The sequence below is a fragment of the Lepus europaeus genome, chromosome 7, assembly GCF_033115175.1.
Source record: "Lepus europaeus isolate LE1 chromosome 7, mLepTim1.pri, whole genome shotgun sequence".
NCBI lineage: Eukaryota > Metazoa > Chordata > Mammalia > Lagomorpha > Leporidae > Lepus > Lepus europaeus.
The window spans coordinates 62790549-62851496 of record NC_084833.1 but is presented as its reverse complement, the minus strand read 5'-3'; the positions used below and the strand labels follow the sequence as shown (position 1 = coordinate 62851496).

Sequence of the window (60948 nt, the reverse complement as noted above, 5' to 3'; positions counted from 1 at the left end):
AGGAGGGCGCCTCCTTGTGAGCCTGCCTCCGCCCAACCTCATCTTGGCCTTGAGCCTGGACACCTGCCGGCTCACCTGCCTGCCTGTGGCTCCTGCACACACAGCCTGCTGCCTTGCCTCCCTGTCTTTTCCCAGCCTGTGTCCTGCACTTGGGTGTTCTCCTGTGAAATAACTGCCTTTCTCAGAAGCCACAACTCAGGAGTCACCCCACCTACTCCAGGAAATTTCCCCTGACCCTGGCCACGGCCCCAGCCACTCAGCTGATCCATGGTATACTGAAGCAGATCGTGCCTGCTTGCAAGGGCCAGCTGTTAAACACACAGGGATTTTGCAAAGGAGCTGACCTGGTGGTGGTGGTTTGAAACTGGGCCAGAGCGGAAGATCTGCACCATGGCCATGGCCAGTGCCACAGGTAAGGGGCTCCCTGCACCACCCCCCCAGTTAAATGGTTTAACGTTGCCAGCTCATGACTGGCTGCCACTTGAACCAGGAGCACAAGGATGGGACCCACGAGACTTCCCTGTGCCCAGCACAGCGCTGAGCACTGAGGCCAACTGGCTTTAAGGTGGGGGTGATCTGGGCTCTGGGAAGGGGACCCCTGAGTGAGACACCCCCTGAAGCAGCTGGGAGGAAGGCAGGTGGCAGAACAGAACAGGTCAGAAGGGCCCTCGTGTGGGCAATGAAGGCTTCCCAGGCCACACCCCCAACCCCCGACAGCAACAGGCCACGGCCCAGCAGGCAACATAACCTTTAGTAGAAGTCACAGCCTCGAAGTAGTTCCCAGCCCTGGGGAGTCCCCAGATGTCCATCCCTTGGGCTTGGGATGCCCCTCGGGGCTGAGCCCACCGTGGCACCCAGCCCTGCTCCACACCACAGTGGGCACTCAGTCCTGACCACTTACCCAGGGGAGCCCAGGCCCTGTGCCTGCTGCGTGACATTGGTAAACCACCTCCCTCTCTGGGCCTGATTCTGCATCCGACTTCATTAGGCTGGAGTAGTGTAGCAGGCGTGGCCAGCTGCTAGCCTGGAAGCCAGGTGGCCGTGGCCTTTCTCGAACACTTATTTGAGAATGTGCAAATGATGACTGGGGGCCACAGGGATGGGTGACTCTGCCAAGGGACAGACCACAGGGTCATCACCCCCAGGATGACCGGCCTGGGTTACAGATGGTGCATCTCCCACCTGAACAAGCCCTGGTCTCCCACGACTCCCGCCCTGGACAGGTGCACAGCCCGAGGGGCTCAGGGCCTACAGCCGGATGTCCTTAGTGTTCTCGCCACCGCCCGCAGCACACGCCGTCTGCCGTGTGGCCTCACTGCTGGCTGACACATCTGCTGTCCTCTTGGTATCTGTCCTGTCGGATCTGCGCAGGCCCAGCCTGCGGCGGGCCCGGGGCTCAGGGCTGGGGTCTGTGGGCGGCTTGGCATCGCGGGCAAAGCGCACGAGCCTCTGGCCAGCCAAGAAGTAGAGCACAGGGTCGAGGCAGCTGTTGGCACTGGCCAGCGGCCGGGTGACCTTGTAGGCCATGTTGATGGCGTTGAGCGTGTGGCAGCTGAGGTCCAGGGAGCGGAAGGAGTAGTAGAGGGTGCGGGTGACGTGGAAGGGCAGGAAGCAGATGGCGAAGACGGCCAGCACCACGGCGATGGTGCGCACCGACTTGCGCTTGGCCCGCGGCAGGCCCCCCGTGGTGCCGTAGGCCGGCCGGAGCAGCCGCCGAGCCATGAGCACGTAGCAGACCAGGATGACGGCGAAGGGCAGGGCGAAGAGCAGGCCCAGCATGACGGAGCTGTAGGCCATGAAGCGGCCGAACAGCTCAGGCGCCGAGGTGTCGTGGCAGGTGACGCGGCCCCCGCGAGCGCTGGTGGTGACGAAGTGCAGCACGGGGGCCTGGCAGGCCAGCACCAGCACCCACACGGCGGTGGCCACCCGGCGGGCGTAGCGCGCCCGGCCCCAGCGCAGGGAGAGCAGGGGCCGCAGCACGCCCAGGCAGCGGTGCACGCTGATGCACGTGAGGAAGAGGATGCTGCAGTACAGGTTGGTGTAGAAGAGGAAGCGCACCAGCTTGCAGAGCACCGCGCCGAAGGGCCAGTGGTCGCCGCGGGCGTAGTAGTAGACCAGCAGTGGCAGGGAGGCGGCGTAGAGCGCGTCGGACACGGCCAGGTGGAACATGTAGGTGGTGGAGGCGTTCCAGGTCTTGAGGCGGCACAGGAAGATGTAGAGCGCCACGACGTTCAGACACAGCCCCAGCACGCACACGGTGCCGTAGGACACGGGCAGCAGCACGTACTTGAAGTCTTCATTGAAGCGGCACTTGTAGCCCAGCTCATCCCCTTCCCACGTGCCGTTGGCAGTGCCATTCCAGGGGTCCGGGCCTGCTGCCATCGTCCTGCGGGGGAGGGAGGGGCGGTCAGGGCCAGGGCGGGGCTCGGTGGGCAGGCCTCCCGCACCCACCTGACCAGGATCTCTCCCTGGGCCCTGGGGCCTGGAGGATGCACGAGACCCGGGGGTGTGAGGATCATAGAATCCCAAGGCTTTAGCATGTTCAGTGGGCAAACGGCAGCCCCAAAGCCAGCTCCAGCTGTTCCTGTAAATAAAGCATTTGCTGAACACAACCGTGCCTCCCCGTTTACAAAGAGTGGTGTGGTTGTAAAAACAGACGGCAGAGCTTGAAAACTGGACAACACTGACCCCTTGACCTTTTGACACAGTGTGCTGACCCTGCCTCAGGATCGTGGCTCCACCCCCAGGACTGATTCTGAGCCCTAGAATCTGAGGATGTGGGGGTCCCCCAGGCTCCAATTTCAGGCTCACGGGAAGGCACCAAGGAGGCTCACTGAGCGGCAGCATTCCCAGTGCCCACTGCCACGCGTGTCCTCTGAGCAGCAGCACCAGGCTCTCACCTGTGTCGGGGGGGGGGGGGGGGTGACGGGAGGGGCTCTGGCTCTGGGCTTGGTGTTTGGGTGTTTGAGGACGTTTCCAAGGGGCTCCCTCTTCAGTGACTCACTCTCAGCAAACGTTCCCTGGGCACCCAAGCCCGCAGCCTTCCTGCCTCTGCACACGGCAGCCCTGCCCTGCACCTGTGAGGCTGTGGACGTGCGGGGAACTCCCTGAGGGTCAGGGAAGTCTTTGGTAGAGATGGGCACACGGCGGGGGCGCTTCTGTGGTGGGGCAAATCCGGCTTCTCCAGGGCCAGCGTCCCCATCTGCCCATGCTGCCCTGGTAAGCCAGCACTGCACCCTCTGGCTCCGACCCCCAGGCAGACCTGAGTGGTGGTCCACCTTCTTCCTTCTCTCTCCCCCGGCCAATGTCAGAGGCAGGGGACAGGCTTCCTGGTCTGCAGGGAAAAGAGGTGCCTAGAGGTGCTGGGGGCAGGGTGGGCAGTGTGCAGAATGTACAGGGCACCTGTCTGACGCTGTGAGGGGCCGATGTGCTGCAAACCCCACTCCTCCTGTGCCCTTACAAAAGCTACTGACATGGATCTTTACAACATGGCTGGGAGCCGGATGGTCACTCCCAGCTTTGCAACCAAGAAGCTAAGACACAGGTCATGTCAGTCATCTGGGTAAGGTCACAGGACCAGCACTGGGCTGCAGCTCCATCCTGCATGGGAGGGGCCGTGGGAGGTGGTGAGCACCCTGTAACAGCAGGTGCCCAGGTGTGGGACAGTGTGGGCAGACAGAGGGGCAAACGACGTGTGAGTCCTCTCACCCGAGACCCTGGGGCCCTCCACTCCCTTAGCCCTGGCTCTGGCCTCCCAGCAGCAGTTTGGGGTCTGTGAGGTTGGGATAGGCAGGCTGAGGGGCACATACACCCAGGAGGAAGGGAGCCTGTACTGTCGACCCCCATCATGAACACAGATGGCCCCCCAGGGGGCCAAGGCAGAACTTAGGAGGGGAGGCAGAGAGGGGCTCCCGCAGGGCCACGTCGGGAGGGGACAGAGGTGGGGGCTGTGGCGGGCTGAGACCTCCTGCCCAGGATGGGCCCAGCGGTGCAGCACTCCCCTCGGCCCAGCACTGGCCTTCGCCTCTTCTTGCTGGAATGACTGTATCAGCCTCACCCCCCGCACACCTCCAGAGGGGTCTCTGTACAAAGCTGATGTCTTTCCTCCGTGGCTCCCACCCACCAGCTCTCCGGAGATGCGAGGCCTCGGCCTGGTCTTGTGGTTTTCACAGCCGGCCTCTGCCAGCCTCACCAGCAACCCCCCGCCCCCATTCCCACCCCAGCCTCACTCATGCTGCTCCTGGGGACCCACTCACACCGCCACCTCCACCTGCTGAAGTGACAGCCTGCAGCCTCAGCACGCCACGCCCGGTGACCAAGCCCCTGGTCCCCGGTCCCCTCTGCACACACAGTCTCCTTCTGAGCACCGCTTACCGCTGTGCCCCGCACACGGTCAGTACGCTGGGGCGCCGTGAGCTTCCTGCCCTGGCTCCCAGCGGCCTTTCCCAGAAACCCTGAGGCAGCTGTCTCAGGCCTCCGGCCGCAGGAGCCAGAAGGGGCCAACCAGGGCTCCACGGTGGCGAGGGGAGCAGCCCTGGGGCCCGTGCTGAGGCCAGGTCTGGGCATCTTGTGAAGGGCAGACCTCAGGGTTGCCTGGGCCGAGCCTGGGGCACGGCTCCCTGAAGGAAGGGGTGGGGGGGGTGGGGAGTGGTGGGGAACGGTGGAGAGGATTCAGCATCAGACAGGGGAAGTGTGGGGACGGACTGAGGCTGGGACCATTGGCTGTGGGGCTCACAGAGCTGCAGGAGCAGCAGGGCCCAGCTGGGAGATGGAGGTGTTTGGGGTGGGGGGCGGGGGCTGTTCCATCATGGACGGAGCTCAGCCTGGGAGTCAGGGAGCCCCGGCCCTGGGTTTGAGTCCAGCTCTGCTGCAGAATCCAGGAGACTTCAGGCGTCCCCCCCCGACCCCATCCCAAGCCTCGGACCCCCCACGGGGCAGAGTCCCCAGCCTTGACAATGCAGCCCCAGACCCCCAGGCTCCTGGCACGGCTCCAGCTGTTGCTCTGTCCTCAGGATTGTGGTCAGTGCGACTTCCCTTTGCACTCGACATCTCCGCGCTCCCTGGCAGCTTCCTGCCCAATGCTGACGGAGGAATCTCTGACACGGGGAAGGGGGTGGGGACTTCCCCGTCTCCCCAGAACCCAGCGAGTGGCCTCTTCCAGGCCAGCTGGGGCCTCCATCACCATGGCCCAGGGCCAGCCTGTCCCTCAGCCATAAGCACAACTTCTTGAGCCCCGAGTCCCCCACGTTAGGGAGCCAGCCGTGCCCCTAGCCCTCCCCTTGGGGCCGCCCTTGCTGCCTCTCCTGACCCCACCCCCCACCGGCCTGGTCCCACACCCCTCTCCAGCTTTCACTCAGCATCCAGCACTGGTGGGCTCTGCCTTGAGGAGCTGCCAGTCTGGAGAGGATGCGTGAACCCTTGCAGGGTCCCCCGCCTTACCTCAGCTGCCCTTCCTGGAAAGCCCTCCCCCAACCCTGTACCCCCTTCCAGCCAACCCCCGGGGCCTGGCACCGACACTCCCCAGCCTCACACCTGCTCCTTGGAACCTTCCTCGGCCTCGCTACATTGTCCCCACTCCCCAGTGCATTCCAGGGGCTCCTTGAGGGTTGTCAGCCAGCAAGAGGCTGGAGCAAGGCGGCTGTTACAGAACAAGGGACATCAAGGATGAATGAGTGGAGCCAGCACCAGGGGCCGCGGGAGTGCCGAGGTGCCGGGCTTGGGGAAGCCACCTTCCTTTCCCTCACCCCTCTGAGGCCTCCCAGAGGACAAGGACCATGAAGGTTTCTCGGCAGCTGACCCTGGGTGGCCAGGAGACAGCTCAGGCCTTCTGGGGGCCCAGCCCACCTGGGTCTGTTCCTGCCCCAGACAGATCCATCTCTTGGAGCTGCAGGGACCCAGAGGACTCTGCCCCTGTCAGGACAGGCCGGGGAGGGGTTGGGGCAGAGCCTCGGCTCAGGCATCTGCAGACGGCTCAGGTGCCTAGGGCTGGCCGCATGCATCCATCTGGCCCATCTCAGGCTCGGGGCATGGGTCAGTTCCCTATCCTGGAGCCTGTCCACCACCCCTGCTCCGAGGAGGCCAGCCATGGGCCAAGCAGCTTCCACATGGCCTCTCCATTTGATCTCCTGCCCCACCTTGAAGGATCTACTGCTATTCAAGGTCACGCTGCCAGGAACGGGAAAACTTGACACCCAGTGCCGTTCTGCTCCAAAGCCTGGCTGCATCCCAACCTGGGATGCAGGACTGGACCAGCACCTGCCTTGGAGCCCCTCGATCTAAGTGCAGTTCTGTGCACGCACAGGCACAGCGTGCATGCACCCGCCCCAGGCTCCCCGCCCATGGGCCTGCCCTTGCACACCTGTACCTGACCGGCCCTTGTTCTCGCTGTCAGGATGCTTGGTGCCGGCTCAGGTTCCTCACTCATGAATGCACCCGCCTGGACCGGCTGCAGGGAACTCTGGAAAACAGGAAAAACAGGTCCCTCAGCCTCCTGCCACACCCAGCCTCCAGCACTTTCCAGGGCAGGCAGTGCCACTGCCACTGCCACAGGGGGCTCCCACAAATACAGGGAGTGGAGACAGCCAGGGGTCAGGACCACAGGGAGCCGGCCAGGCCCAGGCCTTCCAGGGCCTCCTCCTCTCTCCAGCCTCAGCCCTACAGAGGCAGAGATGTGACCTGGTGTCTTTGGTCCTGGTCGCAGCCCCCTCTGCCCACATACACACGCCCTCAGCCACCCACCCCCAGCTCACGTGCTCCCAGGCTGGGCTGTCCACAGGCTGTCTCCTGTTGCACAGCGGGTTGCCCTGGGGAGCTGAGCCAAGCTGCCCATGTCTGCTTCCTCAGTCCTGGTTCTGTGCTTCGTCTCTACAGCAGGGAACGGTCCATACCCTCCTTGCACTCCCAGCATGCATCTACAGGACTTCTGCCAACACGCTCAATTCCTCGGCCAAGCACCCCTCCACAGTGTTAGAAACACACAAGGCACAGATGCACAGGTCCACGGGGTGCACACAGTCCCACGCAGACCAACAGGCAGTGCGCGCACACGCAGTCCCGACCATCAGGCCTTGAGCAGCCTTCAGAAACCGCCCACACCAAACTCCCATCTGACAGAGGTGGAAACTGAGGCACGAGGCCTCACAGGAAGGCAGAGAAAGAGCCAGGATTAGAACCCAGGATGCCTGAATGCGGGCCCCGGTCCTTGCCTTGACTCACGTCAAGCAAAGGGCTTCAGGGATGGATGGGTGCCTAGTGGTGGCCCCCTCTGCATGGGCAGGTCCCAGCACCCACCAGGACCCCAGATGCATCATGGGAGGAAAAGAACACCTCCTTCTGAACTGGCTTTTTATGTCCGCTTCATTTCCTGAGAATGGGGAGTGGGATTCGGGACAGCTGAGGCCAAAGTGGGGTGCACAGGGAAAGCACTGGGGATGAGGATACAGGAGCTGGGGCCACCATCTGCTGAGTGCCCTGTGCCCAGTGGGCCCAGGTTGACCAGGACCAGCACATGGGTGTCCCTGCCAGGGTGCTCTGGAGTCCAGGGACAGGGTGGCAGAACCCCACTTTCCAGCCCCGGCTTCTCTCCCTCCAGCAGGAGAGCTCCCAAGCCCTTCTCCCTTTTCCAAGGGAGCCTGCGCCTCCTTCCAGCCCCAAGCCTCCCTTAGAGCCCTGACAACCTCCCCCTCTTTCAGAGCTGGCACCATCACTCACCGCTCAGCCCCGGGAGTTCTGGAGGCACCGCACGGCCACATCACGCAGCCTTAGGCCCGACCACCAGCCACTGCAGAGCCTCCTCCCTGGCCTCCTGGTCCCCGGATCTGCCTAGCCTTCCCGCCTTCACACTGCAGCCCAATGGTCATCCTAAAACACAAATCTGACAGCAGCTGCCGAGCTCTAAACCCTGCCACAGGGGGCTGGTGCTGTGGCGCAGTGGGTTAAGCTGCTGCCCACAATGCCAACATCCACATGAGCGCCAGTTCGAGTCCCAGCTGCTCCATTTCCATCCAGCTCTCTGCTAATGTGCCTGGGAAAACAGTGGAAAAGGCCCAAGTCCTTGGATCACTGCACCCACGTGGGAGACTCAGAAGAAGCTCTTGGCTCCTGGCTTCAGCCTGGCACAGTCCTAGCTGATGTGGCCATTAGGGAAGTGAACCAACAGATGAAAGATCTCTCTCTCTCTCTCTGCCTCTCTGTAACTCTGCCTTCAAATAAGTTAATTGATTAAAAAAAAAAAAAAGACTTCCACAGCTCTCTAGTGCTCCTAAGCTGATGTCCAAGCTCCTCATCCCAGGACTCCAGGACTCAAGGCGCTGGCTGGTGGGCCCCTGCCACCCTCCCAGGAAGCCCACCCTCCCCATCTCCCATCTCAGCACAGCAGAAGCAGTTCCCATGGCTGCATCTTTGTGCAGGGACGTGCTCCCTTGCCTTCCAACACAAGAGATGGGCTGTGCCACTTCTCACCTAACCCTGGGACTCAGCGAGCCCACGGCAGAGCAGCCTTGGTGTGTCTGACCTCAGAAGCTGTCCGGCAGGGCCCTGGCCTCCCCACGGCTCTCCCTGCCTGGTCAGTTCTCTAGAGAAGTGTGCGACTGGCCAAGCCTGCCACCCACTCTTCTTGGTGCTTTCCTGGTGCGAGGCATCCATGATGGCTATTGCACCTATTTTACAGCAGAAAAACTAAGGCCAGAAACTGTAGCTCCAGTCTTACCCAAAGTCACGGGCAGAGCTAACCCCAGCATGCGGAGTATCGACCTGTGACCTGGCTTTGCTCCTCCCCCATCTGTGGCCCTGGGCTAGTGAGCCCAAAACCAGGGCTGCAGATTTTCCAGGGTGGTTAGACAGCATTCCATCTCCTCTGCTAGCATGGTTCTGGAATGTGCCACCCACTAAGCTGGCAGACCCTGTCCTGCGTGGTAGTGCACAGGGTCCAGTATTGCTCTGGAGACCCCCTGCTGCCTGTCCCTGCCAGGGATGGTGTGCTCAGGGGAGATAGAGGGCCTGGGCCCAGAACCAGGGAGGGCACGGGGCAGGTGGGAAATCCCGGTTCTGCCACTGTCAGCCATGCAGTTCTGGACAAGGCTCGCCACTCCAGAACCCCAACCTCACCGTCCTCGCAGGCCCCGACAGCACCCGCCCCCGAGGGTTGCTGGGAGAGTTAAGTGAGAGGATTGTGACCTCTCTACAACTAATTAAGAGGGTGAGATGTTGACAGGTGGCAAAGCCAGGAGGACTGGGGCATCCTGGGAAGCCAAGGGGGGCAGGAAACAGCATGGGAATTATAGGCTGGGGCTGCAGGCAGCAACGCCATGGCCAGGCTGACCACGGAGCAGGTCCCCACCCTGAAGGCCATCCTCAGGGGACAGGCAGTCCCGGCCCCCTGCAGGTGCGGAAACCTATCTATGCCTGTCCCTGAACAGAGCACGTGGGCACTCTGAGGCAGGTCCGACCCTTCCCCGATCTCAATGAACTCATGGTCAAAGTGGGGAGAGGCACACCCAGAAACCGGCAATGACATCTCAGGATGATCCGGCCTAAAGGAAGCCAAGGAGGCCCCAAGGAGAAATGGAGAGGTGGTCAAGGAAGGCTTCCCGGAGGAGAGGACACCTGACACTTGCACTTTGGAAGATGAGTAGGAGTCGGGTGGGTGTGGAAAGAGGAGGAGCAGAGAGCACAAGCCAAGGTGAGAGGGGGTGGGTACATTTGGGGAATTTCTCAGCACCCCTGTGGCTTCAGGGGCATGGGGAGAGCAAGGCGGGGCTGCTCAGGCTCAGGAGCTCAGAAGCCACCCCCGGCCCCTCCCAAATGTCCTCCGGGGAGCTGACAGCTAGCGGGGCCCCTGCTTCTGCACCACGGGCCCAGGGCTGGGCCAGGGAACAGCGGACGGGCACCCTCTGAGGGTATGAGCTGCTGCCGTTCTAGGGTGAGGCTCTCCTTCTTGGGGGCTCCTTGGAATCCTGGGGGCTGCTTGCTCAGGCTGAGCTCAGAGCATCCGATCAGATGAGCCAGGCTTGCAGACCTGGGAACTTGCAGGGGCTCCTAAGGAGGAAGGGCCATTGTCGAGGTCTGGCGTGGGGATCATTTTCAGTGTGGGGTGGGGCACCCCATCCCCAACCCCCGTTCCCTCCGCCCCCCAATGCAATGCAGCCAGCTAGGAGAGGAGCTAGAGAAGTGAGTGGCTCCCAGCCTCAGTGCCCGGGGCTCCACCCCTCCCATCACACCCAGACTCAAGAGCCAAGAACCCTGGGTTCAGCCTCAAATCCGGAAGCACCTGCTCACTCCTGTTCGCGTCAGCCCCCTCCCTCTGAGCCGTGTTGCACAGAGCTGTTCACTAGGAGTGGGTGGGGGGACAAGAGGGCGGGCAGGTGCTCTGGGATCCCAGGAGAACAGCGGGAGGAGGTTCCTGGGGAGGAGTTGTGCTCAGGTCGCAGGAGGTGCAGGAAGGGACCTGTGTGGGAGAACAGAGGACACAAGCTGGGGAAAAGACACACACGGAAAGCAAGCAGGGTGCGGGCTCCCTCGGTGCTGTCCGGCCCCCCCACGCTGGTTCCCAGAGCCCACTTCCAGGAGTCTCTGGTTCTGGGGGTAAACGAAAAATGCTGCTTCAATTCAGTTACTCGCAGCTTCCGATTCTCAGAACCACGGAGAGTAAGGCTGCGAGCCACACGGTCCTAGCAAATGCTTGCCTGCGCCCACGAGTGCCTGGCTTGACACCCACGTGTGCTGCCAGCCCAGCAGGGCCCCAGCAATCCAGCTGAGGGGAGAGACACGGATACAGACACAGACACGGACCCAGCCCACGCGGTTGGTATGATCAAGGGAAGCTCAGGGGCCTTGGAGCTCAGGGCCACTCCTTTGCATCCTGGGAGGAGGTGGTCAGGGAGAGCTTCCCAGGGGAGGGGTCATCTGAGCGGGAACTTGAGAGGCCATCAGGAGTTTGTCAGGCGGACAAAGAGGCGGGAGGGCACTGAGGGCAGAAGGAGGCGTCACAGATGCGGTGGCGTGGCTCTGCGGCCCGCCAGGGAGAGGCCAGGGGTCACGTGCGGAGCGCTGGGTGGCATGGAACGCACAGGGGCCCGAGGAATTCACGTGGAAGGGCTCACATGCCAGGCTGTGGAGCTGGCCCCGTCTCTGACGACAATGGAGTGCTTCAGAGGAAGGTCACGGCCACAGTGACCTTTACAGCGATGGTGCCACCAGGGAGGCGTACGGAACTGGGCGGTCTGGAAGGGGAGAGACTAAACACACAGCGGTGCCATGCGAGGTGCGAGGAGCTGACCTGGGCCCTAAAGCAGCCTTGCCTGCCACAGCCCAGCCACGGCAAGGCGCCTCGTCCTGCAGGCTGGGGCTGGCGGAGTGAGCGCTCACCAGGAAGCCGCGTCAAGCCCAGGCAACCCCCTCATGGGGCGGAAGGGCACACAGCCTCACGGGCCCCAGGAGGCCGAAAGAGTCCCCGCCCCTGCCTCACGCCAGTGCCCGGCTGCTCCTCTGGGGAGCTGCAAACACAGGGCAGAAGGCCATGCAGCTGCCCAGCAGGGACTCCAGCTACTCATCCCGGACCGGGAGTGACTCAGGCCTAGGAGACGGGACAACAGGGCAGTGGAGGAACTCTGCCCAGGAACCCCCCGGGGCTCTCCGAGGAGCAAAGCCCTCCTCTCGCACAGCACGCCCACGCCCTCACTGGCACCTGCTCTGGGCCCAACCGGTGCCGGGTGATGGGGATGGCCTGGTCTAGTCCCGCAACTGCCCTTAGGAAAAGAGGTCCCCATAGCACCCACCCCCGCAGCATCGGGCAGCAGGAAGAGGCCAGGCTGAGGACCAGGAAGCCCAGATGGGCCAAAGATTGCGCCCAGCAAGGCAGTGCGAGGAGAGGAGAGGCTTCATCCGGGCGCCTTGTGCGACCTTGGGAGAGGCACTGTGCAAGCCTCCGTCTCCTCCCCTGCACAATGGAGATGACCATTCCTCACTCCTGGGCTGCTGGAGGATAAAAAGGAGGACTTTCAGAAACGCTGAGCAGGAAGCTGCCCCTGCAGAGCGGGCACGGGGGGGAGACGCTCAATCATTGGGGCAGGCACGGCGGTGCAGCGGGTGAAGCCGCCACTGGGGATGCCAGCATCCCATACTGCAGCACTGGTTTGAGTGCTGGCTAGTGAGTTTTCAATCCAGCTTCCTGCTAACATGCCTGGGAAGGCAGCAGAACATGGCCCAAGTGCTTGGACCCCTGCTACCTACACAGGAGACCTGGATGGAGTTCCAGGCTCCCGGCTTTGGCCTGGCCCAGCCCTGCCTTGCCTTTGTGGCCATTTGGGGAGTGAACCCATTGGTGCACTGGAAGATCCCTCTATTTCTGTTTTTTCCTCTCTCTATGTCACTTTGCCTTTCAAATAATTACATAACTCCAGCAAGGCGCTGTGGTGTAGTGGGTAGAGCCACTGCCTGGAGTGCTGGCATCCCATATGGGCGCTGATTCGAGTCCCAGCTGCTCCACTTCCAATCCAGCTCCCTGCTAATGGCCTGGGAAGGCAGTGGAAGATGGTCCAGGTGCTTGAGCTCCTGCTTCCCATATGGGAGACCCAGAAGAAGCTCCTGGCTCTTGGCTTTGGTCCGGCCCAGCCCTGGCTTTTGCAGCATTTGGAAATGAACCAGCAGATGGAAGATCTCTCTCTCTTTCTCTCTCTCTCTCTCTCTCTCTCTCTCTCTCTCTCTCTTCCTCCCTTCTTCCATCTCTCTCCCTCTGTATCTCTGTAACTCTGCCTTTCAAATAAATAAAAATCTTTAAATAAATGACTGTTTTTAAAAATCCCCGTCACTAGCACAATCTCTGCTATTGCTGCTGTGCCATGTTGTCTTCAGAACACGTTTCCGCCTCTGGGTGTCACACGCTCCCCCTGCGCATTGCTCTTTAAAGCTCTTCACAGCTTACAACGCCCTTTCCTGGCCACGGTCCTAAGAACCCTCGCAGCAGCTCTGTGTTCAAAGAGGCAGGATCATATTCCCAACGTACAGATGGCAAAGCTGATGTTACAGAGGCACAATGGCCACAGCCATGAAATCAAAGCTCTCATGAGGTCACTCTCTCTCAACCAGTCCTCGGGGGACCCAGGGACTAGCCTGGGAGCCTCGTGTGTCCAGCGCAGGAGGGCAATGGGGAAGGAGAGGCCACAGCTTCTCTCCGCAGCCCAGCTAGGCCGACCCTGTGAGCAGCGCCCGGGGCAGCTCAATGCAGGCCAGAGACAAGAGTGACAAGGGGTTGGCACTGCAGCACAGCAGATATAGCGGTGCCACGTGACCCTGGCAGCCCATTCGGAGGGCTGCTCTGCTTCTGATCCAGCTCCCTGCAAATGCGCGCCCGGGAAAGCAACAGAAAATGGTCCAAGCGCTCGGGCACCTGCCACCCACGCTGGAGATCCCATTTGGGGAGTAAACCAGCAAATGGAAGATCTCACGCTCTCTCTGTCACTCTGCGTTTCAAATAAAAACTTTTTAATTTAAAAATCTTTAAGATAAAGCAAGAGCGAGACAAGCCCTGCACGCCAGCCCCCTACCCCCACCTCAGGACCTCACTGGTGCTGACGTCCTTTCAGAGCTGGCAGGGCAGGGGCACCCAGCAAGTTGGGGGCAGAGCTAGAAGAGGATCCGTTGCAAGGTTGCTTGGCTCCCGTGGGGATGGGAGAGTCCTAAGGGTCCCCAGATTCCACAGAAGGAGCATCAGAGGCCTCAGGGGAGGGAGCCTGGGCCTGGGGGCCAGGGCCGGCGTGGCTGGGGTGGCCTGGCCCCACCTGCCGCAGCACTTCTCAGGTCCTTCTCCCTCTCCCCCTCCCCCGATGCACAGAGGCTTCTTGAAATGCTCTCTGACCACGATTCTCCCCTGCTCATCCGTCCACGGCTCCTGACTGCCTCCCGGAGAATCCAGGTTTTCAGCTTGCACCCCCACTCCAAGCGGCCCAGCCCACAGTGCTCCGGCAGCCTGTGCCGCCCAGCAGATAAGTTCGCTCCCGGTTCCCCGTCTTTGTAACGGCACGGAGCTCGGCTGCAGGCAGCTCTTCAGCCGTGGGAGGCAGGGTAGAGGGAGCGCCCCTGCTCTCTCAGCTCTGCGCAGCGTGCTGGCAACACAGAGGCGGGTGAGGGCCAGTCTCTGCCCTCCCGGAGGCCCTGTACCTGGCTCAAGGGACACAGATGATAGACATGGACTGTGACAGTCCTGGGTAGGAAGGACCAGAGCTCACAGCACCAGAAGAGGCTCCAACCTGATGGGGGTGATCAAGGAAGGCTTCCTGGAAGAGGGGGCATCTGAGCAGGAGGATGAGAGCTGGAGGGCCTATCAGGCAGTGGGCACAGAAGATAATGTCCCACGCCAGAGGCAGGTAACAGCCTCGTGTGCACCAGAGCAGAGGTCACCTGCTATTACTGCAGGGTGCAGAGTCGCCAGGTCATGGCCAGAAGGGTTGGCAGGCTGAGGGGTTCTTAGTGGTCATGGGGCGGGGGCACAGAGTGACGCCCGTTTCTGGAGGCTCCTTCCAGGGAGTGACACCTGTGTCCCCACCCCCAAGCTGCAGGCCGGCCCAGATGGGCACTGGGGCTGAACATGAGCCCTCAGCTTCTGTGTCATTATTAACATCCGTGTTATTATCATTCCCTCCTTATAGAGCAGAGTCCCATGGCGGGTACTCGAGGCTGGAACACAGGTCTCCAGGGCTCTGCGGTAGGCAGAACCTCCTTCCTCCTCCCCCTCCCCCAAAGCTAACTGGCACCTCCTCGGCCTCCCCCTACCCTCAAAAGCTCACCCTCATTCCACCTTGGGTCCCAGACCCTCCGGGCAGGGGCTCAGGGAAGCCAGGGGCCCTATGTTGAGAGAAACAACAGTCCTGGCCCCACAGGTCCCTCCCCAGCAGGGCCTGGCCCTTGGGAGCGCTCTTGGAGAGTCCCAGATCTGCCACTGGCAGCCCTAGTCCCGGCGCGGGCTTCTCTCCTAACTGACCCTTCCCACAGCACCTGCTGCGCCCCGCCCCTGCCCCCAGCCTTAGAGACGCCCAGGACGCGAAGGCCACCCAGAGTGGACCCCCCGCCCCGGGGGCGGACCAGCGCGCAGCGCGGCTCCCACAGCTCTGGCCCCACTCCACACCGGCGCCCAGCCGGAGTGCGCACACACACTCCAGTTCCACAAGTTCAGCGGCGGCCCCGGGGGCGCACGCACCCAGCGGCTCACATTCGCACGTGCCAGTGCGCGGGCCCGTGCTCTCGCTCCCGGGGTAGCTGTCCCCACTCACCGAGGTCGGCGCTCCCGGGGACACCAAGTTCGGCCGCCGTCCCACGGTGCGCTCACACCACCCGCGGCTCGGAACGGCGCCCCGGGGACCCGGCGCTCGCACGCGGCTTGCTCCCCCTCTGCGCGAGTCGGCACCCGAGCCGGGTTCACCGGCCGCGTCCCCAAGCTGCGCCAGCCAACCTCTCCCGGGGTCCCGGCCCCGGCGGGCCGCCCGGGGTGCGGTCGCCGCAGCTCGGAGTGGCTGGCACCCGCGTCCTGCCACCACCGCCGCGGGACCCAGGCGCCCGGGAGCCCCGCGGCCCCCCGACCCGCCTCGCTCCCCACCCGCGGCCCGGCCGGGCGGGGGACAGGGCGAACTCTGGACGGGCCCTGGCGCCGCCCCACAACCGCCCCGGCAGACACCGGGCCACCCGCCCCGGGACGCCGCCCAGCGCCACCGCCGCGGGGTCAGCGCGTCCGCAAGGGGCGCTGCGCCGGCAGGGGTTTGCCCAGCGCCTGAGCAGCCCCTGCCGCTGCCCCCGTCGGGCCCGCCTCAGGCCCCATCTGACCGCCGCGCCCCTCCTTTGCTTGAGGCTGCGGCTGGGGTCTTTCGCCACCGCCCTGGGCAGGAAAGCCGAGCGCCCGGCTCCGCAGTGGAGGAGGGACCCTCCGGTGTTCCCGGACCCTTTCTGTATCTCCCTTAGAAGTTCCCTGAACATTCCTATTTAATGAAGAAAGAGGGGCGGCGTCGGGGATGCCTCCCCCTCTCCCCAAATGCTTGCAACAGTTTGGGCTGCTTCTCTGGTCCCACATTCTGAGTAGCTTCTCAGCTGGCAGGGCGCCCCGCCCCCCCCCCTTTCTGATCTGTGTGGGAGGAAGGCGTGAGGCTGCTGAGCCAGCTACAGACCCTTGTGAGAGCCCAGCTCACTTCTCGTCCTCTCAGGGCCACCTTTGCTGTGAAATGGAGCCACACACATCCTCCCGCCCCCCGTGTCCTGTCACAGCCGACTCCGAGTGCTCTGGGGCTGGACAAGGGCAGAGGAGCCCTCTTCCTGGAGCCAAGGAGCTGGGTCCTGCTGGGCTCCACATCACTCAACGGGACCTGGCTGCCAGCCCTGGGAGGGGCCCTGGGAGGGGCCCTGGGAGAGTGCTGGCTGCAGCCCTGCAGGAGCAAGCACAGGGTGAACGCTGCACCACCCCTGCAGCCTCCCTGGGCCCTTGTCCAGCCGCCTCCGCCTGTTGTCCAAGCTGGCCCGTGCAATTGCCAGGGCCCAGTGTTGCCAAAGTCCCAGCTTGGGGTCTCAGTATGGGGAAGTTCCCTTGGGCCCTGGAGCCCCAGCCAAGCTTCTTTTTCCACCTCCCTCTTTCGAGTCTCTACCATCACTACAGTCAGCTCAGGAGAAAACTCTGTCGATAGGAAGATGAGGCCCTGGCTGGGCCTTGGCTTCAGCAGACACCCCTTGCTGGCAGCTGTCTAGGGCTCTGCCCCTGCGTCCGTCCAGCTCCCTGACTTCATAGTTGAAGACGTTGCACCCTGAGATAGGCAGCCTAAGCTCCCACACCCGGTGGTTCACTGAGGCTTGAGGAGCATAGGAAAGGGCCTTGTCCTCGAACCCCACCGCTTTGGGTTTAGATTCCAGGCTTGGGGAAGCCACTGCCGGGGACGCCCGCATCCCTTGTCAGAAGTGCCTGGTTCAAGTCCCGGATACTCTGATTGTGACCCAGCTCCCTGGGAGGTGGCAGAAGATGGCTTAAGTGCTTGAGTTCCTGCCACCCACACAGGAGACCCCAGTGGAGTTCTCAGCTCCTGGCTTTGGCCCGGCCCAGCCCTGGCAAGTGTGGGCATTTGTGAATCAATGAACAGATAGAAGATCCTCCCTTCCACCCCCTCATCACTCTGCTTTTCAAAAAAAAAAAAACAAACAGATTCTAGTCTTGCCTCAACTTCTCCCATGATTCCTCTCTAAACCTCAGTTTCTTCCCCTACAAAATGGAGCAACAGTAACCCCTTACTTGCGGCCTGCCTTCAGTTCTGCTTCAGGGTTTGGTCCATCACCTGGTGCTGGAGGGGCTAGAGCTTGGTCCCCTGACCTCTTCCGCAGGCCCTTCCCTCAGGGGCTTCAGAAATCAAGTCCAGCAGGCCTTCCATGCCCCAGCAGAGTCCCCCTTACCTGGGGTTGCCCGGGGATCCCCCACCCTCCTTCAGCCAGCTTTGATAGTTTTATATGTTTACATTTGTTGCTAAGCATTTATTGAAAATTATAGATTAGACCTTTGATGCAGCCAGGCTATCGAGGCGCACACAGCAAGGCCCCGTGGGAGGGGGTGGGACAGCACTGAGTGAGGCTGCTGGGAACGGAGCAGCCATGGCGGCTGAGGGTGAGGGCTGGGCACAGCACTGGTCCCTGTGACCATGAGGTAGGAAATGGCTCCATGGGGGCAAGGCTGGGGTTGCGGCAGCCACGGCCTCCCTCCTGGTGCTTCAGGTGGCTTCCTGCCTCTTGACCCTGGGGATGCATTTGGTTCACTCAGGCCTTCTCAGCTTCTTTCTCTTCTCTCGCCTGGGCAAAGTTTCTGCTCTGAGGCTGCCGTCCTGGCCCAGGCTCCAGGCCCTGGCTCACAGGCTAGGGCGGCGTCTCTGTCGCCCCTCACTGCTGTCACCGGCCTCACACTCTCGGTGGTCTGAAGGCTCTGCTCTCCAGGCTGCCCCGGCCTTCCACTCAGGAGCCCCCTGCCCAGCCCTGGGCGCTCCCTCGGCCCGAGTTCCTCCCCCAGCCCCGTGCCTCCTGCCCTTGGCCTCCTTCCCCTGCTGTCTACCGTGGCTCCCCTGAGACCCAGCCCAGAGCCCTACTGCATGTGACCAGGGTCCAGCTCCACTCTAAGGGGGGTCTCTCTGAGGGCAGAGCCAGAGTCCACCCTATTTGCAGTTAAAGCCCCGGCACTTAGCTCTGTCCCTGCCATGGCCTCGTGAGTATCAGTTGCGAGGGAAGAAGCGAGTCCTCAATATAGTGACCTCCGTCTTTGTGCTAGGCATTGTGCTATCTCATCTAAACTGCACCAGAGCCAACCAGGTCCCAGAAGGAGAAGTGAACAGCCAAGCTAGGCAGTGAGTGTGCAGGGGTCTCCAGCTGGGAGGGAAGGCCCTGCAGCCTTCCCCGAGCAGTGGCTGGGCTGTGGGGCTGGGACCCACATTGGCGGCTCTGTTTACACAGGGCTGGGCTGGCTCCAGCAGGCTTGTCTCTCTTGCACCCTAGACCTCGGCGACGGCCTGCACCGTCCTCCCTCCCTCACCAGCTAGGAGCCGTGCCTCTCAGGTTTCTGTAGCAGGAGCCAAGGCTCTGATGCCAGATGCAGCCTGCAAGCTCTGGTTCCTGGCATGGCAGGATGCAGGCACCCGAGGGAGGCAGCCTCAAGAAGCAGGAAGCCTGGTCCAGGCCTGGGCGAGCCCCTGCTGCACCCCCCTCCAAGCAGGACCCGCTCCATAATTTGCAGGCTCCAGTGTGCTGGGATTTGAATGTGACTTGGCCCAAGAGCTCGTGTAGGACTCTCAACCACAAAGTCATAAGTTAATGACATTGAGACAGCAGGAACTTAATCCAACCATGGTGTGTAGAGGCGGGGCCTTTGGGAAGTGATTAGACCAGATTAGGTCATTAGGGTGGAGCCTGTGACTGCAGCCTGGTGCCTTATAGGAGAGACTCGCATCTCTCATCACATGATGCCAGGTGCCACCACGGGAACTCCATCAGCCAATCACCAGCTGAACCGAGGAGACCAGCAGTGAGCTGTGAGCTAAATGAGCCCTTTCTCTGTACAAGTTACCTCCTCTGGTATTTTAGTACGGTGTCAGGAAGCTGTGGGATACACGGACAACATGAAAATCTGGACTCCGATTTCAAAACTCACTAAGAATTTCGGGCCGGCGCCGCGGCTCAATAGGCTAATCCTCCACCTTGCTGCGCCGGCACACCGGGTTCTAGTCCTGGTTGGGGCACCGATCCTGTCCAGGTTGCCTCTCTTCCAGGCCAGCTCTCTGCTGTGGCCAGGGAGTGCAGTGGAGGATGGCCCAAGTGCTTGGGCCCTGCACCCCATGGGAGACCAGGAGAAGCACCTGGCTCCTGCCACTGGATCAGCACGGTGCGCCGGCCGCAGCGCGCCAGCCACGGCGGCCATTGGAGGGTGAACCAACAGCAAAAAGGAAGACCTTTCTCTCTCTCGCTCTCTCTCACTGTCCACTCTGCCTGTCAAAAAAAAAAAAAAAAGAATTTCAAGGTGGTGATAGCAGGATATTAGGCCAGGTCCAGGGCTCTTCGGCCTGTGAACAGGCCACACCCCAATGAGGCCAGCCTTGTCCTCAGACTGGGTCTCCTCATCCGTCAAATGGGAGACTAGGAGCCCCCTGGCTGGGCAGGATGAGCACGAGGTGGGCAGGTACGCAGGAGGCTGACAGAGGCCCTGGGGACGTCAGGGGCACAGCACCAGGTGGAGAGCGATTCTTGCCAGGATGTCAGTTTTTTACCATAGCTCCTGTTCATGGAGCTCAGAGGAAGAAAGCAGCTGGCTCAGGGCACAGAGGCTCCCAGGGGGAGGCAGAGAGCAGAGCCCTGGCCCGTCTCTGCAGGGCTGTGCTTTCTGTGACACAGGCAGCAGAGACACAAGGGCAAGGGGGAGGTGGGGGAGGCTGCTCGGGACAAAGAGGGCCACTGTGCAGACACAGAGACCTGACCGCAGAGGCCAAACACACAGCTTGAGCTGCGGGCCTCTATCCATGGTGACTGCAGGAGCTGCCTGGAGCTGCCACCCAGCCCTTCCCAGGGCAAGGATGGCTGTGTGTGCAGGGGTAAGGGGGTGGGAGGGTGGGATGTGCAGGGGCCAGGAAATGGGTTTGGGAGGAGAAATGGACTCAGGGCTGGGCCCCTTACCCGCTGCCCCAGGCCTTGGAGCCAGAGCTGCCCGCACCACCTCCCCACTGCTCACACCATCCTGTGGTCAACCTGTGTCCTTGCCTTGGGGAGGGTGGGGCCCAGGCAGCTTACCCCTTCATCCCGATCTCACAATCCTGCTTCTACCCAGTCCCCGACAGCCCGGGAGGATGAAGCACAAACCCCTCCCGTGTCACTCAAGGCCCTTGGTGACCACTGTCCATCTGCCTCCCACACGCCCATTCTCCCAGCCACACAGCCCCGAGTTTGCCGGTGCCTTCCTTTCTTCCTGGGGGCTCTGTCTGTGCTGCGTCGCAGACTGGAGTCCCATTTCTCCATCAGAAGCCGGCTCCAATGCCGTCTCTGCCAGCCAGCATTCCTCCCAGCTCATCCTGGTCCTGTAAATCCCCTCTGTCGCCAATGTTGGATTTGTCCATTCTCTGGAAGTGCTCCTCCCACTCTGGGGTGCGTTGTAGTTGTTTGGATCCACAAAGCCTGCCTGGAAGAGGGGGCATTTGAGCTGGGCCTTGCAGAGTCCGTGAACTTCACTAGCAGGTGGCAGCAGCAAGCAAGGACCAGAGCACAGGGATCCCAGCCCCATCTCACACACATCCGCACCAGGCAGGCTCCCGAGTTCAGATGGCCAGAGGTTGTTAACGTTGGGTTGTTTGGCCTGAAGCTGCCTCTGTATGAATTTTCAGTTTGGCCTAAAGGTTTCTCTGAGCGTAGGAAGCTGTAACCTAGCCCGATGTGTAAACAGACTGTGACCCAGCATTGTAACAAGCGGCCGCTGCGCAGCCAATCCCCACAGCGGAGTTTCAGTCAACCACGGGCACGCACTGTTCCAATGCGGTTCAAACAAGGCAAATGCCAAGCTTTAACCAACAGAGTTCTCTCTCTCTACCTCACCCTTTCTTTCTGTTACTTTCTTTTCTCCGGTTATAAATATAACCCACTCATGGTGTAGAGTAGAACATTTTGAACCATCCTTGGTCCAGACTGCTGCTCGATTTGAGAATTGCAAATAAGGCCAGTTAATGTCTGTACAACTAGACTTGTAATTTTCCCTTTTGATGGGATTCATAGTTCAGAACAGCAGCAGTGGGGCTGGTGCTGTGGCAGAGCGGGTTGAGCTGCTGCCTGCAATGCCAGCCTCCATATGGGCGCTGGTTCAAGTCCTGGCTGCTCCACTTTCCAATCCAGCTCCCTGCTGATGCACCTGGGAAGGCGACAAAGGTGGATCCCTGCCAGCCATGTGGGAGACCCAGAAGGAGTTCCAGACTCCTGGCTTCAGCCTAGCCCGGTCCCAAATGTTGCTGTTGTTTGGGAAGTAAACTAGTGGATGAGAAATTCTCTCTTTCTCTCTGCATCTCTCCCTCTCTCTCTCTCTGCAACTCTGCCTTTCAAATAAGTAAATCTTTAAAAAAAAAAAAAAAAAAGAATGCAGTCTCAAATCATAACTTACTTTAAAAAAAAAAAAAAAAGACAGCAGAACAGCCAGGGGCATGATCCAGGGACAAAGTTAAGAGGTTTGCAAAGGTCAGGTCACTGATGTAAAACACACCTAAATTTACTTCCTACTTCCATAATTAATTACATAAATAATTTCAGCTTTTACCTCTATTATTTTCTTCTACTTAATTATCCTAAGGTAGTTTTCCTGTTCTTACTGTACAAGCTTATGCAAATGAATGCCTATTTTGCTTATTATCTCCTTTCTAAATATTGTATTTTTTTAAAGATTTATTTATTTATTTGAAAGTTAGAGTTACACAGAGAGAGGAGAGGCAGAGAGAGAGAGAGGTCTTCCATCTGATGGTTCACTCCCCAATTGGCCACAAAGGCTGGAACTGCGCCGATCCAAAGCCAGGAGCCAGGAGCTTCTTCCAAGTCTCCCATGTGGGTGCTGGGGCCCAAGGACTTGGGCCATCTTCCACTGCTGTCCCAGGCCATAGCAAAGAGCTGGATCAGAAGTGGAGCAAGGCCGGCACCGCGGCTCAATAGGCTAATCCTCCGCCTGTGGCTCCTTATAGCCTTAAATACAATAGTGCTGTGGTGCAGTGGGTTAACACCCTGGCCTGAAGTGCTGGCATCCCATATGGGCACCAGTTCAAGACCCGGCTGCTCCACTTTTTTCTTTTTTTGACAGGCAGAGTGGACAGTGAGAGAGAAAGACAGAGAGAAAGGTCCTCCTTTTGCCATTGGTTCACCCTCCAATGGCCGCCATGGGTGCAGAGCCTAAGGACTTGGGCCATCTTCCACTGCTTTCCCAGGTGCATTAGCAGGGAACTGGATTGGAAGTGGAGTAGCTGGGACTCAAACCAATGCCCATATGAGATACTAGCTTAACCTGCTACACCACAGTGCCAGCCCCAAAATATTTTTTTCTTTTTTTAGATTTTTTATGTATTTGAAAGGCAGAGTTACAGAAAGAGAGGAGAGAGAGAGAGTGAGAGAATCTTCCATCTGCTGGGTTGTCGGTCCCTTGCCAGCAAGGTTCCAGCGCAATCATGACACGGTCACTGTTTCTCGGTTCTCAAGGAACTTTTACTTGTAGGGGCAGAAGGAAAGAGGGAGGGGGAGAGAAGAAAAGAGAAGGAGGAGCCTCAAGCCCAATTCCCAATGTCCCTTTATACCCCAAGTCCCGTGGAGCATCCGCTCCACAGCCAATAGCGGCTCTCTTCACGTGCAGTTCACGCTGGTATCATCCAATCAGATGAAAGGACGCCTATAGTCTTAGGTCGAAAGTTCATCTGTTTCACCTGGTTCTTCCTAGTTGTTTATGCAGAGTCCGTCCTGCCTCAGCTTCATCTGTTTCACCTGGCTCTTCCTAGTTGTTTATGCAGAGTCCATTCTGTTTCATCTGTTTCACCTGGCTGTTGTCGTGGGCCTTGTGGTCGACCGATTGCTGCAAGCTATGCAGATGAGGAGTTTCTCACAGGTGGCCAGCCTGCGGTTCCCCACAGCTCCCCCTTTTTTGTTATTTATGGCACGGAGTCATGCCTGTCTTAGGTTCCCAGCGACGCGCCACCTGCTTACCCGTCATCGAAACATTGGGAAGCATGTCCCAAGTTCTGTCTTAGGTTGCTAGGGGCACTCGCTAGTGATTACCCGTCTTTGGCTACTGCTCCATCATGTCAAGCCATAGCTGTTGCTGAGGGTCAGAGCGATACATAGCAAGCATAGCCTGTCGGACCTCTAGGTTAGTGCGTTGCTGACTCCTGACTATTGCCAGGATGACTCTGCTGATTAGGAGGAAGGCAATCAATAAGACTATCAATAGGCAAAGAAACAGTCTCTTCATCACTTATAAGCTAGTCACTTTCTATTGTCGATGAGTCTGTTGTCGTTTCCACTGGGAAGGGTTCGTCAGGGATTTTTGCGAGGAGTCCCAAATCGGTTGGGAGGCCCCCTGCGGAACAAAGCAGACAGCGCCTCGTACCCTTCTTAGTAGGGGATACGGGCCTTTCCATTGGTTATCTTGTAAGTCCTCCCACATAACTCATTGCACTGGCTCCTTGTCGGCCAAATAGGAATGTAACTCAGCAGGAGTTTTGCCACACTTTTTCTTATTCAAAAAATTTATAGTATACAGAGCTATAGCTAATGCATCGCAATTAGCTACCGCATATTCTCCTATTCCCCCTTTTTGTTTATTAATTAAGGTTTTTAAGTACAGGTGAGTTCGTTCAATTATTGCCTGCCCTTGGGGATTATAGGGCACACCTGTAACATGCTTTATGCCAAATTCTTTTAAGAATGTAGCAAAACGGGCCGAAGTGTACGCCGGCCCATTATCTGCCCCCAAGCGGCAAAGGACTGTAGACAGTGTTGAATAACCTGTTGAGTTCCTTCTTTGTTTAGAGCCGTGGCTGACACAATTCCAGAGAACGTGTCCACCGACACATGCAAACAGCTCTGGCGTCCAAAAGACGGGATGTGAGTAACATCCATTTGCCAGATATGGCATGGCTGGAGGCCATGGGGGTTGGCTCCCGCCGGAAGTTTGGGGACGGTGAAAACAACACATTTCTCACAAGATTGAATAATACCCTCAGCTTGGCTGCGAGGAATATTGTATTTTTGACTTAAGGTAGTACTGTTTACATGCCACTTAGAGTGAAATTGCTTTGCTTTTTCAAAAGTAGAGCAGGCAAGCAGAAAGCGAGAATAGTAATCAGCTAACATATTGCCCCGACTAAGAGGTCCGGGTAAGTTGGAGTGAGCCCTAATATGATCTATAAATATAGGTTGTGACCTTCGTAATAATAACTCAGCAACTTGCTGCAAATAGGGATATAAGGAAGAAGCCTTGGAAATGTGGCATACTTTATCTAACATCCTAACAGCGTTAACCACATACACACTATCCGATAAGATATTCAGGGGACCCGTTTCTTTTTTCAGTACGGTTGCAAGAATGACCGATTCAGCATGTTGGGGAGAAGGGGATGCAGTTAATACAAAATAACGTTGGCCCTTTAGCACTGCGGCTCCCGTTCCCCCTTTTGCACCATCAGTAAACACAGTCGGAGCTCCCTCTATAGGACTTTTGCGCACCCTTTTGATCCGTACTACAGGAACCTGTGCACAGAATGTAGCAAAGGGATGAGTTGGATAGTGATTATCCACTTCTATATGTAATGTTAAGATAATATATGCCCAAGTCCAAATTTCCTTCGTCCACGCTTCTACAGCCTCTTTACCAAAGGGAACGATGCATCGCTCCGGGTATTTTCCAGAAATTTCCATAGTTCTGTGGGCCGCAGCAAGGATTAAATCGGCTGTGGCCACTCCTTGAGTGCACAACACCCGAGGTAAGTGGGAATGCGGATACACAAACAACAGGGGACCTCCTTGCCATATCACTGCAAAGGGATGTAAATGCTCTAGAAAAACCAAAACTTCTACAGGCTGTGACACATCACACCTTTGCATCTGCATGATTTTAAGGCGTTCTTCAACTTTTTGTAAGATTGCAGCTGCCTCTGGGGTCAGCATACGAGGTGAGGCCAGCTGTGCATCGCCTTCCTGGGTCACTCCCCAAATGGCCACAACAGACAGGGCTGGGCTAGGCTGAAGCCGGGAGTCAGGAGCTTCTTCCAGGTCTCCCACGTGGGTGCAGGGGCCCAAGCACTTGCGCCATCTTCTGCTGCTTTCCCAGGTGCATTAGCAGGGAGCTGGATCTGAAGTGGAGCAGCCGGGACTTGAACCAGTGCCCAAATGGGATGCCAGTGTTGCAGGTGGCAGCTTACCCTACTGAGGCTGGCCAGTGGGGCTGGGAGTCTGTGGGCCCCTCCAGATGTAGGTAGAGTGTCCTTCACATGCAGGCTGCCAGCTGTGGCTGGAAAGCCTCTCTCCAGGCCGACTGGCCTCTCCCCACTAACAGCTGTTGGTGCTACATGTGTGACCTTGCAGCTTTAACTCACACCTTCAGGGTGGGTGCAAGCTTTCACTCAGAGCTGGCAGGGGAAGGGGCTGAGTCCCTGGGGAGAGTTGGACCGGCTCCAAGAGACCCTGGCTATCTTGTATGACCTTGCAGTTTTAAACCAAGAAGTTGCAATCTTCCACTCAGAGCTAGCAGAGGAGGGGGCTGAGCCCCTAAGGAGACAGGCAGTCTCCAGGAGACCCCCTCTCTATCTCCTTGAGCCCCAAGCCAATCAACATACAGTATGTGAAACCCCCATCCAGTGGCCACCCCCACAGAATGACCCAGTGAAAAAAGCAGTAATGCCTTAAAAACCCGAGATACTTCCTCAAAGCCAGCGTCCCGCTCGGGCACTCTGCCTGATCTCTCTGACCAGATGCTATCTCTATTGCTTGCCAATCAAATAAGTTTCTGCCTCTTTGCAAATTGTTTCCCCACTTCTTTTTATTTCTTTTTCTTTTTCTTTTTTTTTTTTTTTTTTTTTTTTTTGGACAGGCAGAGTGGATAGTGAGAGAGAGAGACAGAGAGAAAGGTCTTCCTTTTTGCCGTTGGTTCACCCTCCAATGGCCTCTGCAGCCGGTGCATCACGCTGATCCGAAGCCAGGAGCTTCTCCTGGTCTCCCATGTGGGTGCAGGGCCCAAGGACTTTGGCCATCCTCCACTACCTTCCCGGGCCATAGCAGAGAGCTGGCCTGGAAGAAGGGCAACCGGGATAGAATCCGGCGCCCCAACCGGGACTAGAACCTGGTGTGCCGGCGCCGCAAGGCGGAGGATTAGCCTGTTAAGCCGCGGCGCCGGCCTCTTTTTATTTCTATACTTAGCTGAGGAAAAGAACCCACGAGACTCGTTCCAGCAACTGCAGTCCCCTCTGTGACCGGTAACACCTACTATCTCACAACATCTGCCCCTGGTCATTCTTCCATTAGCTTGTGGGTCTATGAGCTTTTTCTATTTTAGGATTATTCTTCCTCTGTCCCCTCATTTGACAATGGTTTTTCCCAATTTGTGGTTTGTCATTAACTTTTACTTAGGATTCTTCTTTTATTCAAGTAGAACTTTTTTATTTTTCTGTGGGTGACTCTATCAATCTTTTATGGTTTTTTGATTTTGAGCAGCAATTTTCTACTGTGAGATTTCTTTTATATTTTTTGTTTCTTTTGCACCTGTCTATCTTCAATTTGGATATTCTGTGTTATTTGAAGTTTTTCTTACAAGCTGCAGGTTGTGTAACTGAATTTTGTTTTTTCAAATGTGACAATAGGAGACTCTTTGGCTTCAACAGCACAACTTCATTTCTTTGTTATCTATTTCATAGCTAATCTGGCCTCATTTTACTTCTTCACTTTCGTGCTTCCTAATTGCTTTGTATTTTGTTCTTTGCTATGCTGGGGGTTTTCTTGCTTTTGTCTCATTTGATGATTTAGAAGCAGAGATCGGGTTTGTAATCCTGCAGGTCTCTAGACGCATCAAGCACAGGAATGTGAATTCGTAGGTATCAAGTTGGTCACAGGCGCTACTGACAGCCCTGCTGCCTGGGCTCCCCTCTGCTCCTGTCTGCATTTAAGCTCCGAGCACTGGAGGACTTTGCCGAAGATCCCCGGTCACTCCCGGTTCTTTCAGGAGCTCCCCTGGACCAAACCCCTCAGATTGAAGCCCCTCCGGGCCCCGCCTGGAGCAGGAGCAGAGGAAAGCTCGGCGAAGCAGGCGGCTGCCAGTAAAGGAGGGTGTATTCCTCAAAGGAAAATCCCCCAGGGCTCACAACCCTGGGGATCAAAGCCTCGGCTTTCTGCCCATCTGATAGGCGGAAAATCGGGTCTGGCGGCAGCTGCGTGTGAGAGCAGGCGGCTCTGCTTGTGTGAGGGCCGCTTGCATTCCCCAGCCTGTGAACTGCCTACTCACGTCCTTTGCCACTTGGGAGGCACCCGGCAAACAGCCGCGGCATCAAAGCTTCCCGGACTGTTTGTTTTGAGAATACCAAACAGATGACTTTGAGAGTGGTGTTCTGTTTCTCATGGAAAATCATTTCCGAAATCACACTCCCTTCCTCTGAAACCTGAGGACGAGTTTCTTCCTCCTTGCGCTGCGGGACCTTTTCATGGGGCCCATTCTGATGGGTTTGGTTCACCCGCTTGATCTGGCGGAAGTAAGGGCAGGTCAGGCACCGCCTCCTGATTCAACTTCATGCAGCATTGCTCAATCACGGTGGATGGCTCGGCTCCACTGCCAGGCAGCCGGTGTAGACACGGAGAGAGCGGCTGGCAGGGGCGGGCTGGGGACTTGGCCGCATTACCGTCATCACTGGCGCTTCACACCATCACGTAGATGTAAACTTACACACTTACATATCCGCATGAGCATACTTCAAAACGTTCACACCCCTGCCTATTCTGACTATGGGCCGCACAGGCTGAAGAACAATGGAATTAAAGGTAGTGCACATTTTCCACGAACTTCCTGCAGACCCCTCCAGCCAATGAATACATACTGCGTTCACACACACATGCGAATTCAGCTCTCACAACAACCCCATAAGACAGGTCCTATTACCCTCCCCATTCCACAGATGCTGGAGCCCAGGCCCAGAGTTATAGACTAGCTTATAGATTAGCTCACAGAGCTAATCGTCGGTGGAACCAGGACTCTGTTGCACGATCTGGCCCCCCAAACCATGCCCTTAACCACGCTGACTGGCTTGGAAGATCATTCCGTGTCTTTGAGGACCGAAGTCCCTACCTTGGGTTCTTGAGACAGGAGTAGGCAAGGGGGATACATCTAATCTACTTTGAAACCATTGATTCCTCATTCATAATTCATTTACTCCTCTGAGTCATTCGCTCAACAAATATTTATTGATTCCCTGCCGCATGCCAAGGCACGTGCTGGATGCCGGAGACATCAGGATGAATTATCTGTGGTCCTTGTCCTGCAGGAGCCTGCAGGAAGGCGGAGGTGGGGGCGGCCAGGCCAGCGAGTGACACCGATTGACACATGTCTCGGGGAAGGGCATGTTTGTCAGTCCAGCCCCTGCCCCTGCCACGTCGAATTTGCACAGTTTCTCCCTTGCCCTTTGCTCTGCGATCTTATCTTCAGTTTACATAGCATTGCTCCAAGTTTTTGTCCTTTTGCATATCTTCCTGTGCATTCCCAGGGGGCACAGACGTTGGGCCTACCGTCCATGTCTGTCCTTGTTTGTTGCTATTCCAGATAGCTGGCTTGCTGGGAGCGGTGAGGAGCCAGGGAGGGCTCTGAGAAGGGCAGATGGCCCTGGCCCGGGGTGGGACACGAGCACAGGAGGTGAGGCCAGCAGCCCTCCGGGAGGACGAGCAGCAGTCCAGGTGACCAGGAGACCTGGGCCGGGCGGGGGCTGCGGGAGGGGAACATGACAGAAGTGGGATAGAAGGCACTTACGCATTCACTCAACAATGGTTAATGAGCATCTGAGTGCCAGGCACTGCGCCAAGGGCCAGGGATATGGCGGGGAGCAAGACGGACTCAGCCGTGCCTTCACCCTCGAGAGAGGGCAATCGGCGCCTTTGCAATAAAAGATGGGAATGGAGGGGCCGAAGTGTGAGGGCTGGGGGGCTGGGAGGGAGTCCCGGCTGCAGCCCCACCTCTTCCTTGGCTTTAGGAGTAGACCAGGCTGCTGTAGCCTGAGCCAGGAGCCCAGGAAGGCAGCACCCCAGCGCTGCCTCTTTGGGTTCTGGGGACCAGGACAGGAGCAGGGAAAAACAGTGAGTGTTGAAGGAAGTAAAGTATGGGTTTGGACATGCCCCAGACCCCAGCCTGATTCTGAGAGAGGAAGTTGGGGGAAGGGGTCAGAGAGAAATTCGAAGTTTCAGGAAGCCTAGTGATTGCCCAACCCCTGCTAGCAGCCAGCCCCGTGCCAGTTCCCCAGCAGGCTTCGTGAGGCAGCCGCGCCTCTGCAAGGTCCCGTGACTCATGCGGTTCATCTGGGACCTGGGTAGTGGGCAGACTCAGAACTGCCCCGGCTATTTGAGGCCACCAGGGTAGCCACAGAGGTTGTCATCAGAGGCCTTCCTGGAACCAGCAGGGAGAGAAGAACCTACAAAGTCCCCTGTCTGTGTCACAGAGTCGAGACCTTACCCTGGCTCCAGCATCCTGTGGACCCCTAGGGCTAAGCTCCCCCAGCCCCAGGAGAAGGCCCATCAGGAGCCACACAAGTGCTGGTTCCGCTCTGGCAGATGGCAAGGGGCCCACGGTTACAGCCCTGAGTGGGTGCACAGAATCTGTGAAAGCCCCTTAGGGTGGGGAAGGGACCAGCCCACTGTGCCTAGAACTGCCAGCCCTCTGCAGCCGCCCACCTGCCCCTTTGAGGAGCTCCAGTTGTCCTGCCCAGGCTTGGTCACAACATCCTCAGCTGTAGCAACTCACCCCAACCTGGCACCAGACTCCTGCCTTCTGTGACGCTCCCCCCACAACCACTGAGGGTCTCCTTTCTCTTCTCCGGGTCAGAGGCTTAGAACAGCCCACCAGCACCAGGGCAGGGAATGGGCTCAGGGTCTCTGCACCTGTGGCCTCTGGCATCCTGCTTCCTTGAGAGATAAGGAAGTGAGCAGGACCACAGCAAAAGTGTCATCATGTGCAATAACCAAACCGTCAGTGGGCCCACACCAAGGCCAAGGCCACAAGGGACAATCCATTTACCAAGCAGGAAGTTCAGGTGCTACAGATTAATCAGAAGCAGGGTGCAACAGTGGTTAAGAGCCTCTACGGCACGTGCTAGCTGTGTGTCCTGGGACTTCACTGTTTTGAGCCTCAGTTTTCTTGTAGGTAACATGGGGTAAAGGTGCTGCCCATGGGCAGGTGTATGGATGACCTCATTGTGCACAAAGGGTCTGCCCAGCACAGCACCAGGTACACACCCAGCACATCTGCACTCTCACCTGGCGATGGCTGCAGATGACATGGGCCACACACACTGCCCCGGGCATCTCAGGACCCCTTCTGGGCATCTGTGTCCCTGCAGACCGATGGCCAAGGGCAGCCACCAGTAGGAGGGGAGAGAGAGTTGCCCAAGGCTGTTGGCTGCACCTGTCGGCCAGGGTCCCCATCCCATGGCGCCTTTCCTCCCCGGGGTGCAAAGGGCTCTCCTTCCTGCTCCAGAATCACTTACTTGCGTGGCTCGTCAAGCCCCGTGCTGTGTATTTACCAGCATTGCCCAAGAGCCTGCTGGGAAGAGGGCCCCTGTGGAGAGGCGGCGGGTGGAGGTGTAGCCCAGTCAGCCGGGCTCTGAGCGGGAAGTGGTTGAGAGGTCCTGCTCTGGCGCACCCCACACTGTCCCAGCGAAATTCATTTTCAAGTATTCAACCATGGGTTTTGTTTTCTCTGACTGTAGAAATAATGCTTCCTTGTTGCAGAGCATTTGAAAAGTATAGCAAAGTGTAGGGCAAGAATAAAAATTCCCCACAGTCCCTACTCACAGGGAATGGGTGTGTTTTAGGCAGAAATTTCCTGTGCATTTTAACTTAGTTGTGACTTGTGCATCATTTTCATTCTGCTCTTCGTCATTCACAATAACGGCATGAGCATTTCCCTGTTTATTTTGCTTTACTTCTTTGAAAGGCAGAGAGACAAAGACAGGCAGGTGGACAGAGATCTCCATCCACTGGTTCACTCCCCAGATATCTGAAACAGCTTAGCTGGCCCAGGTGGAAGCCAGGACCTGGGAACTCTATCCAGGGCTACCACGTGGGTGGCAGGGACGCAAGCACCAGGGCCGTCATCTGCTGCCTTCCGTGGTGGCCATTGGAAGACAGCTAGAGCCTGGAGCAGGGTGGGGACTGAGCCCAGGCGTTCCAGTATGAAACAAGGGTGTCCCAATCAGCGTTTTACACTTGATCTTAGCCAAAAGGCTGAGAAGCAATCCAATCAGCGTTTTTATAAGCCAGCTACTTAAATTCTACCCTGCTGATCTCAGTGCACGGTTCTATCAAAATCTTTAACTCTGGCCTGGATTTAGCTGCCTCTTTCCAGGGTAGAATGGTGCTGGGTGCCAGCCTAGAGAAAAGGGGCAGGGGTTGGGGGAAGAAGAGGAGGAGAGGGGCTGGTGCTGTGGCACAGCAGGTAAGGCCACTGCCAGCAACATCAGCTCCCATATGAGCCAGTTCAAGCCCTGGCTGCTCCACTTTCTGTCCAGCTCCCTGCTAATGTGCCTGGGAAAGCAGCAGAAGCCACATGGGAGACCCAGAAGAAGCTCTTGGATCCTGGGTTTGGATCGGCCCAGCCCTGGCTGCTGTGGCCATTTGGAGAGTGAACCAGCAAATAGAAGACTCTCTCTCTCTCTCTCTCTCTGACTCTCTCTCTCTCTCTCTCTCTCTCTCGTTCTCCTCTTCTTTTATTTATATGAAAGGCAGGGGGAGAGGGAGAGGGAGAGAGAAAGACGTGCTGACAGAATAGGGGGGAGACAAAACTCCAAGTCTTCTGCTCAGGTTGAATCTCAGATTGAACAAGCCTAGGAGAGTCACCGGACCCCTGGGGCACCTGGGTCCCCTCGATGTCCTTCTGAGTGTGTCCTTGGCTCATTCCACACGCCCAGCCCTCCCTGATAGGAAAGGACCCTTACTCTCTTGGGGCCAGCAAATCCCCTGCCCCAGACACCTTGCTTCTGCTTAGGTCCTTGCCTGGTTTCCTGGCCCGTGGTGTTTGGGCACGTTGTCTTGGGTCAGCATTATATGAGATCTTCCATCCACAGGTTCACTCCCCCAAACGGCCACAACTGCTGGGGCTGGGCCAGGCCAAAGCCAGGAACTCCATCCTTGTCTCCCACGTGGTGGCAGGGGCCCAAGGATTTCCAGTGTTTTCCCAGATGCAGGAGCAGAGAGCTGCATTGGGAGGGGAGTGGCCAGGACTCTAACTAATATTCAGTTCCAGACTCCTGGCTTCGGCCTGGCCCAGCACTGGCCATTGCAATCATCTGGGGAGTAAAGAAGTAGATGGAGGTGCTCTCGCTCTCTCTCTCTCTCTCTCTCTCTCTCTAACTCTGCCTTTCAAATAAAGAAGTCAATCTTCATAAACAAAAAAGTAGGGCCAGTGCTGTGGCTTAGTGGGATAAGCCACAGTCTGCAGAGCTAGCATCCCATCTGGGTGCCGGTTCAAGCCTCAGCTGTTCCACTTCTGATCCAGTTCCCTGTTAATGTACCTGGTGAAACAACAGAGGATACACCAAGTGCTTAGGCCCCTGCACCCACATGGGAGACCCTGATGAAGCTCCTGGCTCTGGGCTTTGGCCTGGCCCAGCTCTGGCCATTGTGGCCATTTGGGGAATGAACCAGTAGATAGAAGACCTCTCTTTCTCTCTGCCTCTCCCTCTCTCTCTCTGTAACTCTAGCTTTCAAATAAATTTAAAAACAAAACAAAACAAAAAACAGGTGCCTGCCAACACCAGTAGAGTCCTTATCCTTAGTCCAAATCCTTAGAAGCTGAAGCCAGAGCCGAAGGTGGCCCTCTGAGGCTCACTTGCCTGTGGGCTCTCTGGTCACCATCATTACCCCCAGGAGACTTTAGGGGCAACTGGGCCGGTGCAGTGCAGAATGCGGCCTTGCAGCCCCTACCACGAGCATGCCTGACAACCAGGGTTAACAGCAGCAGGGGTGGGTTACGTGCACCCCGGGGACGGCAATGGGGAGAGCAGCATTTGTCTTCCTGATCCTCCTCCCACGCACCCATAACCCCAGTCTGATTGATAGAAAGACACTGCAAGAACCCAGACTGAGGGACGGTTGGCAAAACTGGTCAAGGTTATAAAAAAAAAAAAAAAAAAAAAACAAGGAAAGCCCAAGAGACTGTCCCGGACGGAAGAGGAGGGAGGAAGGCGGAATAACTGATGTGGTGTGGTCCCCTGGATGGCATCCTGCGGCAGAGAGAGGGCACGGGGTAAAACCAGGGAAATCCAAATAAAGCGTGGACGTTAGCTGATTAATAATGACGTCACTATTAGCTCATTGGTTGTGGCGATAAGATGTCAGCCCTAGAGGAAACTGGATGGGGAATGATAAGAATTCTCAGTATTATCTTTGCAGCTTTTCTGCAAATCTAAGACTGTGCTTTTACAAGGCATATTTGTTTATTTTAAAAAGTCTACTTTGAAATGTATCCCTTTAAAGTCCTTAAGACAGCTGTAACAGACAGTTCAGACTGATGGAAACCGGGAAATGAGCTGTGTGACCACTAGCCGTCTGCAGCCCAAGGTGCAAGGTGCCACCTGCTCTCCAGGCACTGACTCCGGGGAGAAGGGGAAGGCCTTGCCTGGTCGTGCCCTCCCCTTTTTTAAAAAAATTGTGAACAGACCGTAACTTGAGAGCACCCATGTGGACGCTCCACCTTTACAAGTACAGGCTTAGTGGGTCAGGGCCTCTCCTTGCTGCCCCTAGGACCCCTTTGCTGGCTGCTCTCCAGGCCTGGCCCACAGGGGGGACTCGCTCCAGAGGCCCTTTCGATGACCTATGGCTCATTTCGCTACCTTCCCAAGGGCCGTGGCCCTGATACCAGCAGGATGCTAGCTTAACCCAGCCTCACAGCAGGGAAGCTGCAGCCTGGGCGCCCGGAGTCCCTTCCTTCTCGCTGAACGAACATTCCCGCATTTGCTACAGGCTAGGGAATCCCGGCTGCCTTTGACCTCGGCTCTCCTCAAATGCAAATGCAGCGCAGGGCAGGGAGTCAACTCCTGATTCTATCATTTATTAATTTGCATGGAGCTCCCACGACTGTAAAACGAGGATGGTAATAATGCCTACTTTATAGGATTGTGTGAAGGTTAGATAACTCATGTCATGTGCCTGGCCCAGTACCTGGCACAAGATAGTCAAGTAGGTGCCAGAGGCTGCGGCGTAGTCTGCCAAGCCTCTGCCTGCGGTGCCAGCATCCCGTATGTTCATGTCCCGACTGCTCCTCTTGCCATCCAGCTCTCTGCTATGGCCTGGGAAAGCAGTGAAAGATGGCCCAAGTGCTTGGGTGTTGTAACCAAAATCCACAGCAACACTTGTGCCCCTGAACCCGCGTGGGAGACCTGGAAGAAGCTCCTGGCTCCTGGCTTCGGATTGGCGCAGCTCCGGTCATTGTGGCCATTTGGGGAGTGAACCAGTGGATGGAAGACCTCTCTCTTTCTTTCTCTCTCGCTCCGTCTGTAACTCTGCCTCTCAAATAAATGAAGATGTTTTAAAAAAGAAAAAAAAAATCATCACCTTCCCCGAACACCAAGCACCACAACAAACCTGGTCTCCCCTCAGTTCCTCTAATGACGCGGCTCTATTGAGCACCTGGTGCCTGCCATATGCTGAAGTTGGTTTTCCACACAAAATCCTTATTGAATAACATAAACCACATAAAACAGCACTGGCTAGTTGATTTGAGAGGGAGAGAGTGCTCCTTTCCACTGATTCACTCCCCGGATGCTGCAATGCCCGGGACTGGGCCAGGCCAAAGCCGGCCACTGGGAACTCAGTCCAGATCTTCTATATTGATGCCAGTGTTAGCAGAGTTGTGTGGGATGGGTTCTTGTCTTTGTGCAAGAAAGAATTCAGATGTGCGACAGAGCACAGCAGGAAGCGAGGTGGCAAGGTTTGATGGGTGGGGCGTCCGTCAGAACTGATGGGCCCCTCTCCAGATGGAACCTGGGCGAGAGCACCAGGCCATGCAGACCGCGCGAACAAGGGTGCGTGGTTTAACAGGGAGAACACACCTGCAGGCCAGGCGGGCGGCTCAGGAGAGAGCTGAGGACTGCGCAGTCTGTATTCACACTGGGGATTGAAGGGTCGGGTCTGGTTCTAGGCTCCTGGCTTTGACCTGGCCCAGCCTTGGCTATTTTGGGCATTTGGGGATGGAAAATCTGTGTGTGTGTGTTTCTGTCTTTCAAATAAAAATAAATAAAATTAATTTTTTTATTTTGAAAATAAATTGTGTGAGGCAGAGAGAAGTTTAAATATTTTTTCTTGCATATTTATTTGGTTGAGAGGCAGAGAGATAGAGCATGCTCTTTTTTATTTTTTAAAGATTTACTTATTTACTTGAAAAGCAGTTTCAGAGAGAGAGCGCGCTTCTATCCACTGATTCACTCCCCAAATGGCCACATCAGCCCGAGGCTGCGGCAAGGCGAAGCCAGGAGCCAGGACCTCCATCCAGGTGTCCTACGGATGTGCTTGGGCCATCTTCCACTGCTTTCCCAGGCACATTAGCAGAGGACTGAATAGGAAGTGGAGCAGCTGGGACTCTAACCAATGACCACATGGGATGCCGGTGTTGATGTTACAAGCAGTGGCTTAACCAGCTGTGCCACAATGTAGGCTCCTAGAGCATGCTGTTAATACACAGCCCTGCTCCAGCCTCGCCCCAGCAGGGCAGCCTCTCCTCCCCATGGCTGGGCAGCACCTGTCTCTGCTTCTGCTGCTTTTTGGCCACTGTGAAGTTCAGGGCGCTGCAAAAACAAGCCTGAGACGGCCACCCTGGGGATGTGCGAGGGCTACTAAAGAGAAGGCAGAGCTGGGAACCTGAGCTCGGCACCAGGCATGCCGAAGATCACAGCTCTGCCCACGAGCTGCAAGCTGGCAGTGACCTTGGGCCATAACAAGGAACTCCACCAGCGGATGGGACTTTGAGTGGGCTCCAGGCTTCTGGCAAGGCTCTTGGATGGAGCTGACAAGAAGTCCACAGAGAAAAGTCCACTTCGAGAGAAGTGACCCTGCTACCAAAGCCACAGTTCCACTCATGACAGAGAAATTAGAAAAGAGAGGCTGAGGACTGGCTGGATACTGGAGCCAGGGGCTGAGAAGGAAACAGTGACAAGGTGACTTGCTCATGGCCAAGCTCGACTTGGAGGATTGCTGGGAGGAGACTGTCACAGAGTGACACCCGAGGTCCGGTTCACGTCTGTACCCAACAGGACTGTATGTCCTATACAGTCCTTATCGGGTGAGTCATTATTAAACCCGCCCCGTGGCCATCCACCCCAGGCATGTACCTGGAGAGCCCAGCCGTGGCTCTATGTGGCCTGAGCACCTGGAGCCCCCAGTGTGGTAGACACTAGCTCTTTAGTTGAACAAGTGTGAGGAGGCCCAGGTGGGACACTGGGGGCAGCAAAGGTGCCGGAGCATTTGGCCATCTCCACCGCACGGACAGAGGATCGACCCAGTCATACCCTGGCACCCAGCACGGCGCCTGGCACACAGAAAGCGCTCAGTGAGCCTACAAATGAGACGATGAGAGTCCTTGCTCTCTCAGGACCTGCAGTCCAATGGGGCAGACACGGCCCACTGCATACCACGACACGGTGCCCAGCGTAGCATGGTTTGGGTGGCATCCAAGTCCAGGCGGAGGACGGCGCCCCGGGGAACGCATGAGCCCGGGCTGCAGAGGGACGCCCAGGCTTCAGCTGTCCCCAGAGAGCTGGGGAGCGTCATGACTCAGGGCAGGCACGGGCTGCAGGAAGGGCGGGGCCGCGGGGCAGGGCCAGTGAGCCCCAGGAGGGGCTGGCCCCTCACCTGCCTGCTTCCTCCTCTCCTCCCACATTTACTGCTTCTGGGCAAAGGCCCTTGCACAAGATCACAGCCGAGCAAGAGCCTTGATGGCATCTGCCACGTAGCTCGCCAAGATCCAACGGGATACAGCCCGAGTGCGTTGCTGAGTGCCAGAAAGAAGCAGCGCCAGAGATAGCCACAGAAAACAGGGGCAGCTCCGTGCTGCAGGAGAGCTCAGGCCTGGGCCACGCACCAGCACCCAGGCTCCCGGGCAAGTCACCGCAGCTCCTCCGGCTTCCCGTCTGCTTTCCCCTGGCCCTGGAGATGGTCTCTGTACGGGGGCATCCAGTTGGCGAGGGAGGGCAGCACAGCCCTGTCACTGTCACACCGCCCGGTCCCAGGCTGTGGTTGTGAGGGGGCTTGGCACACACGTGCTGGAGCCACAGGGCCCTTGTGCTAGGGAGGGCGGCAGGGACTAGAGTGAGGGTGTGGACATAGGACTGGGCCTGGGCTGTGTAGGAGACACGGGCAGGAGGAGTGGTCAAGGTGGCTTCGTGTGGGGCCGGAGTCCAGGTGTGGCCTCTTAGGGCCTTGGGATCTCTTGGCCTCACTGCGTGGCTCTTGGTTCCCCCAACCCTGGCTCTCCCTCCCTCATCCCCTTCATTCCAACAAAGCATGAGGAATTCACGGGTAAGGGACTCGGAAGGCTGTGAGGCAGTAGCAAGAGCGCTGGTTGCCCGGGGAATTGAGCTTCTTCCTCTGCTGAAGTCCCAGCTCCAAGCACCTTCCCCACCCAGAGCTGCCAGATAAAGCGCAGGACCCCCAGTGGAGGGGTGGGCGCTGTGGCTCGGTGGCTTAAGCCGCAGCTTGGGATGCACACACCCTATGTCCTACACAGGTCCCGGCTGCTCTGCTTCCAGTCCAGTTCCCTGCTAATGCAGTTGATGGCACAAGTACCTGGGCCCCCTGTCATCATATAGGAGATCCAGATGGAGTTCCTGGCTCCTGGCTTCTGCCTGGCCCAGCCCTGGCTGTTGCAAGTAGTTGCGAATCAGTAGATGAGCTCTCTCTCTCTCTTCCTCCCTCTCTCTCTCCTTCTACCTTTCAAATAAATAAATCTTACAGAGGAAAAAAAAGACTCAGTAGAATTTGAGTTTCAAATGAACAATGAATAATTCTCTGGCATAAATTATTCGGGACATGCTATACTAAAAATTATTTATCACTTATCTGAAATTGAAATTTAATGTAGTATCCTGTATTTTCTTTTTTAAGATTTATTTATTTATTTGAAAGTCAGAGTTACAGATAGAAAAGGACAGAGGTCTTCCATCTGCTGGTTCACTCCCCAATTGGCCACAACAACTGGAGCTGGGCTGGGACAAACCCAGGAGCCGGGAGCTTCTTCCAGGTCTTCCACCTGGGAGCAGGAACTTGGGCCATCTTCCACCACTTTTCCAGGCACATTAGCAGGGAGCTGGATCATAAGCAGAGCAGCTGGGACTCAAACGGGCGCCCATACGGGATGCCAGTGCTGCTGGCAGTGGCTCCCCCTGCTGCGCCACAGCACCGCCCAGCAGCCTGTATCTTCATTTGCTCCACCTGGCAATCCTTCCTCCACCCCTATCCAGAACCTGTCACTCAGCCCTGCCCTGAGCCCATTAGAGGCCATTAGAGATTATGGGCCTCTCAGCTGAATAGGGGGCCATTAGAGATTGTGGGCCTCTCAGCAGAACAGGAATCCAGAGCCCCAAGGAATTCTGAAGATTATCTGGCCCCAGCCCTGGAACCAGAGGTGAGGAGAGGAGGCCCAGTGGGGACAGGTGCAGCAGTGTCTTCCATGATTCCGGGTGGTATGGCTGCAGACAATGGGCAGTTTCCATAATACCTCTCTGGTCCTGGCTGCACCGGGGGTCCCTCGGCAGGGTCACTTGGGAGCAGGACCCTAGGCAAGGCCAGGCAGGAGATCTCCGGGTCCCCACCCTGGGGCTGTTTCCTGGATCCGGTCGGCCCCAGGTGAGTCACCTCCACCTGCCACGCTAGATCTGGTGCAGTGCCAAGGCCCCGGGGCACCTCAGCTTTGCCTGGCTCTCTTGGGAAGGGGTGCTGATGAGGGGAGACTGGACCAAGTAGGCAGGGCTCTAACTGCCAGGCCAGGGGGCCCGCAGAGGTGGAGCAGCTTAGCCCCCAGTGCTGGAACTGAGGCAGGCCTTGGCAGAGCCCCCAGCTGGCCGGGTCCCCAGGGCTCTTTGTCACAGGGCCATTCCTAGCCACCTTCCACTAGAATCGCATGCCCCCCACCTGTCCAACTCTGAGTCTATTCCTCTCGCTCCCCCTCCTTGCTGCTCATTATGTAGTCCCTGTGCCTGGTGCCAGGCAGATGCTAAGAATCTCACCCGTGTAGAGGACACCCTAGAGCGATGATGGCGTTGCGGCCTCCCTGGGGGACTGGCTCCTCTGATTACAGCCTGCTGGGGCCAGGGCACACCCACAGACAGCGGGTTTAGGGCCGCTGTTCAGGGAGGGGTGGGGCCCTCACCCACCAGCCCTATGCTCCCACCCGGTCCACACATAAGCACAGCACCTGGGCATGGCCGGGGTCTCAGGGCTGCCTGCTCCCATCCATGTGGCTCAGAGCACAGCACCCAGCCAGGAGCTGGAGACCAGCCTTTCTTGCCCTGTGACCTGACACAGCCGTAATCCTTGCTGGGCCTTGTTGCTGTGCGCAGTGACAGCTCTGGGCCTAGATCTCCTAGGCCTTGCAGCTCCGCCCACCCATGGCTTCCTCCAGCTCACCCTACACACACACACACACACACACCCTCAGTGTGGCCATGCCACCCTACTCTGGGAGGGGCCCCTCATCCTGGGGCCACAGAACCTTTGCAGACTCTATTCACAACCCATTCCTGGGGCCCAAGTCCAGGTCTTGTTCATCTTGGGGACCACAGGTGTCTGGGGCCTAAGGGGCTATCCCAAGGGTATGTGGGATACAGTGATGTCATCCAGAGAACTTTATACACAGAAAAGCTGTCTGGTTCGCCTGACCCTCCCAGCACCCCGTGTCTCCTGGGGATGCTTCTCCCCTGCCCTCTTTAGCGTCTCCAGCCCTGCTCCTCTTCCCCACTGCTCCCCAGCCCCCCCACCCTCCAGCCAGCTGGTCACCTAGGCCAGGACCCAGCATTCCCCAAGCCGCCTCTGCCTTCCTCCCTGAGCCCATCCGCCCCTCACTGAACCTTGCCCAGGGCTCTGCGTTATCTCAGGGCCTGTCCACCTCTCACTGTGCACAGTTCGGACTTCAGTCTCTATGTGAACCTCAAAGCAGAGGGCTCCCTGGCACCACTTCCACCCCCGACCCACGCTGCATGCAACGACCCCACCTTGTCACCACCCTGCTCGAACCCTCCCTCGGCTCTCCAACGCCCTCAGGATCAAGGCTGTTGACAATCAAGACGCTGGCAGCCTTATTGGCTCCCCTCCCCCGGCTGTTCCCTGAGCTCAGGGCTCCCCTGCAGCTGCAGAGCACCCCCACTTCTGTCACCTGGAGGGGCCACTCTGGGGGAGGGGGAGGGCAGGGCTCCTCTGGGGCGCAGGTGTGTGATTTCAGCATCAGTTCGGCTTTATGCATTTGTGTGCTCGGGTGGGCCCTGAATGCTGGCGGGGTGTCAGCCACAGCCGCGCCTGTACACTCAGAGAAGCCCCACCCCAACCTGCACACACCGGATCCAGCACCGGGTGAGTTACATTGAGAACCCTGGCTCAGAGAGAGGCTCTGAGGTGGGGCTGGGGTCACATCTGGGGCTTTGTGAGCCCAGGGCTCACGGGGCTGCCCCTGGGGGCTGCAGCCCAGCTGGACTTCCAAAGTGCCTCATTACTGGGAGAGAGCAGCTCTCTGGAGGAGGTAGTGAAGCCCGGAGGGCTCACCTCAAAGGCACTTGGTGCCCCCAGGTCAGAGGGATCAGGAGCGGCGGCACTGTGGAGGGACTGGAAGGGGACAGAGTGACAAGGGCCTGACAGGAGGTGGGAGAGCCAGGTCCCTGCCCTCATGACTCCCACTTGTGTCTCCCTCCTCCTCCCTCCCACAGTGTCCCCAGGCGCAAAGGCTGCTGGGGAGCCCGGGGAACCACTCAGGCTCCACGCTCCCTGCAGGAGGGAGCCCGGGGCCCCAGCAGGGTGGCAGCCCTGTGCACACAGCACACTCTAGAGCTCAACCAGTCTGCGAGCCTGCAGCGACCACCCACTCCCGAGGGGCCAGCATGCTGGTGACAGAGCAAGGACACTGCCCCGTTGTCCTCGGAGGTCAGAACCCTCCCTCCATAGCCCGCCTTGGTGTTGCTGTGCCTGACCCTGGTGTGGGGTCGGGGAAGAGGCTATGATGGGGCCCCCTCCTCAGGCCTCCAGGCACTGACATGTCCACGCTGGTCTTGACCTCCCTGGGCGTATCAAGTGCCCCACCCCTCTGCATCTTCACTCCCAAGGCACAGGGCATGGGGCTCCCTGGGAACCCAGAGGCCCCAGCTTCAGGGCCACTTCTGCCACCACTCACTGTGTAACTGTGAGCCAAGACCTTGGTCTTGGGGCTGGTGCTATGGCATAGCGGGTTATGTCACCGCCTGCAGTGCCGGCATCCCACATGGGCTCCGGTTCAGGTCCCGGCTGCTCCACTTCTGATCCAGCTCCCTGCTCATGGCCTGGGAAAGCAGTGGAAGATGGCACAAGGGCTTGGGCCCCTGCACCCACATGGGAGACCTGGAAGAAGCTCTTGGCTCCTGGGAGTGAACCAGTGAATGGAAGATCTCTCTATAACTCTGACTTTCAAATGAATAAATAAATCTTTTTTAAAAGAAAAGAAAACCTTGGTCTGCGGCCTTTCCTCTCTGCCGGCCAGGTGCTCAGCCAGGCCTCCAGGGCCCCTCGAGTTGTTTTGCGGCTCTCAGGCTCCACGCATCTTGCTCGTCCGTCCCAGAGCGGGCGGCAGGCTGGTCGCAGAGCAGTCCTCACCCACGCTGCTGGCCAGCATGGGGCAGGCTCGCCAGGCACGGTAAAGGGTGGATGCAGGACAAGGATTCTGGTTTCTTCTGCTGCCACCAGAGCTGGGGCTGGCCTGGCCCACTCTCCCAAGCCCCCACCTGACCCCGACCCTGAGTGGCTGGGAACTGGCCCAGGCCGAGCTGAGGCCGCTGTGAAGGCAGCCCTAAAATTAGCCCTCAAATAGGGATCGGGAGGGGGAGCTGGCCCTGGCGTCGGGACGCAGAGGTCAGCCCGGGGGCTGGCAGTGCCCCATGAAGCAGCGGGGACCTGTCCCGGAAGGCGGCCGGAGGCAGGAGACGAGGAGCCCTCCTCCTGTGGCTGCCAGTGCTGGGCCCAGCGGAGCTCTCTCTGTTTTAGAGCAGGACCGAGGGGCAGGCTACCCCGGGTCTCCACACACCTTCGCGCCTGCTTCCAAGAGCAGAGGAGCAGTCCGTGACACCAGGGACAGCCCCAAGGCCAGCCCCTCTGACCCTTGGGGACAGCAGCTCCATCCACTCCCTGCCTGCATCACGCTGGTCTGCCTGGGGGCTCTGAGGGTCGTAGGGAAAGGCAAATTCTGATTCACACGGTGATTCTAACACGGCCCCAGGTGGATCCGGGGACCACACTTTGAACTTGAAAGGGGGTGGGCCCCACGGCCAGGCCCTGTCTTCTTTTTTGCCACAGGTCTTCCGTCTCCAGCCACACCAGAGCTGGCACAGGCGCACAGGCCCACGGCTCACAGGTGGCTCCTGTGTGGCGTGCAGGGGTGCGGGCCACCTTCACGCCTCTGTGGGGACTGCCCAAGGCTCTGCTCATGCACGGCATGTAGAGATACACGCAGACAGCGATAATGAAATGGAAGGAGCTGAAAGTTAAAATGGCCCTCGGGGGGCAGGTGTTTGACCAAGAGATTGTGACACCCACCTCCCAGGTGGGCCGGAGGTTCCCACTCCTGCCTCCAACCTCCTGCTGAGTACTTCCTGGGAGGCGGAGGCATGGCTCCAGTAGTTGGGTCCCTGGCACATTCCCGTGGGGAAACCACAAGTGAGCTCTTGGCTCCTGGGTCATCCTGACCCAGCCCCAGCCTGTCATCGTGGGCATCTGGGGAATGAACAAGCAGATGGGAGCTCTGTCCATCTCTCTTTCTTTCTGCCTGACAAATAAATAAACATGTTTTTATAATTAAAAATAATAGCTAGGGGCTGGCACTGTGGCGTAGTAGCTAAAGCTGCTGCCTGCAGTGCTGGTATCCCATGTGGGTGCTGGTTCAAGTTCAGGCTGTTCCATTTCTGATCCAGCTCTCTGCTACTGGGTAAGCAGTGGAAGATGGCCCAAATCCTTGGGCCCCTGCACCCACGTGGGAGACCCGGAAGAAGCTCCTGGCTCCAGACTTCGAATTGGTGCAGCTCTAGCCATTACAGCCTTTTGGGGATTGAACCAGCGGATGGAAGACCTCTCTCTCTCTCTCTCTCTCTCTCTCTTTCTCTCTTTTCCCCTATGTCTATAACTCTACTTCTCAAATAAATAAAATGTTATATAAAGAAGAATGGCATCACAATATCTTATTCGATTCTCATATCAACTCCAATGAGATGAGAAAATTGAAGCTCAGTAAAGTTAACTGACTTGCTCGAGGCCACATAGCTGGGAAGTGGCAGCTGGGGCTGGGATATGCGTGTGTACCTGGTGTGCAGCGCAGCCCCTTGGTGCCTGTGAGCTCAGTCGCACATCCGCACGCCCGTCCGTAGTGGGCTGGGCTCAGGGGATGTGGAGCGGAGCAGCAGCAGGGACAGAGTGCGTGAGGTGAGTGCCAGGCACACACGCGGCGATCAGAGTGGAGCCCGGGCCTGAGGCCTCACTCTGCCTGGCCTGGCTGTGACTTCCTCCTCTGTGAAATGACTGGGACAATATCCTGAGGCTCTGTCCTGAGAAAGAAGCATGGTAACAGCACATCGCGGGCCAGTGCTGCCGCGTAGTGGGTAAAGCCCCCGCCTGCAGTGCTGGCATCCCACATGGGTGTCGATTTGAGTCCCGGCTGCTCCACTTCTGACCCAGCTCTCTGCTATGGCCTGGGAAAGCAGTGGAAGATGGCCCAAGTCCTTGGGCCCCTGCACCCATGTGGGAGACCTGGGGGAAGCTCCTGGCTCCTGGCTTTGGATCAGCACAGCTCCAGCCTTTGCGGCCAATTGGGGAGTGAACCAGCGGATGGAAGATCTCTCTCCCTCCCTTTCTCTCTCTCTCTCTCACTAGCTCTGCCTCTCTTTCTCTCTCTCTCTGTAACTCTGACTTTCAAATAAATAAATAACTCTTTATAAAAAAAAAAAAAAAACACAGAACATCATGCCTGCCCAGGCACACAGGCCGTGCTGGGCCATCTGGGGTGGGGCCTGCACCCTGGCTGTTTGCAGTCTGCTCACTGGATTAGCAGGAAGCACCCTGGGGAAGGCAGGGACCAGCGTGTTGGGTTCATAGCGGGGACAGCACCCCAGGGAGGGACAGACATCTGGACAGAGCTCAGAGCCTGGCCCGCTGGGCCTGCTACACAGACAGGAGGGGCTGCAGGCCTGAGAGCCCCTCGCGGGCCAGCAAACGCCCTTCCCCTGACTCAGCGCCCAGTCACGCCACACACGTCCACACCTCTCGCCCCTGCAGGCCTGCCCGCCAGCTCTGGCTCCTCTGGCTTGGCCTCCAGGCTCCCGGGTGATTCACGTGCCCTTCCTTCTCCCACGGTCCTGAGCTGGCTCCTGGTGCTGGGGGTTCCCAGAGCAGGCAGCCCGGGAGTGTCACTAAGCGGACTCCTGGCCCTCAGCCACAGCGCTGCCACCAAGTCTGTGCCCGAGCCGCGCCTGGGAGTGACGAGCTGTCTTCTGCAGGTTGTGAAGTGTGGCTGGGTTCCCTGGCTGGTCCAAGGGCGGGCGCTGAGTGCACAGTGCCGCTGAGAGCTGGCTCAGGGTGGAGCAATAGATCGCAGCGCCGGAAGCCCGAATGATTCACCGCCTGCACCGCTTCATTCTCCACTTGAGGGGTCTGAGGCCAAGAGAAGGTCATCCCCGGGTCAAGAAGGGGCGCGCGACCCTCACGGTTTGCTGATGGGAGATGCTGCCAGAGGAGGCTGTGAAAGGCCGTCTCTGGCGCCCCCGTGTGGCAGTCGGGAAGAAAGGCAGGGCCGGGCGGAGGATTGGGAGGCTGGGAAGTGTCCAGCCAGCATAGCCGCTGTCCCCACTGGTCACTCCAGTCCCACACACCCCGCTCGCCAGACCGGGAGCATCACTAGGGCATGCTATGAGGGTCTGAGGAAATGGTTTGGACTGAATAGAGTTCAGTATAAATGGAAGGAACCTGTGGAATGAGGGCAGACATACGAGCAAGATTACCCATTGGGTCAGAGTTGGTAAAAGCAGAGTTTGTGTTGATGATTATTGAAGTGAGTGATGAGGATGGGGCTTCGTTACCCTGTTCGATTCGTTTTTGTGTACGCATGAGATGTTCTGAGGCAAAAGAATTAATAAAACATAAAGGCTCAGCAATATAAATCTAAATAAATTGTCACAGCTGTGCAAAGGAATAATGCTACAGAGCTGCTTGTTTTTAATCACAATAGTTTTATCCAAAGTGTACAGATCAGTGGTTTTTAACATATTTACAACATTTTGCAACCATCATCACCATGCATTGTATACCATTTTCTTCCCTTCCCCAACAAAATTCCACGTTCACTCAGTCACTTTCCATTCTACCCACACATCTATTAGTTTGGATATTTCATATAAATCAAATCACACAGTGCATGGTCTTTTGTGTATGTCTTTTTTCCACTTAGCATTAAGGTTTTTTTTTTTTTAATTTTCACTTATTAGTTTTATTTGAAAAGGAGAGAAACACAAAGATCTCCTATCCACTGGTCTGCTACCCACCCTAAATGCCCACAACAGTGGAGACTGGGCCGGGCCAAAGCCAGGAGCCAGGACTCAGTCTGGGTCTCCCACGTGGATGGTAGACGCCCAGGGACCCGAGTCATCACCTACTCATTTCCAGGGTGCACATTAGCAGGAAGCTGGCATCAGGAGTGGCGCTGGGACTGGAACCCAGGCGCTGATAAGAAATGCGGGCATCCCAGCTGCTGCACCCAGTCGCTCCCCCGTACAACGCGCTCGGGGCTCATCTGTGCTGGAGCAGGGCTTCAACCCTCTGTGACAGAACAACCTTCCCTTGTGGGACTGTGTCGTCTTGCCTGGCGGCCACCAGGGTCAAGTGGTGCTCCGGTGAGTGTCCGTGTGGATGCGGTCCCATCGCCCTTGAATGGATCCCCGTAGTGAAATTCCTGGACCTTACACTGGCTCTGTGCTTAACTTCTGAGGCGCTGCATGACTGTTTGCCCAAAGAGGCTGTGCCATTTTGCATTCCCCCCAGCAGCATACGAAGGCTCCATTTGCTCCATTTGTTTTTTTTTTATCCCAGCCCTCTGGTGGGTGTGCCATGGAGTGTGTGTGTTGGTTTAGTTATTAAAATATTTTTTTTTTGTTTCATTTTTGGCTAGGCAGAGACAGAGTTCCCATCTGCTGGTTCACTCTCCAAATGCTTGTAGTGGCCAGGGTCAGACCCGACCAAAGCCGGAAACTCAGTCCAGGTCTCCCTGCATGGGTGGCAGGAACCCAATTACTGAGCAGTCATCACCGCTTCCCAGGAAGCTGGAGTCAGGAGCCAGAGTCGGGATTAAACCTCGGTGCTCTGATGTGGACACAAGCTGAGCAGTATCTGCACTGCTAGGCCGAATGCCCACCGCCATGCACGTTTCAATGACATTAAGAAAATATTCTTGGTGCAAAGCTAGGTTTTTTTTGTTTGTTTGTTTTTTTGACAGGCAGAGTGGACAGTGAGAGAGAGACAGAGAGAAAGGTCTTCCTTTGCCATTGGTTCACCCTCCAATGGCCGCCGCGGCTGGCGCGCTGCGGCCAGCGCACTGCGCTGATCCAGTGGCAGGAGCCAGGTGCTTCTCCTGGTCTCCCATGGGGTGCAGGGCCCAAGCACTTGGGCCATCCTCCACTGCACTCCCTGGCCACAGCAGAGAGCTGGCCTGGAAGAGGGGCAACCGGGACAGAATCCGGTGCCCCGACCGGGACTAGAACCCGGTGTGCCGGCGCCGCAAGGCGGAGGATTAGCCTAGTGAGCCACGGCGCCGGCCCCAAAGCTAGGTTTTAAAGATACACTGTTAATCGACACATAGTAATTGTGTGTATTCCCGGGCACAGTGTGACATGTCAATACATGCATGGGATGTGTGATGAATGATCAGATCAGGGTGACTGGCATCCCCCACCTCAGGCATTTATCATTTCTTTGTATCAGGAACATCGAAATATTCCGCTGATTGTTGTTAACAGATCCTGTGCCGTTTGGAAAATCAGAAGTTCCTGCTGTCCAACTGCCTGCTAGATTTTTAAGGCAAGCTTTAGAACTGTTTGTACAACTTGATCTCCACTCTATAGAAATACACATGTCCACGGAAACCAGACTGAAAATCATTGGCCAAACTTTTACTGTGGTTACATGTGGCAACTCTAACTTTTATTCTTTTCCTAAATTTTTGACAACGTGGACAGTGCTGTAGGAACAAAAGCTCCAGCATTATAAAGTGAAAGAAAAAACAACCACCAACAGAAAGATGAAAAGGGACTGACCAGGACCATGTATGCTACCATGTTAAAAAAAAAACTGTATTGGGGCTGGCATAATGGATTAGCCACCATCTGTGGTGCCAGCATTCCATATGGGTGCCAGTTCGAGTCTTGACTGCCCCATTTCTGATCCAGCTCCTTGCTGATGTGCCTGGGAGAGCAGTGGAGCATGGCCCAAGTCCTTGGGTCCCTGTACCCACATGGGAGACCTGGAAAAAGCTCCTGGCTCCTGGTCTTATCCTGGCCCAGCCCTGGACATTTCAGCCATTTGCGGAGTGAACAAATGGATGTAAGATCGATCTCTCTCTCTCTAATTAAATAAATAAGATACCATTTAAAAATATGCATTGATTACCAATAGGGATATATGCCCCCAGGAAATCATCCTAAGGGCATACAACAAATAAAGGAACATTAATTCAAAAAAACTACTAAATCTTTTATTATTTTATTTATTTTACAGGCAGAGTTAGACAGTGAGAGAGACAAAGAGAAAGGTCTTCCTTCCGTTGGTTCACCACCCAAATGGCCGCTAAGGCTGGAGCTACGCCTATCCGAAGCCAGGAGCCAGGTGCTTCCTCCTGGTCTCCCATGCAGGTACAGGGCCCAAGGACTTGGGCCATCCTCCACTGCCTTCCTGGGCCACAGCAGAGAACTGGACTGGAAGAGGGGCAACCGGGATAGAATCCGGCGCCCCAACCGGGACTAGAACCTGGGGTGCCAGCGCCGCAAGGCGGAGGATTAGCCTAGTGAGCCGTGGCACTGACCGAAAACCTACTAAATCTTGATAAGAACAGTAGTAGTCTGTGGCATCTGAGCCACACCCCATTCCTTCCTTGCCCCAACCTCCCATGGGCTCAGCAGGATGGAAACTCCACCCCAAAGTGAAGCCAGGAACACAGGGCTCCTTCTTCTCCCAGCTCCCAGGCGAGGGCTATGGCTTCTCTCTGGGAGGGGCAGCTCCAGCAGCATTTCTTTCGGGTTCTCAGTGCTGCACTGTTAGGACAACTGGTTAGCCACATGCAAGAGGATGCAGCTAGATGCTTCCCTCACACCATAGACGAAAACATTGTTCAGAATGGATCAAAGACTTAAAATTGAGAGTTAAAACTATGAAACTCTTAGAACCAAATCTAGCATGGTGGCATAGTGGCTTAAGCTGCTGCCTACGATGCTGGCATCCCATATGGGTGCCGGTTCAAGTCCTAGCTGCTCCTCTTCCGATCCAGCTCCCTGCTAATGGCCTAGGAAAGCAGTGGAACATGGCCCAAATTCTTGGGCCCCTACTACCCATGTGGGAGAGCCAGAAGAAGCTCCTGGGTCCTGGCTTCAAATTGCCCCAGCCCTGGCCTTTACAGTCATTTGAGGAAATAATCAGCAGATGGAAGATTTCTCTCTGTGTCTCTTTGTAATTGTTTCTTTTAAATGAATAAAAAATAATCTTTAAAATTTCCAATCCCTGGCACAATGCCTGCTATGCCAGCATCCCATATGGGTGCCAGTTTGAGTCCTGGCTGCTCCATTTCCCATCCAGTTTCCTGCTAATGCACCTGAGAAAGCAGCAGAAGACAGCCCAAGTCCTTAGGCCCCTACCCCCACATGGGAGATCCAGCTGAAGCTCTAGGCACTTGGCTTTGGCCTGGCCCAGTGCTGGCTGTTGCAGCCTTCTGGGGAATGAACCAGGGGATAAAAGTTTTCTCTCTCTCTCTCCTGCCTCTGCCTCTGCCTCTCTCTCTCTCTCTCTCTCTCTCTCTCTCTCTCTCCAGCCTCTGTCTTTCCCTTTCTGTAACTCTTCCAAAATAAATAAATAAATCTTTAAAAAAAAAAAAAAAGGCAAATAGCCCAATGTCTAGCTAGACATTTTTCCAAAGAAGATAAACAGATTATAAATGCATGAAAGACGAGGGCACTAGAAATCAAAACCACAGTGAAACAACCCCACACTCATGAGGACGGCCACAGTAAAAAAGTCAGATGGTAACAGATCCCGGGGAGGGTTAGTAGAGATCGAAATCCTCGTCGATTGCTGATTGGCAGGTAAGGCGGCTCAATTTGGCACTGTCTAGCAGTTCTCCAAACAGCTGAACACAAGGCGACCGTAAGACTCAGCAATTGCTCTCCTAGGTATGCAGACACCCAGGAGCAATGGAAACATCCATCCACGTGAGAACCTGGGCACAATTCTTATAGAAACATGATTTATGATAGTCAAAAGGTGGAAGCAACCTGGATGTACATCCGCTGATGAACAAAATACAGTACATCCTTAGGATGATAGCATTGTTCCATAAAAAGGAACGCAGCACTGATACATACTGCAACAGGGATGAACCTTGAAAACATGCTATGTGTGGAAAAGATCACAGAAGGGACCAGCACTGAGGCGTAGAGGGTAAAGCCACTGCTTGTAGTGCTGGCATCCGATATGGATGCTCCACTTCCCATCCAGCTCCCCCACAATGCACCTGGGAAAGCAGCAGAAGGTGGGCCAAGTGCTTGGACTCCTGTACCCACATGGCGGACCTGGAAGAAGCTCCTGGTTCCTGGCTTCAGCTTGATCTAATCCTGGCTGCCGCAGCCATCTGGGGGACTGAACCAGCAGGTGGAAGATCTCTCTCTCCCTGTCTCTCTCCCTCTCTTGCTGTAACTGTCTTTCAAGTAAGTAAAATACATCTTTTTAAAAAAAAGAAAGTTAGTGAATAATATTTATGTGAATTGTATTTTAAAAGAGCTATTATTTTTAAAATGCATATTTACTCAGAATTTGTTCAAAAGGATTGAAAGGTAAAACAGTTGTCCCTCAGTATCCATGGGGGACTGGGCACACACCAACATTGGCTGCTCGACTCCCCTGCTGAAAGTGGTACAGTATTTGCACGGGGTCTGCCCACACCCTCCAACACACACTAGGTCACTTCTAGAACTGCTCACAATCCCTGAAATAATGTGAAAGCTCTGTGAATGGCTGTCATACTGTATTGTGCAGGGAACGAAAAGAAAAGTCTGTGTCAGTTCGATCCAGACACAACCTTTATAATCCCAGAAGCAGAACCCCCTGGTACAGAGGGTCAACTTTTCCCCAAAATGCCCAGTGGGTAGGTCAAGGTAATGGAAATAAACAGGACTTTCTTTTGCAATTTGTTTTTCTATCTTTTCCTCAATGGACAGAGAAAAGAAATCAAAGGAAAGAAGGTCCATTCAATGAGAGAAAGAAGTAACTAACTTCTCACTGTTCCATTCTCCGTATGTTTGGTCCCAGGAACCAAAGCCAGTGAATTAACACTGATCTTATCCCCCCTACCCCCCAAATCGCTGTAACATGTGTCTTGGGAAATTGGGGGAAACCTCAGTGAGGACGGGGTATTAGACAACAGAGTGAAATTACCACCGCTTTTCCTGGGATTATGATTGTGGTCTTGGGGCTCACCGAGCACACAGGAATCTGCCCACACTTCCAAAAGGTAAAAGAGCAATGAAGCAAGCAAGACAAAACCTCCCACTGTCAGTCAAGTGGGGTACATTGGTGTTCATCCGTCTGTTGTAGGCCTGGTGGTAGGGGTCCCACATCGGAGGCCCTGGGTTCCACAGCCATCTCCAGCTCCTGTCTCCAACTTCCTGTGAAGGCGGATCCTGGACAGCAGCGGTGATGGCTCAAGGAGGTGGGTTCCTGCCGCCCCTCTGGGAGGCCTCAGTGGAGTTACCGGCTCTCAGCTTCAGCCTCAGTCTCATCTTGTCCTAGTTCCAGCCGAGCCCCTGTCATCAAGAGCATTTGGGGAGTAAACTAGGAGATGGGAACTCTCCTTCTCTCGCCCCCTCTCCTCCCCACCTTCTCTCCCTCCCTTTTTCCTCCCCTCCCCCCTTTCCTCCCTCTCTCCCTCCCCTCCCTCTTCCTTTTTCCCCCTCCCTTCTCCCTCCTCCCCATCTCCCTCCCTTCCCTCTCCCCTCCCTTTTCCTCCCCTCTTTTCCTTCCTCTCTCCCTCCCCCTCTCCTCCTTCTTCCTTTTTCCCCCCTCCTCCTTCCCCTCCCTTCTTCCTCTTCCCCCCTTCCTTCCCCCCCTCCTCCCCATCTCCCTCCCCTTCCCTCTTCCCTCTGAAAAAGGAAACCAACAATGATCAGTCACCTGCTCGGTGCACAGTAGAGCTTCCCTGAGCTCAGGAGGAGTAGAAAGAGACCTGAAGCAGCAGTGGACACCCACAGAAGGGGTGAGAAATGGAGCCCTCAAGCTTCCCCCCAGAAGCCCCATTTCCTGGCCCCAGACCCCACAAGGTGCCAATGAGTGGCTTATATGTATTTTCTCAGTTAACCTTCACTGCATCCCCATGCCACAGGCTCTGTTATCTCCGTTTTATAGTGGAGGAACCTGAGACAACCGCCTAGAGATGTTTCTCCAGATCCCAGGCCAGGGAGCCAGAGGGTCAACCCTGTCCCCTAAGATCAGCCTGGCCTGGCCCCTGGCCAAGACCCAGAGGGGAGGGGATTGGAGTTAGAGACAGGAACTCTGTACCTGCCTGGACACTAAGGAGTAAGACAGGAGGTGGGCCTAGGGGACAGGAGTTGTGGGAAAGCTGTGTTGGCCACAGGTGCCAGAGCTGTAACTTCTCCCACCCTCATGTCTCCCTCAAGCTACACATGCACGCACACTCACTCACTCTGCCATGCCTTTGCCTTCCCTGAGCCTAGAATGCCTGCTGTTCACAAGACAAATCACTACCATCCTCCAAGACCCAGTTCCCAGACCCTGGCTCCAAGCCCCTCCCACCTTCCACAGCCCATTGTCCAGGGCCTGGCCCAGGGGACAGTCAGCCAGAGTTGCAGTGACAGCAATTCCTCCCTTCCACAGCCCTGCGGTGCCAGAGACCCTCCCCTGCCCCTGCTTTCTGCTGCCTCCTCACACCAGGCTCACTCTCCTTGGCATTGCCCCTGGCGTCTGGGGTCCGAGCGCCTTCGGGCCCCTTGGCTAGCTCAGGGGCGCAGATCTCCCCGGCCGGCCCCAGGTGGCGCTGTCAGCCAGGCAAGGGTTTGAGGAGGCCCAGAGCCCCGCCCTGAGAGCAGAGTCCTCAGAGCCCCGAATTCCAAGAGCAGCTTCTCTCCCTTCCTGCGTGACACTCTGGTTTAAAAGCTTAGGAGGTCAGGAGAGCAGGGACCCCCAGCTCCCAGATGCCTAGAGGATTTTGTAAGGCCACACAGACCCTGAGAGGCCAAGGGTGGGCATGCAGCCCCTTCCCCTGCCTGAGACTGCAGCCCACTGCCTCCTGCTGGCCGGAGGGCTGTATTCTGCTCCTGACTTTGGTCCTCACCATGATGCTCTGACCTGTGCCCACTGCCCTGTGCATCAGGGGTCCTGCTTGGCAAGTGGGGGTCAGGCCCAGGAGCTCTGAGCTGCCTTGGCCCGCGGTCCCCGCTAGGTGGGAGAGGCCTGGCTGTGGGGGCAAGGACAGGCTGCTCTGGGAGCTGCCAGCAGGAAAGTATTTTCTGAGCTGGAAGGGCTGGCGGAGCCCAGGGCTGGGCTCAGCAACCACAATGGACCCTTGTACGGAGGTTTAGCTTGGACTCTCCCGCAGGCCCAGCCTTGGGGCTGGGGTGGGCCCTGCCTTCTGGTCTGCAGCCAGCCCCACACCCAGGCCCAGAGACAGGAGCCTAAGACAGGCCCACAGTTCAGCTCCGAGTGACACCCATGGGCTCCAAACCGGTGCTTGAATTTCCACCCCTGGCCTTCCCAGGGTCCTCCAGCCTAAACGGCTTCATGTAAGGTTTGAAGCCCTGTCCACCCAGCCAGATGGGAGCCCCCAGAGCAGGCCAACGCAGGGAGCTCAGGACAGATGGTGGGAGTGGCTGGCTCAGGTTTGCTGGTACTCCTGGTGAGGGGGTCGTTTGGGAGACCTGGGCTCTAGTCCTGGCTGGGCCCTCTGTCAGTGGGCAGAAAGCAGAGGAGGGTTATTCGAGGGGACACAGATGCGGGGGGGGGAAGGGGCTTCTCCCTCTGCCTCAGAGACTCCCCACCCCTCCTGCCCTCCTGCTGCCAGGTCCATTCGCATTTGCTCCTGGAGCCCTGCCCAAGGCTCTGAGCTGCCTGTGGATGCCCTGAGGGCAGCAACCAGCTACCCCTTCCCTGGGCTCCTAGGCGCTTGTTGTCATCATTCCTCTGGGCAGGGATGGCAGGGATCCTGCTCCCTTCATGGTCACAGTCATCTCAGGCCCCTGCCATCACCAGGCTCCCTATGGGACACTTCACACCGGCCACCTCTGGGAGACCCAGCAAGTGTCTTGAGCATGAGAAGGGGTGATGCCTGTGTGTGTGTGTGTGTGCAATCGCCGACTTCTCCAAGACAAAGACTCAAAGAGAAACACAAGACCCTTCACTTAGAGCACATTAAAAAGGATGGTCTGAAATGACGGAAATGCAGTGGAATACGGATTGCACGAAGGCAGATGTGATGTCTGGCTACATTAACAGAGGCATAAAGCCTAGAATGTGGGAGGTGACCAATGGGCTTTTTTTTTTTTTTTTTAATTATTTGTTTATTTGAAAGGCAGAGTTTCAGAGTGGGGGAGATCTTCCATTCACTGATTCACTGCCCAAATTGCCTGACTGGCTGGAGCTGAGCCAGTCCTGGGCCAGGAGCCAGAAGCTTTTTCTGAGTCTCCCATGTGGGTACAGGGGTCCAAGCACCTGGGCCATCTTCTGCTGCTTTCCCAGGCGCATTAGCAGGGAGCTGGATCAGAAGTGGAGCAGTGAGGACTAGAACAGGTGCCCACATGGGTCACCAGCATCACAGGCAGTGGCTTTACCCACTACACCACAATGCCAGCCCCACCAACGGGCTTTTCTCTGGAGCTGTGTGCCCATTTCTTAGGAATGGCTTCTGTAGTGCAGTCCCTGCCCACGTAGGGCAGATGTAGAATCATTTCCCTCCCAGCTTAATAGGACCGATCCAGAGACAGGGGGCAACTGCTTTGAGGCCCCCCACGGAAATGATGGGGATGTCACTGGAGGCTGGCCCCAGCTCAGTGAGAAAGGCAGTCCACGGCAGGAAGGGGCTGCTTCCAGAGATAGGCCATGAGGTATGGGAGCAGGTGGGACACGCCCTCCTGGGAGGGCTGTGGAGAGGATGCCTCCCCTGGTGGGGAGGGGGCCAGAAGCCCAGGAAGGCACTCTCATTGGGGCTGTGAGAAGGTAGGCTCCTGAACCAAGCTGAGAGTGGGCGGTGCCCTGGCCTGAGTCCACAGGGCGCCAGGTAGATCGGCAGGCTGGGACTAGCAACATCCATCTGCCAGCTGGGTGTTTGGTTTGGTTTTATTGCTGGACCTGGATCAATAGACCTTAACGCAAGTCTTCACTGGGAGGTGGGGCCCTGCTGATCCAAGGTGATCTTTGTCACTGGCACAGCTGGGTGGCTGGGAGCCTGGGCAGTGCCTGGAGTTTGCCCCTGGCTGCCCCCTCCCTGTTACATCCTTGTACTATCAATGCTGGGTCTTGAACCGAATGCAGCCCAAGGCAAGGATAAGAGCGCAGGCTTTGGAAGTGGACAGTCCTGGGCCCGAGTTCCTGCACTGCGTTTACCAGCTGTGTTTCCTTGGGCAAGAGGCTTTGCTATCTGAACCTCTGCCCTCTGCTTTGCTCTACATGGCCAAGAACATCTACCCCCAAGGCTGCTGTAAGGGTGAGAGTGTGTGTCAAGAACCTGGTGCATGACAGGTGCTCAGAAAAGTTAGCTCCTTGCTCCTGCTCTTTCCTCTCCTAGAGAGAGGGATTGGTGCAGTGAGAAGCCCTGGGCCCAGGGTCAGGACACCTGGCTCTGAGCAAAGTCCTGCCCTTCTCTGATGCTCATGTTATTACCTGAGAAATAAGGCAGGGGCTGCACCTGCCCCCTTCCATCCCAGGTGACCTAGGATGTACCCTTCTGCCCTCCAGACCTCAGTCTTTCTATCAGTGCAATGGATTGGATGCTGTGAGCTCTAAGGCCCCCTGAGCTCTGACAGTGAGGATCCAGTGATCCTCACAGGGTCAGATAGGCCCAAGCAGGTGCTCTGCCTGTGGGCTTCCTATCCCCCCTCCCATCGACAGCAAGTCTCGGGCTCCCGTTCGTCCTGGCAGAATCCATCCTGTCTCCAGCCTCGCAGTCCTCCCTTCCCAGAGGCTACTGGGACTCCTGCCCCACAGCTCAGCGCTCATTGTGTCCTGTGCCTTGAAGTGTCCCTTGGCATCTCCTGCCTGAAATCAGGGTTTCCTCTGCTAGGGTGTCCCCACAGCCCCTTCCTACTCATTTCACAAGAACAGCAAGGGAACCTTGGACTTCACCTGAAGAACGTCCCCAAGTCATGACCGCACCTCCTGGCATACCTGCCACCACACAGAGACCTCCTTTTTCTGGGGGCACAGCAGAAATGCAAGCAGCAGGCTGAGCGAGAGGCCCAGAATACTTCAGCCCAGAGCACGCCCTTGGAGAAGTAGCCAGAGTGACAGAGTCCAGCACTTTGGCCCCCTGGGCTCTGGCATGCGAGGTGAGAATCAGGCCCTGCTGGGTTGGTGTGGTTCTGCCTGCACAGCTGGCAAATGGCAGGTCCACAGTGTCACACCCAGTGTGCAGAAAACAGAGGTCACCCAGAACTGCAAGAGGCCATCGTGCCTGCTGGGGGCAAGGCTGCCGAGGAGCGCCACTACAGGGCTGGGCCCAGATCTGCCTTCCAGCAGGAGGAGGGCTGCCCAGGGCGGGAGGCCCTGTTTACACTTCTGGTCATCTACTCTCCTGGAGAGGAGGCCGGAGGTAGCAGCCTACCCACCTGGGACTGCTCACTGTGCAGGCTGCCCTGTCCACCGGGAAGGTCTGGCCAGGGAATCGCTCAGGAGGCTGGGAGCTCCTTCTGGGTACCTGCAGGCCTGGGGGCTTGCTTCTCGTGGATCAGCTGACCACATGGTGCATGGCAGTCAGCAGGCTCCCCAGCCCCAGGGCCCATGTTAGGGCTTGGCAAGGACAGCTACTTAAAAGTCCTTCCAGGGGCCGGCACTGTGGCGCATCGGGTTAAAGCCCTCGTCTGAAGCGCTGGCCATCCCATGTGGGCTCCAGTTCTAGTCCCGGCTGCTCCTCTTTGATCCAGCTCTCTGCTATGGCCTGGGAAAGCAGTGGAAGATGGCCCAAGTCCTTGGGCCCCTGCACCCACGTGGGAGACCCAGAGGAAGCTCCTGGCTCCTGCCTTCGGATTGGCACAGCTCCAGCTGTTGCAGTCATCTGGGGAGTAAACCAGCAGATGGAAGACCTCTCTGTCTCTACCTCTCTCTGTAACTCTTTCAAATAAATGAAATAAATCTTAAAAAACAAAAAAGTCCTTCCAATTTATGCCTTGCCCTGTTTTAAGTCTTCACAGCACTGAACCGGAAAGGCCTTAGCAGGGGTCCCCCTTGCAAAAGCAGACAACCCTGCAGTGGTCCCCACTTTAGCTCCAAATGCTGGCATGCGGATGTGAGCCTGGGGCAGATCCTGGGGGAGCAGGACTTGGCAAATGGGACAGAAAGAGCCCCATATCCAACCCCCGATTATTTTGTTTATAGTCCCAACCACTCTCTGCATAGAACCTAGGCCCCCACCCACCCGGAGACACAGACCGCCCGTGAAGCCTGGTGGGCTGTGCAGTTGTCCAGGGCAGAGTCAGGCCTCTCATTCCTTCCTTTGGGTGTGTTCTCATCTCCTTCTCCCTGGAAACCCTGTTGGCTTCAAAGTCCACTGAGTGGGGCACCCAGAAGTGACCTTTCCTCTCTGAGCTCCTCAGCGACTCCCTCCCAGTCTTCTCCTGCTTATCAGCCCACCTAGCCCCAGCATTGCTGGTGCTGTTCCTCTTATCTCAGGAGGCGGCTCCAAGGGAAGCAAACACCATTTCCTCACCTAAAGAATTCGGACAGTGATCCCTACCCTTCCAGACTGACGTGAGGACTACGTGTAAGGGGCGGTGCAGAGCTCGGCGCAGTCATCGCTGTCCACACACGCAGGAGCAACCCGCCCAGCTGCTCAGCCCTGTGAAAGCCCTCCTTGAAGCAGCTGAACAACTCACTTCACTGCCAGGCACAGGGCAGAGCAGCCCCCCGGCGGGGGGGGGGGGGGGGCAGGCCAGAAGACAGGCGCATTAGAAGGCACCCCCACCCTGTTACATGCTGAGCGCTGCAGACTCTGCACATCCACTCACACCCTGGGCACAGGATCCTGGATGAGGTGCAGTTTAAGTATGGCTCTTTCCACTGCCCCCGCGCTGTGCCAGTGGCACCAGGGCAGCCGGAGGCAGAGGAGTATGTATTTACAAATGAGCAGACCTCAACACGTTCATGGAAATGCCTACTACAAAAAAAGTCTGCCAAGTGGCACAGTGGGTTAAGCCATCACTGCTGGCATCCCACATGAGCACCAGTTCGAGTCCCAGCTGCTCTGCTGGATCACTTCTGATCCAGCTCCTTGCTAACGGCCAGCGAAAGCAGCGGAGAATGGCTCTGGCTCATGGACCCCTGCCACCCACATGGGAGACCCAGATGAAGCTCCTGGCTTTAGCTTGGCCCGGCCCTGGCCACTATGGCCATTTGGTAAAGGAACCAGCAGATGGAAGAGTTGTCTCTCCCTGTCTCACTCTGCCTTTCAAATAAATAAAATCCTTTCTTTAAAAAAAAGATGGATTTCAAAACTGCATGGAGAAACTCACTTTTTAAACGTAGACTTTATCTTGAAAAATTTTAAATTTATAGAAAAGTTGCAAAGAGCATAGAGGTCTCATTTCTCCCTTCACTCCATATTACTGTTATGTTTACCACAACTAAGCAGCTTACATTGGTACTGCTAAGTAAGGGCCACTCTCTAATCAATTGTTTTCCCAGTAATTCCTCCTCCTGTTCCAGGATCCCCCCCCCCCCGCCGCCTCCCCTTATTTATTTGAAAGGCAGAGTGACAGACAAGAGAGGGGAGAGGGAAAGAGAGAGATACGGATCCTCCATCCATCAGTTCACTCCTCAAATTCCCACATTAGTGAGGGTTCGGCCAACGGAAGACAGGAACCCAAAACTCCATCCGGGTCCCCCATGTGATGAGGACCAAGTACTGGAGCCAGTACTCCCAGGTGCGTTAGTTTCAAGCCAAGGAGCCCAGAAGCAGGCATCCCAATCTGCGGTTTAAGCGGCCACGCCACAAAACCTGCCCCAGAAATCGCGAGAGGGCTTTTCTCGAAGTGTCTGTTCTCGCTTTCTTTTAAAGTCCCCAGCAGCCCGGTGTCTCTCCCTGTTGGCCTCCACCCTGAAAGCCTGGCCAGCCTTCGGCAAGGCCTCCCTGCAGCTGTCTCCAGGCCCTCTCCCTCTTCTCACTCGCGCTGCTGCTCAGCACCCACCACTGAGCACTGTACCCCAGAGGCCGCACAAAGCTCCGGAAACCGTAGGTTCTGTCCCACCCTCCCCTCGGGGCCGAAGCTGCGCCCTGACGCGTGACGGGGAGACCCACGGCACAGCCCCGCACGTCCACCCCTTTCCTTTTCTAGTCCTTGCTGCGAACGCCGCGGCTCCGGGGACGCCAAGCTGGGGGGTGGGAGCGTCGCCGAGGCTCGACCAATCCGTGAGTGCCATCCTTCTTCCACAGTGATTGGCTCGGGAGTGGTCCAATCATAGTGGGCCTGGGGTCTCGCGGGCTCGCAGGCGCGCTCTCGGCTCAGGCCGCTGCGGGCGCTCGGGTGGAGGCGGAGGCCCGTGGCCGCGTGGGTGCCCCAGGTGGTTGTTGAGGAATTTCGATTTGTCGAGGTAGACAGGTGCGCTGATTCTGCTTTTGATGTTTTCTCCCTGACCGCTCCCTTTGCTCTTCCTCTCTTTTAACATCATAGGTAGAGTTACTTAAACGTGCTGCTCTTGGTAAGCAATTAAAACTTAGGCCAATCTGGTTTTAAACTTCACCCTCCCGCCTTAATCGCGGCACCCCCTCCTGCCCCAGCCCCAGCTGGCTGGGGTGGGGGCGGGGCATGGTCGGCCAGTGACACCCTCTGCTCTCTTTTCTGGCCCCCAGCTCTTGGGAGTGGGGAGCAGTGTGGCAGGGACTCCTGCTGGCCCAGCCTCTCCGTGCAGTGGCCGGGGTGGGGCCCTGGCCACACTCTGGTCTGTCAGCCCCTGGTGGCCTCTGTGATGCGGTGGTTCCCACAAAGATGACCGCGTGTTTTGGGGGAGCTCCTCAGCTCTGCCTTGCACCCTCATTGCCAAGACTCCTGAAGACATGGGCAGCCAGCGGCAGGCCTTCCTCTGTCCTGGCCATTTATTTGTCCCCTAGCCCCTCACCCAGGTCAGGGTTGCACTGGTTGGCCCAGTGGCTGCTGGCTGGCTGCCTCTCTGGTTCCTGCTCCTCTAATTCCTATGTTCTTTCTTTGTAAAGAAAAAAAAAGGCAGGCGCCTCGACTCACTTGGCTAATCCTATTGAGCACCCCGGGTTCTAGTCCCGGTCGGGGCGCCGGATTCTGGCCCAGTTACTCCTCTTCAGTCCATCTCTCTGCTGTGGCCTGGGAAGGCAGTGGAGGATGGCCCAAGTGCTTGAGCCCTGTACCCGCATGGGAGACCAGGAGGAAGCTCCTGGCTCCTGGTTCAGATGCAGCGCGCCGGCCGTAGCGGCCATTTGGGGGGTGAACCAACGGAAGGAAGACCTTTCTCTCTGTCTCTCTCTCTCTCAGTGTCTAACTCTGCCTGTCAAAAAAATTTTTTTTGTTTGAAAAACAGTTACAAAGAGAGAGTGAGGCGCCTAGTGGCGCCGGCACACTGGGTTTTAGTCCCGGTTGGGGCGCCGGATTCTGTCCTGGTTGCCACTCTTCCAGGCCAGCTCTCTGCTGTGGTGGCCCGGGAGTTCAGTGGAGGATGGCCCAAGTGGTTGGGTCCTGCACCCCATGGGAGACCAGGATAAGCAACTGGCTCCTGCCTTCGAAACAGCGCGGTGCGCCGGCCGCAGCGCACCAGCCACGGCGGCCATTGGAGGGTGAAACAATGGCAAAAGGAAGACCTTTCTCTCTGCCTCTCTCTCTCACTAGCCACTCTGCCTGTCAAAAAGTAAAAAAAAAAAAAAACAAAAAAAAAAAAAACCCAAAGAGAGAGTTAGATGTCTTCTATCTGCTGGTTCACTCCCCAAATGGCCATGATGATCAGGGCTAGGCCAGGCCAAAGCCAGGAGTCTGGAGCTCCTTCTGGATCTCCCACACTCCCACGTGTGTG

At 56.9% G+C, this 60948-nt stretch overlaps 1 protein-coding gene across 6 annotated transcripts; it reads right to left on the bottom strand.

The window, feature by feature from the left end:
• Positions 1-731: 731 nt before the first annotated feature.
• Positions 732-15598, bottom strand: P2RY2 (purinergic receptor P2Y2). 6 transcript variants are annotated; one of them, XM_062196677.1, is made up of 5 exons: positions 15264-15598; positions 10268-10444; positions 7711-10035; positions 6359-6457; positions 732-2386 (listed from the first exon to the last, which is right to left on the bottom strand). In XM_062196677.1, the coding sequence occupies exon 5, from the start codon at positions 2380-2382 to the stop codon at positions 1249-1251; it is 1134 nt and encodes a 377-aa protein (XP_062052661.1). In that variant the 5' UTR covers positions 2383-2386; positions 6359-6457; positions 7711-10035; positions 10268-10444; positions 15264-15598; the 3' UTR covers positions 732-1248. The 6 variants fall into 6 exon arrangements, with proteins under 6 accessions (XP_062052661.1, XP_062052663.1, XP_062052660.1 ...); XM_062196679.1 differs by lacking the exon at positions 7711-10035; XM_062196676.1 differs by lacking the exons at positions 7711-10035; positions 10268-10444.
• Positions 15599-60948: the final 45350 nt, after the last annotated feature.

Excerpts from the sequence above, each read along its gene's own strand:
- P2RY2 (XM_062196677.1), bottom strand. The coding sequence starts at position 2,382 with ATGGCAGCAGGCCCGGACCCCTGGAATGGCACTGCCAACGGCACGTGG.